Genomic DNA, 72,089 nt, shown 5'->3' on the forward strand with positions numbered 1-72,089 from the left:
AACCGGAACAACTTCAATGCACCTTGGCATAGTTTCTAGAAGTGTCTATTGGAGGAATGCAGAGAAATTCCATTATTTTGTGTTTTGTTGATGGTGGTGGAAAACGCTTTTTCAGGTGCCGCTCCAGAATCTGCCATAACTGTTCAAATGGGTTGATATCTGGTGACTGAGACGGCCGTGGCATACAGTGGCTTGCGAAGGTATTCACCCACCTTGTCATTTTGTTGCTTTACAACCTTTTTTTGATTTTTGGGGGGTTTGTATCATTTCATTTACACAACATTCCTACCACTTTGAAGATAAAACATATTTTTTATTGTGAAACAAACAAGAAATTAGACCAAAAAAACGGAAAACTTGAGCGTGCATAACTATTCACCCCCCCCCCCCCAGCAATTACTGCTGCAAGTCTCTTGGGGTATGTTTCTATAAGCTTGGCACATCTAGCCACTGGGATTTTTGCCCATTCTTCAAGGCAAAACTGCTCCAGCTCCTTCAAGTTGGATGGGTTTCGCTGGTGTACAGCAATCTTTAAGTTATGTCACAGATTCTCAATTGGATTGAGGTCTGGGCTTTGACTAGGCCATTCCAAGACATTTAAATGTTTCCCCTTAAACCACTCGAGTGTTGCTTTAGCAGTATGCTTAGGGTCATTGTCCTGCTGGAAGGTGAACCTCCGTCCCAGCCTAAAAGCTATGGAAGACTGAAACAGGTTTCCCTCACGAATTTCCCTGTATTAAACGCCATCTATCATTCCTTCAATTCTGACCAGTTTCCCACTCCCTGCTGATGAAAAACATCCCCACAGCATGATGGGATGGTGTTCTCGGGGTTATGAAAGGTGTTGGGTTTGCGCCAGACATGGCGTTTTCCTTGATGGCCAAAAAGCTAAATTTTTGTCTCAGCTGACCAGAGAACCTTCTTCCATATGTTTGGGGAGTCTCGCACATGCCTTTTGGCGAACACTAAGCGTGTTTGCTTATTTTTTTCTTTAAGCAATGGCTTTTTTCTGGCCACTGTTCCGTAAAGCTCAGCTCTATGGAGTGTACGGCTTAAAGTGGTCCTAAAGTGGTCCTATGGACAGGTACTCCAATCTCCGCTGTGGAGCTTTGCAGCTCCTTCAGGGTTATATTTGGTCTCTTTGTTGCCTCTCTGATTAATGCCCTCCTTGCCTGGTCCGTGAGTTTTGGTGGGCGGCCCTCTCTTGGCAGGTTTATTGTGGTGCCATATTCTTTCCATTTTTTTATAATGGATTTAATGGTGCTCCGTGGGATGTTCAAAGTTTTATAACCCAACCCTGACCTGTTTGGCTGTTTGGCTCCTTGGTCTTCATGGTGCCGCTTGCTTGGTGGTGCCCCTAGCTTAGTGGTGTTGCAGACTCTGGGGCCTTTCAGAACGGGTGTATGTATACTGAGATCATGTGACACTTAGATTGCACACTGGTGGACTTTATTTAACTAATTATGTGACATCTGAAGGTAATTGGTTGCACCAGATCTTATTTAGGGGCTTCATAGCAAAGGTGGTGAATACATATGCACGCACCACTTTTCCGTTATTTATAAAAGAAATATTTTTGAAACAGGTTATTTTCTTCATTTCACTTCACCAATTTGGACTATTTTGTATACATGAAATCCAAATAAAAATCCATTTAAATTACAGTTTGTAATGCAACAAAATAGGAAAAACGCCAAGGGGGATTAATACTTTTGCAAGGCAGTGTATGGTTTAATGGCCAAATAATGGCCTGACAAGAATTGTTATAAATGACCCTAAGCATGATGGGATGTTAATTGCTTAATTATTTCACGAACCATACCTGTGTGGAAGCACCTGATTTCAATATGCTTGTATTCCTCATTTACTCAAGTGTTTCCATTATTTTGGAAGTTACCTGTAACTCAGGGATTCTCTACTTTTCTTTCACAAATATTTTTCTTAATATTAACAACATTTCAAATATATATTTTGATAGACCAATGTATTAGCTATCAGACGATGCAAAGGAACAAACTAATTCTTACATTTCATAAAATGCAAGTAACTGGATTTATGTCAACTCCGTTGGCAGGGCCACTGGAAAACGTGTTGTGAGGTGGCATTTGCCACAACACTTTCAATCAGATGTGGCAGCGCCACACCTCTTTGGAATTAGATAAAATATATTGAAGTAAATTGTTTAAAAGAGGTGCAAAGTGCTGTTTCTTTTACCGATTTGCCTCATGATTTGTGAACTTGCGAACAATTTGTGCTGCTGCAGGCTCTTTGCATGTCTTGACCAATCAGATTCACGGAAATCGCAGGTCATGCAGGTCGGGCACAACGCAAAACGCTCAAGGTGCGCTCTCCACTTTCCTCCGGTATTTATTTAGCAAGCGTGATAACACATCACTCCCGACAGACACAAGCAAAAACTCTTACATAAATATAGCAGCCTGTACACCTAAACATTAGCGTCTCTGTGTCTGTGTATAGGAAACCCACTAGCCCTCATTAAAATATAATTAATAGAACAAGTACAAGGTTGCTGTAGTTTGACATGATTTACATCCTCCTCAAGGCCAGGAGTTTTTCCAGGAGTTTTTAAAACCATGTGACCTGATTAGAAAAACGATTTTCCCATCATAGCCCAAATTAAACCTTTTTACAACGGATGAATCACGTCATACCGTATGAGGACACCATAAAAGGGATTTCATTTGTACATTTATTGTCCAACAAGTGTTTAAAGGCGTTGATTGATTATTTCTAACTTATATAATGCTATATAATGCTCCAGGGCAAACATAATTAGGATTTTGGCATGCTTTTTCTTAGATTCAGATCATAAAACAACATGTATAAATCAAACATTATAACTTAGATCTAGCACAGCAATACTTCAATAGTTTAAGCATATGTTGCAGAACAGTGATTAAAATATTATTTCAGAATATTTACAAAAAAATTTATCTTAAGAGGGTTAGCCATCAGTGATGCAGTTCAAAACCAAATCAAATTTAATTTGTCACATGCTTTGTAAACAACAGGTGTAGACTAACAGTAAAAGGCTTACTTACTTGCCCTTTCCAAAAATGCAGAGAGAAAAAAAGATAAATAGAAAAATAATAACATGAGGAATAAATACAAAATAAGTAACGATGACTTGGAGTACTATAAGTAACGATAAGATTGGAGTACCTGTCCATAGGACCACTTTAAGCCGTACACATAGCTAAGTTATCGTTACTTATAGTACTCCAAGTTATCGTTAATTATTTTGTATTTATTCCTCATGTTATTATTTTTCTATTTATCTTTTTTTCTCTCTGCATTTTTGGAAAGGGCAAGTAAGTAAGCATTTTACTGTTAGTCTACACCTGTTGTTTACAAAGCATGTGACAAATTAAATTTGATTTGGTTTACCAGTACCGAGTCAACATGGGGTACCAGTACCGAGTCGATGTGCAGGGGTACGAGGTAATTGAGGTAGATATGTACATATACAGTGCCTTAAGAAAGTATTCACACCCCTTGACGTTTTCCATATTTTGATGTGTTACAGCATGAATTTAAAATGGATTCAATTGAGACTTTGTGTCAGTGGTCTACACTCATAAGTTGTATGGACTCACTTAGTGTGCAATAAGAGTGTTTAACATAATTTTTAAATGACGTAAGGTCCCTCAGTCGAGCAGTGAATTTCAAACACAGATTCCACCACAAAGACCAGGGAGGTTTTCTAATGCCTCGCAAAGAGGCTTCACAGGCCAGGATATTGCTGATAGTAAGATTGCATTTTTCGGATCATCAAGAACTTCAAGGAGAGAGGTTCAATTCCAAATCAAATCAAATCAAATCAAATCAAATTTTATTGGTCACATGCGCCGAATACAACAGGTGCAGACATTACAGTGAAATGCTTACTTACAGCCCTTAACCAACAGTGCATTTATTTTAAACAAACAAGTAAGAATAAAACAAGAAGGCGTCAGAGTGCCCAAGAAAGTCCAGCAAGCGCCAGGACCGTCTCCTAAAGTTGATTCAGCTGCGGGTTCGGGGCACCACCAGTGCAGAGCTTGCTCAGGAATGGCAGCAGGCAGGTGTGAGTGCATCTGCATGCACAGTGAGGCGAATACTTTTGGAGGATGGCCTGGTGTCAAGAAGGGCGGCGAGGAAGCCACTTCTCTCCAGGAAAAACATCAGGGGCAGACTGATATTCTGCAAAAGGTACAGGGATTGGACTGCTGAGGACTGGGGGTAAAGTCATTTTCTCTGATGAATCCCCTTTCCGATTGTTTGGGGCATCCGGAAAACACCTTGTCCGGAGAAGACAAGGTCAGCGCTACCATCAGTCCTGTGTCATGCCAACAGTAAAGCATTCTGAGACCATTCATGTGTGGGGTTGCTTCTCAGCCAAGGGAGTGGGCTCACTCACAATTTTGCCTAAGAACACAGCCATGAATAAAGAATGGTACCAACACTTCCTCCGGGAGCAACTTCTCCCAACCATCCAAGAACAGTTTGGTGACGACCAATGCCTTTTCCAGCATGATGGAGCACCTTGCCATAAGGCAAAAGTGATAACTAAGTGGCTCGGGGAACAAAACATTGAAATGTTGGGTCCATGGCCAGGAAACTCCCCAAACCTTAATCTCATTGAGAATTAGTGGTCGATCCTCAAGAGGCGGGTGGACAAACAAAAACCCACAAATTCTGACACACTCCAAGCATTGATTATGCAAGAATGGGCTGCCATCAGTCAGGATGTGGCCCAGAAGTTAATTGACAGCATGCCAGGGCGGATTGCAGAGGTCTTGAAAAAGAAGGGTCAACACTGCAAATATTGACTCTGCATAAACTTAATGTAATTATCAATAAAAGCCTTTGACACTTATGAAACGCTTGCAATTATACTTCAGTATACCATAGTAACATCTGACAAAAATATCTCATAATGTCACGGATTCAGCCGAGGCTGCCCCTCCTCCTTGCTCGGGCAGGCTTCGGCGTTCGTCGTCACCGGAGTATTAGCTGCTACCGATCTGTTTCTATGTTCGACTTGTTCTGTCTTGATTGGTTACACCTGTTTCCCATTATGTAGTATTGTCTTCCCTATTTAACCCTCTGTCTTACACTGTGTGTTGTGTGTGATTGTTATTGTTATCAGCAGTCGTTAGTGTGCGGGTTATTTCCTCCCTGTGTGGAGATTGTGTATTCTCAGATTACTTTCTAGTAAAGTACGTTTTCTGATCAGCTCTGTGTCCTGCGTTTGACTTCGCCCACCGCATTTCACTGACGCCTTTGACACATAACACTGAAGCAGCGAACTTTGTGAAGACCAATACTTGTGTCATTCTCAAAACTTTTGACCATGACTGTAGTTACAGTGTTGACTTAAATCGTCTTGACAATCTATGGCAAGACTTGGAAATAGCTGTCTAGCAATGATCAACAACCAACTTGAAGAATTTAAAAATAATAAATATGCAAATAGTGTACAATTCAGGTGTGCAAAGCTCTTAGAGACTTACCCAGAAAGACTGCCAAAGGTGATTCTAACATGTATTGTCTCAGTGGTTTGAATACTTATGTAAATTAGATATTTCTGTATTTAATTTTCAATCAATTAGCAATATTGTCATTATGGGGTATTGTGTGCTGATGGTTGAGAGAAAAAAAAATATTTAATCTATTTTGAATTCAGACTGTAACACGACAAAATGTGGAAGATGTCATGGGGTGTTAATGCTTTCTGAAGGCACTGTAAGTGGGGATAAAGTGACTAGGCATCAGGACAGATAATAAACAGTAGCAGCAGCGTATGTAATGAGCCAATAGAGTTAGTGCAAAAAGGGTAAATGCAGATAGTCCGGGTAGCCATTGATTAATTATTTAACTAACTATTTAGCAATCTTATAGCTTGGGGGTAGAAGCTGAAGATGCTATCAATGGTGCAGCTGTATAACGTTTTGAGGATCTGAGAGCCCATGACAAATCTTTTCAGCCTCCTGAGGGGGAAGAGGCATTGTCGTGCCTTCTTCACGACTGTGTTGGTGTGTGTGGACCATGATAATTCCTTAGTGATCTGGACACAGAGGAACATTAAGCTTTCAACCCGCTCCACTACAGTTGACAAGCCACTGACGGAGTTGACAACAAATACTCAAAACAGACATATTTTGCCTCTAAATAGAAAATGATTTATTTGAAAATGCCCAATAAAAAACATTTTATCAGATCTTACAGCACTCTGACGGAGTTGACGTTAGACAAAAATCGGTCAGATTTTATGTTTTACAGAGTTTAATATATTGTTTTCTTCTTCATTCAAGTGGTATAAAAAGTAACAGTTTAGTTTCTAATTCTACCTTAATCTACCAGGGAGATGGAGTTGACAAGTTTATGGATGTGACAATGGTGATTTCAGTATTGTTTGTTTAAATCTATCAAAAGTAGAGAACTTTACAGACCATGAGTGGTCTTGTTGCACTATATGTAATGAGGACATGGAGAAGTGGTCCTTATGGTGTAGCTGACCCTGTTCATTCATGATTAATTCAGGAGTTTAGACAAATCTGACGGAGTTAACCACAAACCACCATTTTTTTAGGGATCACAGTTTTTAGATAAATATTCCTTTAAGTCAGAAAGGTCTACTGCAAGATGCTACATAATATCCTTGTATTAGTTAATATTCATTATTGCCAGTTATTATCATTTTAAACACTGTTTTGAAGAGTTTGAAATTGGAATCCTTTGCTCCAGACATTTCCTGGCGTAGAGCCGACATGGAAATGAATAATATTGAGCATATTTAGGAAATTCCGAAAACAAATCTTTCCCCTTCATAAAATTCCCCTAATTAATTTTTTCTCTCTCAAATAATGCAACAAAATCAAAAAATTTTAAACTAAAAAATAAAGTTTCCCTGCTGGAAAAGGATTGTCCCAACTTTCAAGAATCCCTGAGCTATGTAATTTGTTGTTCTCCTCACGGCTGAGGGTTTTGTGTTCACAGCCTGAGTGGCTAAGCAATGGCGTTCGCTAGCCAGACACCTGAACTAATGTCATTTTACAATGCATCATCGTTGGAACTAAAAGTCAGGATTGATTTGTGATTATACAAACCGTGCCGGGCGGAAACTGCCATCTCAGTAATGGGTGCTGATCTAGTCTCGTCTAGTCCGGGGGACAGGTGGCGGGAAGGGGGATCGGAGGGGGGACAAAATGCCAGATGAGCCTCCTCAGAGGAATTATCGATCTCTCTGCAGAGCCTTTTGTTCTCCCAGGTAATGAAGCAGACTATTGATTTATCGGCCGACGACGGTTACCTTTTGCCTCTTCTTGTGTTTGCTGTTCCCAGTTAACTGCAAGGTCCCCACGAGGGGAAAGTGTTTTCAAAGAGAAACCTGGGATCTTACTTCCTGTGTCACAGTACAATGGTTGCCCCGCAGCCTATGCATTAAAGGGAAAATCCACTCAAAAGCTATATTTTAGTATGTTCTTCTTTAGTCCACTGTTGATACAGTCCCAAAATGTTTTGCATGTCAGCAGTCAAGTTTTGAAGATATTGGACTTTCAATAAGCAAAGTGTCTCCGGCCACATCATCATGATGATGCAAAATGCATTTAGCATCATCATGGTGATGCGGATGATGTGGCATCATCATAATTATGTGGACTAATAAAAAATAATATTAAACAATTTTCAATTTAACAGACCAAGCAGCACCATTCACTTCATTATTACTCTCTTTGATCTTCCATAAGAACTTCAAGTATGCTAAATTACTTGACTGTATAATTTAATGTGTGAATGTGTTTCCAACATGGTATTATGTGGAGTGCAAGAAAATTGGTCAGTGTAGCAAATGTTATGATTGTGTCTGTGACAGTGTAACACATATTTATTTTACATTTATCATAACATCATAATGACCTATTTCAGAATAATTAAATGTCTCTCTTCTATGAGCAGCCATGTCTTATTAAGACATGTTCAGTTTAGAAAAAGAACTGCGTTATGAACAGTAAATGCATAAAAGTACGCAATCAGGTTGCAATAGGACAGCCATACAGTACATGAGCTAATTTATTATATGACACTTTTGATTGACATCTCAGTAAAGGTCAGACCTTCCTTCATCAAAGCCTTGCCTCTCCTCCGCCCACTCAGTGTCTCATAACGGACACGGCGGGCCTCCACAGCACGAATAAAAACTATTTACAAGCTCACAATAATGAATTATGGCCAGCCACCTCAGCAGCACCAGGATGGGCTATAGAACTGAGTCTGGTAATTTGCAGAACGAGCAGAGGGTTGTTAAACATCATAAATATAGTCACCTACGTGGGGATCTTTTCATTTTTTCCTCAGGAAGAATAAATGGGCAGACAGAATGAATTTTCCGCCCTGTTTTTCCTTTTTACTCTAGCGTCCCTAGCTCAAGTACTTAGTGAGGGGAAAGGTTTAATTTGTTGGAGGGATGATGTGAGATGATGGGATATAAAGTTTTCGTCTGTTCTCTGTCTCACCTCTAATGGGACGTGTTAACCAGGAGTAGGTGGGCAGAGTGTACTGATGATTTTTGGGGAAATAATTATATTATAATGACCAAAGAGACAACCAGGACCTTTTTCATCTCTTCACAGTGGCCATTTTCTACCTGTTTTGAAAAAGTTGTTATTCTCCAATATCTGACACTCTTGCATCCAAAGAACAGCCTGAAATTCAGGTATACACTACCGGTCAAAAGTTTTAGAACACCTACTCGTTTTTCTTTATTTTTACTATTTTCTACATTGTAACTACATCAACACTACGAAATAACACATATTGAATCATGTAGTAACCAAAAAAGTGTTAAAAAAAATCAGAATATATTATATATTTGATATTCTTCAAACAGCCACCCTTTGCCTTGATGACAGCTTTGCACACGATTGGCATTCTCTCAATCAGCGTCATGAGGTAATCAACTGGAATGCATTTCAATTAACAGGTGTGCCTTCTTAAAAGTTAATTTGTGGAATTTATTTCCTTCTTAATGCATTTGAACCAATCAGTTGTGTTGTGAAAAGGTAGGGGGGTGTACAGAAGATAGCCCTATTTGGTAAAAGACCAAGTCCATATTATTTCAAGAACAGCTCAATAAGCAAAGAAAACGACAGTCCATCATTACTTTAAGACATGAAGGTCAGTCAATATGGAACATTTTAAGAACTTTGAAGGTTTCTTCAAGTACAGTTGCAAAAACCATCACACGCTATGATGAAACTGGCTCTCATGAGGACCGCCACAGGAATGGAAGACCCAGAGTTACCTCTGCTGCAGAGGATCATTTAATGAGAGTTACCAGCCTCAGAAATTGCAGCCCAAATAAATGCTTCACAGAGTTCAAGTAACATACACATCTCAACATCAACTGTTCAGAGGAGACTGTGTGAATCAGGCCTTCATGGTCGAATTGCTGCTAAGAAACCACTACTAAAGGACACCAATAAGAAGAAGAGCATTGCTTGAGCCAAGAAACACGAGCAATGGGCAATAGACCGGTGGAAATCTGTCCTTTGGTCTGCAGTCCAAATTGGAGATTTTTGGTTCCACCCGCCGTGTCTTTGTGAGGAAAAGTGTGGGTGAACGGATGATCTCCGCATGTGTATTTCCCACCGTAAAACATGGAGGAGGAGGTGTTATGGTGTGGGGGTGCTTTGCTGGTGCTTTGCTGTGATTTATTTAGAATTCAAGGCACACTTAACCAGCATGGTTACCACAGCATTCTGCAGCGATACGCCATCCCATCTGGTTCGGGCTTAATGGGACTATCATTTGTTTTTTAACAGGACAATGACCCAACATAACTCCAGGCTGTGTAAGCGCTATTTTACCAAGACGGAGAGTATTGGAGTGCCGCATCAGATGACCTGGCCTCCTCAACCAAATTGAGATGGTTTGGGATGAGTCGGAGCGCAGAGTGAAGGAAAAGCAGCCAACAAGTGCCCAGCATATGTGGGAACTCCTTCAAGACTGTTGGAAAAGCATTCCAGTTGAAGCTGGTTGAGAGAATGTCAAGAGTGTGCAAAGCTGCAATCAAGACAAAGGCTGGCTATTTGAAGAATCTCAAATATAAAATATATTAAAATATGTTAACACTTTTTTGGTTACTACATGATTCCATATGTGTTATTTCATAGTTTTGATGTCTTCGCTATTATTCCACAATGTAGAAAATAGTGAAAATAAAATAAAAACCTTGAATGAGTATGTGTTCTAAAACTTTTGACCGGTTGTGTACATCCAACACACACCGCAGCATCAACCCTTGTTCAACCATGTTACCCTCCTTGGAGTTTAGCTTCTGACATGAGAAGGATTTGATAAGAGGAGCAGACAAATGGAGGTTACAGCCGTTGACCTTCATAGGTGTTTGACCTCTCCCTCATCTGCTCTGTTGGACAGCCATGCCATGAGACACGGCCATGTTAGTAAATGAGATCTGACACCATATAGTCCTGACATTAATACTGTAGGTATGGATCTGTGGCCCAGTGAAGTAGAGGGGCATCACTCCTGGTTCTAGAGGGCAGTTGGAGTGTTGTCTGATCTGCTCCAATTCAATCTGCTTTCAGATAAAAAAAAATAAAAAAACACCCTGTGGGTTTCTAGCCGCGACCCAAATGGAACCAGTCTTACGGTAAACTCAGCTTTGTTCACTTCTTTCTGCATCTGTAGTATGTGTGTTAGAGTCTTCTAATCAATTAGGATGGAGAAGTGTGGTCACAAGCCATAAACTAACCACATCAATGAGAATAATAGAGGTTCCTAATGATTTGATCAAACTACTCTATCATGTTTAATTTCATTCACTCAGTTACTAAGTGGTTTCAATTCCTGCGATTAATGTGTTAAATGTCTTACAATGAGATGTGATAACAGCTGTTCCTCGGCTCTAAGTAAGTTTGACAAATAATATCCCCAGTTGTTAATCCATTATGTTTTAATAACAAGTTATCTACAAAACTGACTGACTGACACCACTGTATTCTGGTTGTTATGGAAAGTGCACGATCACTGAAGCAAAATAACATATAAAAGAGATAAAAACAAATAGACTGTACCATGTTTCTTAAAATCTCCCTCCAGTTGGTTTCAGTATATACTGTATAAATGAGAAGGGTTGAATTTAAAGAAGATGGTCAAATGGATGTGGAGAGAGAGTATTAAATATTTCAATTTCTAGATCTGCTTTTGTTTACGGATGTCAAAGTTTGCGTGTGACTTCTTTGGACCAAAAAGCACCGGCTATCAGCACCTCCCAAGTCATTGAGTCGCCACACAACTGAAAGCCAAACTATATAATTCAGTTGTCCTTTTCATCCAACTGCTCCATTTAGTACATCGTTTTATGGTCTTGTAATCCAAGAAATCAAGAAACCACTGAAACCCCAAATACTGTACCAGTACGCCATTCAGCTGTTCAATAGTTCCCCTTGTAGCCGTTTATCTTTAACGTCCCCCAGTCGTCCCCTAGTGACTGTTAACTACACAGCTTGGTGGTCTCGTAATCCAGAGAGTTGGGCAGGCGGTTGCTGTAGGCCTGCAGCGAGGCGTGTATGCGGACCACCTCACTGGCGGTCAGTTTGAGCCGGTGTCTGAGCAGACAGGAGAACAGGTCCAGTCTCTGCTGACCTGGAGGGGACAGTCGGTTGACCCGGTCCCTGATCTCCAGCAGCTGCAGCAGGGCCGTGTCCTGGGAACCCTGGGTGTATGGGTAGTCCAGCTGCAGGATCAGGTCGCGGATCGCTTCTGGGTCAAAGTGCATACTGTAGCCAAACACCTGGATGCTGTTGATCTTCATGTAGCCCAGGTTCTGAGAAGAATCCAGCATTTCTAATGGCTCATAGTAGAGGCTGTCGTTCACTGCCCCCGCCGGGCCTCCACCGCCCTGCGTCTTTATCCGGCTCCGCAGGTAGATGTGGATAGTCTCGAAGAAGGTCTTCCACTTGTTGCCCAGCATCAGGGTCCAGTTGAAGCACTCCAGGGGAAGGTCCAGTTTGGTGGCTGTCCAGTCTGGGAAGCTGTTCTCACTGACAGGGATGTACCAGCTCTCAGAGTGGCTGCCTCCGAAAGGGTTGATGTAGAGGGTGAGGACGGGCTCCAGGGTGCTGTTCTTGGTCAGGCAGATCTGGAGAGACACGCCCAGCAGCATGTGGACCAGGTTGGACTTGTACTTGTTGCTCTTCAGCGTCAGCAGCATCCTCTTCCTCCAGGACGGGTCGAACCAGCTGTTCAGTCGCATGTCGTTACTGATGAAGATGGCATGGACCTGGAAGGACATACATGGTTGTTTAAATTGTCAGAACAATAAGTCTATCTACTTTCTCAAGACCATACAGAATAAAAATATTCCAAAACATGCATCCTATATGCAATAAGGCACTAAAGTAATACTGCAAGAAATGTGACAAAGCAATTTACTTTATGTCCTGAATACAAAGTATTAAGTTTGGGGCAAATCCAATACAACACATTTCTGAGTAAAACTCTCCATATTTTCAAGCATAGTGGTGGCTGCATCATGTTATGGGTATGCTTGTAATCATTAAGGACTGGGGAGTTTTTCAGGATAAGAAATAAGCACAGGCAAAATCCTAGAGGAAAACCTGGTTCAGTCTGCTTTCCACCAGACACTGGAAGATGATTTCACCTTTCAGCAGGACAATAACCTAAAACACAAGGCCACATCTACACTGGAGTTGCTTACCAAGAAGACAGTGAATGTTCCTGAGTGGCCGAGTTACAGTTTTGACTTAACCCTACTTGAAAATCTATGACAAGTCCTGAAAATGGCTGTCTAGCAATGACCAACAACCAATTTGACAGAACTTGAAGAATTTTGAAAACAATAATGGGCAAATGTTGCACAATCCAAGTGTGGAAAGCTCTTAGAGACTTACCCAGAAAGACTCACAGCTGTAATCACTCCCAAAGGTGCTTCTACAAAGTATTGACTCAGGGGTGTGAATACTTATGTAAATAAGATATTTCTGTATTTCATTTTCAATACATTTGCAAAAAAAACATGTTTTCACTTTGTCATTATGGGATATTTTGTGTAGATGGGTGAGAAACATATTAATTTCTGAAGGCACTATATTTACCTCCAGCCTACGGTCAGCCCTCTGTAGCAGGTATCTCAGCTCCAGGTCCTGTAGGTCTGTCTCAAAGCCTAGGTAGTTTTCTGTAGAGTCAGCCACCATGGTTCTGCAGGCCCCCTGGGTCAGGCCATATCCAGGGTTGCAGCTCCCACAGCGGGTGTGGTTGTCTAGGGCGCAGGCTGCGCAGGCGGGGCCCTCTCCGATGGCACATGGCGGGGACAGCTGGCAGGGGCTGTGCTCGTAGCTGCAGGTACAGCTGTGGAGCTCTTCAGAGAAGGAACCCAGCTGGTTGTTATCAGAACAGTAGAGGAGAGACTGGAAGTGGCTCAGCCAGTAGGACTGGGGCCTGGGATGGAGACAGAGAGACACAATGGAATATAAAATAGGATGGCAATACAATATGTGAATGAAAATGGATGTGAATTTAATTGGTTTATTGTTTTTAAAAAATCTGCACAATTGTACTTAGTAACAGTTACTCTTACTAGGAAATAATAATGCATGTGTGAGTTAATTTAAACAAACATATATCATTAATGCATTCTGAAAATAATTTTTAGAAATCTTTACAAAGAGAGTTAAACGTATTGCTTCTACTGTGAAATAGACATGCAGAAAGCAAAACTGCATAATTTGGACTAATGGTCAAAGTTTGAGCACAAAGGCTGCGTTCACACAAGTAGCCCAATTCTGATATTTTTTCCACTAATTGGTCTTTTGACCAATCACATCAGATCTTTTCACATTAGATATTTTTCAGAGCTGATGTGATTGGTCAAAATACCAATTAGTGAAATAAAGATCAGAATTTGGCTGCCCTCTCTCCGTCTCTTCACAGTCTATAGTCACAAAAAAAGTATAGTGCTTTACATTTTCCTCACAGTGGCAGTAATAACGTAGATAAACACTGCTTGGTTTGCTTCCTGTTACTCCCACTCACACATGGGGAGATGGAGAGGATCGCTATCAGCTTCCTGGATGGGTGATTAAAGTGTAATTGGGGCTCAGTGGTAAGAGGTGTAATGTGGGAGCAGACCGGGACTCTCTCACCGTTCTCTGGGTAGACGGATATGAGGCTGCCTCTGACACCTCTTGCTGAGGCTGAAGAGCTTGAACACCACTCTCTGGGCTCGTCTGAAGAGCACTCTCATGCTGTTCTCCAGCTGCTCGTAGCGCCACTGGAACACGCCATCCAACGACCACAGGTGCTGGATCGTTGTCACGTTCAGGAAGAAGTTCTGCGGTAGCCTCGTCAGGAAGGTCTTGAACTCATCTGTCAGAAAGAGAGAACAAATTAAAAGGTGATTGAATACTATGTAATACCACAAAAATTCAATTAAAACAAAAGAATGACAAACTAAATAGACATGTAGGCTATAGCAGGTTTTAGGTAGGAAAATTGTGGTTTCTTCCCTGTCCTCTCTCTCTGTTGGTGGCACAAATGGTGAATAACTGTAGGCGTGTGTGCAGAGGCCCGTCGGTCAGAGGCTTGATCACTTTGAGCAGGTCAAATCTGCCATAACAAGAACAGCCACAGACAGAAAACTCTACCAGGGGTTGCTAAAACATCTGTCCTCAAAACAGTTTGTTATGGACTTGGGGCTCATGTACAACTCACTTGAACTCGCCCTACTGTCCAAGTGCTTAGCTTACAGAAATGCACCACCTCTATTACGTATGCAGACAAAACTCATCCACCTTATCATCACACCAACAAGATCTAGGATCCAAATTCACAGCGTGTCTGCCCTGATGTTCATGAAACTTCACAGAACCCCTCCTGCGCAATGGAACCCAGAACGATATGTGACCACTTGGTTATGGCGCTGTCCTTTCAGCACCACGATTCGAAGGCGCTCAAATCTCTTAAAATAACCCTCATCAAGATATGTTGCCTACGCCTAATAGTCCTTCTCATAATGTATTATGATTATTATTACAAATGGAAGATTATCACTTCTCACAATGGTGTTAATTTTGTAGGCCTAAAGTTAGATCAAAGCTGAATAAATGTCTCGAAGATCACACAATGATTAATTAGTATTTTACATACCGAATATAATAGCATACTGTAGCATAGACACCTACAGCATAATATGTTACACCAAAAACACCTCAGTCATTTCTTATCTGAAGCTGAATACTCACATTTATTTTTCCTCATGTGGCTAAAACTCTACAGCGTGCACCATTAGGCAGTATTTATGCTTTGATTGAAACAAAATAGGCCTACAAGAAAGTCTACCCACTACTATCCACTACTATCCACTTTGGTTCAACGCAATTTAATTGAAATGACATGGAAACAATGTTGATTAAACCAGTATCTGCCCAGTGGGTAATAGTTTGTTAACATCATCTGCTTTCATTCACTTACGAAACAGTAATTCAAGAAGATCTAAATGCATATTCCCATGGAACTGATTGAGGTCAAACGATTGGCAGGCATGCAGTTTGGACATATCACTGGTAAAACGTGATTAATTATAATTCACGATTGACAGTAATGATGGCCTATTTGGAAATGAGATATGCCTAACTTGGTGTTTGAGGGTATTAACAACACCCCCCAAGGTTGATGTCTGCGCCCCCCGCAGAAATCTAATTAGCATGATAAAAAAATCCCCATGTCAATCCGTCAATTTAAGCCATTGGATGCGTCTCAATCCACCACATCTGCCTATATAACACGTATGCATCTGCGATGCAAAGTGACAGAGCTAGAGTGGTGTTTGTCAGACAATGAGATATACTGAAAATCGGTCTTTTCACAAAATCGTCTGTAGCATCCAAACGGTTTGGCCTACAAACTATTATGACCCCTCTATGGAAAGATAAGACTCAATAAAACGATGGTGTTCTCCGTCTTGGGACGCCCAGAAGCGTCTTGGGACTCGTCGGAAGTCGGTACAGCATATCTGCCAACTTCTGTCTGTAGTGTCCGAACAGTTTGGGCTACACACTAATAAAGGTGAGACTCTCACGAAAATGTACATGCCGGTTGTTTCGCTCTAGGACGCCCACAGGCCTCACAAGACTTGTCTGAAGGTCCCCCAGTACCAGTAAAAATTAATGGAAGTATATATGGAGACTGTTTAGTGCCAAATATAAGGGGATAAATACATAATAACAAACGTTTCCTGATCTTTCTTATATCTCTCAGATATAGGACAGACACTTCAGAACAAGCTTCCTTTCGATTTTTTGGGGGGGACTATCTGTTCCATGTAGTGAATATGTTATTTAATGCATTTGTATGGGCTAGCAGAAAGGGGTCTTAAAATTCAAAATCAAGTAGCAAAATGATTTGTGATATGACCTTACTAAAGCAATTCCTTATATCTTTAAAATAAATAAAGAATTAAACAAATCTGCTTATGAAAAGTATTATTATAAAGGAATTGGGATTTTCCCCTCCAGATTCTGTTTGGTCCTACATTCTTAGAAGAAAAGATGCTATCTAGAACCTAAAGGGGTTCTTCGGCTGTCCCCATAGGAGAACCCTTTAAAAAAAACGTAGAAGAAACGTAAGTAGAACTGTTTTGGGTTCCATGTAGAACCATTTTCACAGAGAGTTCTACATGGAACCCAAAAAGGTTCTACCTGGAACCAAAAAGGGTTTTACCTGGATTCAAAAAAGGGTTATCCTATGGGGATGGCCTAAGAACCCTTTTGGAACCCTTTTTTCTGTATGTTTAAAAAAAAAGAGCATACGATCACTTCATGCATGTTGCCACATTCCTCAAGGGTAATGGAGAACAATGTCATTGGTTCCAGTACTACCATGTTCTATGTTTCCAGGTTTACGTTCTTCCTGCTGGCATCCCATTCCGCTGATAGAGCTGAATGTTGAAACGTCTTTGATATCCTTTACCGAAGGACACGTTTACGACCACACCTGAGAAACTCTTTATTCCTGGCACTCGCCTGCACTCTCCCCTCCTCCCTGCTCTTAAAACATCAACTTTGAAAGTAATTGCACTTACAGATATTTCACACACCAAAAACATTTGAAGAGAAAAAAGGCTCATCCATTCTGAATTCACCTCAGCAATCATGGCCACTACAGGGTGACCTAGAGAGGCAATAATACCCCAACATTATGTTAAGTGCTCTCATTCATACGCTGTTACTACGGCGACGTGAAAACGCTGGTCTGGTAATAAATATGTTTCATGGATGATTAATTTGCTCGAGACATATTGTAAACTACCTATGAAAGAATGTGTTTATTTTTTTATCCAATCCTATCAGGTTGTGATTTGTTGTACATAGACCGTGTGCCATGTCCCCCAGGTTTCATTGTAACTCATTACGGTTTACACCGTAAATCATAATGTCTGGGGTACACACTGAGGAACGGCCCTCCACCTTTAATTGCGTGACATATGATAAAACACTTTTAGTCAGCTCATATAGTCCCGTACAAAAACTATCCAAAGATTGTCCACATATTAATTTATAAACTATCAACTGCATGCACAACAACTAAGTTTAGAGCTAAGCTTGCTGAAGACATTTTGAAAATGTTGCATGTCGACTGAGTTGCACTGGACACTTCATATATCAACGTAAAAGTTTAATAGTTTCAGCATCTAAAGATCAAAGAGGTTCCAAAACTTTTGTCCTCACCTGAGTCCTCAAACTCCTTGTAAAGTGTCCCCCATGTCTCAGTGATCCTCTGCAGGCTGTCCTCCATGGCTTGGATGTCCATGTAGGGACAATTGCATTCTGGGAACTTGGGGTCACACTTGCACCAGCAGTCATTGTCCTTACAGATGAAGCCCCCCTCCCCGTTACAGGCGATGTAGCTGAGAGCAGCCTGGACAAAACTGTCCCGCAGGTAGTCTGGCAGGATAACCTGCAGGCCTGTGAAACAACACAACATAGCCAGGATTTAAAACCACCATTAAGGTGTACTGTTATGGTACTGTATAAGAGGACAACAATTTGTGATTTATAGTGAGTGAATCACAAGGCAGTTCAAGTGTAGTTGTTAGCCTTCCTACACTAACAATGTAAGAGCAGACCAATAACTGTATTTTACTCTATACAATCGTTGTCATGGGATGTGTGGATCTCTTTGAAGATACTATTGTAGGAGACTTTATGATAGGAAGTGCTATAAACCATATTTCACATTTTCGTATTTTTTTTTAGCTTTTTTTTGTGGTTGATTCCAAAGCACTGGTATAGAGTGTGACAATGGTGTACAGGATTTACATTATGGGAATACGTAACCCCCCCCAAAAAAAAACAGACCTTGCAAGTGGACTTTGTTTTCCGGACTCTGAACAAGAACAGAGCTGACAGAATCAAGGTTGTCATAGTTACTGCATCCGAGAGGGCCTGTCCGGGTCTCCGTTACCTGGGCAACAACAAACACACAATGCTTTTAATGCACATTCCTTATAACATCACAGCAACATTTGTATGCTTTGCCGTACTATGACATCAGCATGCCTAAATGAAATATAAAACAACAAATATTTGATAAAACCCCACTACTGAGACACATAATGCCAAAGGAAACACTTCTGAGCGAGGTTGCTCTCTGCTGGGAAAATGCAATGAAGTGACGAGAATGTGTGTTCCCTGGTGAGATGAGTTTTCAGCCATTGTTTACTGCTTCCTGTGCCCCTTCTTCCTGTGCCCCTAGAGCCGAGCCCCTATTACACACATTACACAGGCACCTTAATAACCATCACCCACAGCTCTGAGTAGATACTGAATCACGGCTAGCAGAGAGATGCAGAACATTGCACAGAAGTAGAGTACATTTACAGTACGCCCTCTCCTCTCCTCTGCTCTCTTTCTCCTTCCTACCACCCACAGACGACACTGAATTGATTACATGCATTCCTTCATTACAAGCATTCTTATGCACCCGCAGAGAAAATGGCAGCGTTGCTGTTCTTATTCTCTCCCACTCAAAGAAAAGAGAAACATCAGAGTGGTGTTGAAGGATGGCCTCTAACAACTCAGCCATGATAGGCCTTTTCTGTCGTATTGACTGAGACATCTCTCCTGACCTTTTCCTGGCAAACCATCTCTGCCAGACCTGATCATCCTTTCCTTTCTCCCTCATTTGCAACATGAGATATCTTTTCTCTTTCTGTTTCTGTTTGAGGTTACATGGTGGAGAGCTCCTAATTGATTGCCATTTTTCTCCCTTTGTAGGAGTGGAACAGCGTTGTCAGCCCAGAGATGTGCCCAGGTCTGGCCTGTCACAGGACAGTTGGTGGGGGATAGACAGATGGATGTGGCGAGAAAACAAGGGTCAGTCCATCAGTTACTCAATCAAACACAATCCCAGTGCTGACAGAGGGAAAAACTAGAGAGAGACCTGAGGCTAATACTGTATATAGGGAAACTTCTGGAGCTATTCAATCAAACCCTGAACCCAGCAAAACCTGGGTGTCTAGGAAAATGAATAGAATATGCAAATCAGGGAAGGGGAGCAATGGAGAATCTGTGTGCAATGATTTTGCCATTATTGTTTACAGCACATTGTAAATCACACATTTCCTTCATATGGGGTTTTACTGCTGATAAGACTGTGAGGAAATGAGGAACAATGTTTTGGGACACTTGAATATTTAATCTATAAAAGAGCATTACTTGATATGCCATATATGATAGCCCATAAGGCACAACATTGACTGATGAGCACGGCAATCCATTTACTCTATGGATAGCAGCTGCTTTTCATTGCAGATACATTCTTCTGGTATGCTTATTATTGGCCAGCTGTATCGACGTGTTGCTGCGGGAGGGGTTTCACATGTAGCACAGAGAGAGGCTGTTCCAGTACAGTCTCTGTTGAGCTTCTTTTTCTCTTTCTCTGCTTCTGCTTTTCTTCATGACCACTAGAGGGTAAGGATATTGATAGGTCTATGATACAGTAGCTTGATGAAGCAAAGATGAGGAAGAAATGAGGAAAGAAGGTTATTTAAAATATGTCATAACCACCATTACAATTGCCCAAGACTCACTGGCAAGTGCAGGGGCAGGACTTTAGACTGGAAATGAATGGTACAGATTGTATCTTTAAGACTGCTGGCATACAGTGCACCTGTGACAAAAAAGACAGCAATCGATTGAGTAGCAGGGCGGAAACATAAAAAATTCAATGCTGCCATAATGGGAACATAATGCAATAATGTTCTGAGTGGAAATAAATATGAATCCTCACGGTGTTGTGAGAGCCCCGCTGCCGAGAAACGTTTTCTCATTGTTCATCATTCTGCAGACACACTGCCAACCATGGCCTGGGTCAGGTGGGGATATCACCATTGATTTAGTCAGGGAAATTGTCAATCATTCCCTCTGCTCAACCTGCCTTTGAAAAATGAAAGCCGGCGCTCACACATACACACACACACTACTAAAGTTACTCCCAACAGAACAGACAAAGCAACGCGTCTTGCTATATCAGGAGTGACTACCTCTGCCGTGATAGAAATGTCTGACCTCGCAACAAGCCCTGTGGTTGAGGTAGTAGAGAGCTTTGATAGTTGATATTCATAGTTTCCTCCGTCAGAAACAGCTGTGACTGTCACTATATAGCAACATGAAGGATATGGAAGGTTTTTCTTTCCTATTTTCAAATGGTGTATGCACATTTTCGGGTGTAGGGTAAGAAACATTTCAAAATAAATAAATATACAGTGCATTCGGAAAGTATTCAGATCCCTTCCCTTTTTCCACATTTTGTTACGTTACAGGCTTATTCTAAAATTGATTAAATATTTTTTTTCACTCATCAATCAACACACCATACTCCATAATGAAAAAGCGAAAACATGTTTTTAGAAATGTTAGCAAATGTATTAAAAATAAAAAACATAACTGCCAATGGTTGAGAGAATGCCAAGAATATGCAAAGCTGTCATCAAGGCAAAGGGTGGCTACTTTGAAGAATCTCAAATATAAACTTTTTTGGATACTACATGATTCCATATGTGTTATTTCATAGTTTTGATGTCTTCACTATTATTGTACAATGTAGAAAATAGTAGAAATAAAGAAAAACCCTGGAATGAGTAGGTGTGTCCAAACTTTTGACTGGGACTGTAAGTATTCAGACCCTTTGCTATGAGACTCGACATTGAGCTCAGGTGCATCCTGTTTCCATTGATCATCCTTGAGATGTTTCCAAAACTTGATTTGGGTCCACCTGTGGTAAATTCAATTGATTGGACATGATTTGGAAAGGCACTCACCTGTCTATATAAAGGTCCTACAGTTGACAGTGCATGTCAGAGCAAACACCAAGCCATGAGGTTGAAAGAATTGTCCGTAGAGCTCAGAGACAGGATTGTGTCGAGGCACAGATCTGGGCAGGGGCGGTGTGTTCAATAGGGCGATATGGGCGACGCACTGCCAAACGGGAAAAGGAAGGGATTTTTTATCTAATCAATTATATCATGGCAACCAGGGACGGCTTGTTCAATAGGGCGATATGGGCGACGCACTGCCAAACGGGAAAAGGAAGGGATTTTTTTTCTAATCAATTATATCACGGCAACAGCAGTTATCAGTGTTCACGTCTGATCTGCCAGCCACTAAATGTCAAATCAGGCTAAAGTCGTGCTTCAAATGGCCCCGCCCGTTTTTGGGGCGATTTCAGTCAAGTTGAAAATCGCCCAGAAGTCTCTCATAGCCTGTCATGTAAAATCTATTTTTTTCACATTTCAAAGCTTTCAATACATTCTCTATGGGTGTCTGTGGGCTTGCACTTACGCGCTTTCGTCATACGTGACGTAACGTTGAACGTAACTAAGACAATGGCGGCTAGCAGCGTCTCTGTTGCGACCTGCAGTGCGGCGTTATTTTATGTTTTTAATTTGTAGACTTAGTTTACAAACATTCTGCCAACCATGGATTTCCAGTGGTTGGTTTTGGACTGATCTTGTTGATCGTGTACATACCCGCTACGAACGGACTAAATAATGAAAACGCTGCTGGCAGCTGAATCCCAATACAGCTGGGAGACTTGGCTGGATGAGTCCCGGACAGAGAAGTGGAGCCGGCCACCTTCACCCTGGTCAGAGCGGACCGCGATCCTGGTAAGAGAGCGACTCTGTACCCCGACATTGAACTGCTTTCTGTGTCATTGCGACCTTACTATCAATTCAATTCAATTTAAGGGCTTTATTGGCATGGGAAACGTGTGTTAACATTGCCAAAGCAAGGGAAGTAGATAGTAAACAAAAGTGAAATAAACAATAAATATTAACAGTAAACATTACACTCAGAAGTTTCAAAAGAATAAAGACATTTCAAATGTCATATTATGTATATATACAGTGTTGTTACAATGTGCAAATAGTTAAAGTACAAATGGGAAAATAAATAAACATAAATATGGGTTGTATTTACAATGGTGTTTGTTCTTCACTGGTTGCCCTTTTCTTGTGGCAACAGGTCACAAATCTTGCAGCTGTGATGGCACACTGTGGTTTTTCACCCAGTAGATAAGGGAGTTTATCAAAATTGGGTTTGTTTTCGAATTCTTTGTGGATCGCTGTAATCTGAGGGAAATATGTGTCTCTAATATGGTCATACATTTGGCAGGAGGTTAGGAAGTGCAGCTCAGTTTCCACCTCATTTTGTGGGCAGTGTGCACATAGCCTGTCTTCTCTTGAGAGCCAGGTCTGCCTACGGCGGCCTTTCTCAATAGCAAGGCTATGGTCACTGAGTCTGTACATAGTCAAAGCTTTCCTTAAGTTTGGGTCAGTCACAGTGGTCAGGTATTCTGCCACTGTGTACTCTCTGTTTAGGGCCAAATAGCATTCTAGTTTGCTCTGTTTTTTTGTTTGTTCTTTCCAATGTGTCAAGTAATTCTCTTTTTGTTTTCTCATGATTTGGTTGGGTCTAATTGTGTTGTTGTTGTTGTTGTCCTGGGGCTGTGTGGGGTCTGTTTGTGTTTGTGAACAGAGGCCCAGGACAAGCTTACTTAGGGGACTCTTCTCCAAGTTCATCTCTCTGTAGGTGATGGCTTTGTTATGGAAGGTTTGGGAATCGCTTCCTTTTAAGTGGTTACTATCTGCCCCGTGAGTTCCCCCAATTGTTTGTTACCGTTGTGTACTGTTGATAATCACAAGTTTACTGGAGAACTGAGACCAAGTAGAGACTTTGGACAGGGTGGATATGGTATAATAAAGGCAGTTTATTCAGAGGTAAAGATATCTGGAATCGCGTGCACGGACTCGTGCACGTGTGTAGGTCACCTAAATCATCAGAAAAATTGCCCCTCCTGAGAATTTTTTCAGGAGCCGCCACTGATGGCAACAGTAGTTATCAGTGTTGTAATGTCCAATCAGGCTAAAGTCGTGCTTCAAATGGCTCCCCCCCCCTTTTGGGGCGATTTCAGTCAGGTTGAAAATCGCCCAGAAGTCTGTCATAGACTCCCATGTAAAATCTATTTTTTTCAAATTTCAGAGCTTTCAATACAATCTCTATGGGTGTCTGAGGGCTTGCACTTATGCGCTTTCGTCATACGTAACGTAACCATGAACGTAACTAAGAAAAGAGCGGATTGTGTCTTTGAAAGAAGTTCCTTTTTGTCTGCGAACAAATGAAGATAAATTGGCAACGAAACAATTAGGACCTCCCAGACCAAATTTAGTAATTCAACAGGTTTCTACTAAAGGCGGAAAGTCCTACACCCGAGGATTTTCCAAAAATTGGTACGAACGAAAAAATAACATTGCCACTCAACTGGATGAGGGATACAGGCTAGCTGTCCGCCGCCACAACGATGAGGTTAGTGTTGATAATCACAAGTTTACTGGAGAACTGAGACCAAGTAGAGACTTTGGACAGGGTGGATATGGTATAATAAAGGCAGTTTATTCAGAGGTAAAGATATCTGGAATCGCGTGCACGGACCCGTTCGTCAAACTCTTAGGGAGCTATACATTAAGCCCCATTACTTACCATATCAGATAAGAGAAATTGCTGCAGCTACATATATTTTACATCCTGGCCCTACATAGTTCACTATTTGCATCACTTACCAAAATATTACATGTGGTCATATATGCTTGGAAAGTGGAGATGCCATAGAACGTCAAAAAAGTAAACATTGCTGGAGACACATTGCCGTTTTGGAGAAGACATCGCGTTTGCTAGCGAAGAGATTTGTTGTGGCAAATGAACTTGGGCTGGGAATTGCCAGGAACCTCACGATAAGATATATGCATTGCGAGTCTCATGATTCTATACGTATTGCGATTCGATACTGTGATTTTATTGCGCACCATATGTCTGTTGCAGAGGGATCAGAAAGCCATGAGAACGAGTTTTGATCAGTCATGGAAATAAAAGTGCTGAAAACAAATTGGCTCCCAATGTGAAAAGATTGAGAACAAGCTATGAAGGAACAATAATGGTGTTTTGGTGCAGGTACAGCCAACTAGCGCTAAAATATTGCGATATTGTCAATACAGTATATCGTAAAGTATCACTATGTAACTCGATTTCTTTCACCCCAATCCCTCAAATTAACGGTAAATAACTGAATTGTTTGCCCCACATTTAGCTAAGATGATTAGCTAGCCAGCTAAAATGTTTTATTTAGTTAGCAGTCGCATCTACAATAGTTTACTGTCAATAACATGTCTCCAGAAATGACGTGGTGTCTCCAATTGTGTTGACATTTTACAATTGCGATGCGCATCCATGAGTATCCACTTTCTGTAGCTCAGCTGGTAGAGCACGGCGCTTGTAACGCCAAGGTAGTGGGTTCGATCCCCGGGACCACCCATACACAAAAATGTATGCACGCATGACTGTAAGTCGCTTTGGATAAAAGCGTCTGCTAAATGGCATATTATTATTATTATTATTATTATTATTATTATCTGAAGAGAGCCCCGAAACATTGTGTGCAGACATTTTATGCAATAAATGAAGTAGGTTGAATCTAGTAGTTCTGATCTTCTGATTGGTCCTGATGAGTTGGGCGAGGTCCCCTCCAGGCTACTGTCACTGTTGCATTGGCTCTGAGTCGGGTTCTCTGTCTTCAAATGTTCAGCCTAAGAGAGGGGATTTTTGTGTGTGTGTGTGTGTGTGTGTGTTTAACAGTGATGATGTGTGTGTGTGTGTGTGTGTGTGTGTGTGTGTGTGTTTAACAGTGATGATGTGTGTGTGTGTGTGTTTGTGTGTGTGTGTGTGTGTGTCCTCAGAGCAAGAACTCGTGAGTTGGAAGAACTGAGAGGCCTATGGCATGGGTGTTGTCCTTGGCCACCTGCTGACAAAGCTGACAAGATAGGACCCTTTTGTCCATTGTTATTGGATAGGAACAGAACTTATAACCAGCTCCTGACCTAAATAGATCTTAGCACAACATTTTACTCAACATATCATATTCCATATTCACTATAACAAATATATTTACTACGACATTAGCAAGAACCGCCACATCCTCAGCCGGCTAATCCAGTGTGTGAAGTTTTGCGGACTGTTTGAGTTAGCTTTGCGAGGCAAAGATGAAACTGAGGGCTCCACCAACCCTGGTAAGCCAACACTTTTGAGATCAGTCAATAAATGCTTCTGGTATTGACTTATATGCTGCCCATGTCTTCATGTTGTTGCTGGACATATCTTTTTTAAAATGTGTGTAGGTCACCTAAATCATCAGAAAAATTGCCCCCCCTGAGAATTTTTTCAGGAGCCGCCACTGGATCTGGGGAAGGGTACCAAAAAATGTCTGCAGCATTGAAGGTCCCCAAGAACACAGTGGCCTCCATCATTCTTAAATGGAAGAAAGTTTGGAACCAACAAGACTCTTCTTAGAGCTGGCCACCTGGCCAAACTGAGCAATCGGGAGAGAAGGGCCTTGGTCAGGGATGTGCCCAACAACCCGATGGTCACTATGACAGAGCTCCAGAGTTCCTCTGTGAAGATGGAAGAACCTTCCAGAAGGACAACCATCTCTGTAGCACCACACCAATCAGGCCTTTATGGTAGAGTGGCCAGACGGAAGCCACTCCTCAGTAAAAGGCAAATGACAGCCCGTTTGGAGTTTGCCAAAAGGCACTTAAAAGACTCTCAGACTATGAAAAACAAGATTCTCTTGTCTGATGAAACCAAGATTGAACTCTTTCGCCTGAAAGCCAAGCATCATGTCTGGAGGAAACCTGGCACTATCCCTAAGGTGAAGCATGGTGGTGGCAGCATCATGCTGTGGGGATGTTTTTCAGCGGCAGGGACTGGGAGACTAGTCAGGATCGAGGGAAGATGAACGGAGAAAAGTACAAAAAGATCCTTGATAAAAACCTGCTCCAGAGCGCTCAGGACCTCAGACTAGGGCAATGGTTCACCTTCCAACAGGACAACGACCCTAAGCACACAGCCAAGACAATGCAGGAGTGGCTTCGGAACAAGTCTCTGAATGTCCTTGAGTGGCCCAGCCAGAGCCAGGACTTGAACCTGATGTAACATCTTTGGAGAGATCTGAAAATAGCTGTGCAGCGACGCTCCCCATCCAACCTGACAGAGCTTGAGAGGATCTGCAGAGTAGAATGGGAGAAACTCCCCAAATACAGGTGTGCCAATCTTGTAGTGTCATACCCAAGAAGACTTGAGGCTGTAATCACTGCCAAAAAAAGCTTCAACAAACTACTAAGTAAAGGGTCTGAATTATTGTATAAATCAGTATAATGGCGCAGGAGGGGATGGTTGCCGTTTTACGGGCTCCTAACCAACTGTGCTGTTTTGTGTGTTTTTTCGCATTGTTTGTAACTTATTTTGAACATAATGTTGCTGCTACTGTCTCTTGTGAACGAAAAGGGCTTCTGGTTATCAGAACAGCGATTACTCACCTCGAACTGGACAAATATTTTTTATTTAATGAGTCCGATACGAAGGACATACTGCTTCTCCGAGACCAGGCCCAAATCACTGTCATTAGCGTGAAGAAAAGATGGAAATAGAGGGGGCGGAGTTAGGGGTGCCTTGTTAGAATTTGTCGGCGAGTGGATAACCCACCTCTACCATCTGTTCTATTGGCCAACGTGCAATCACTGGAAAATTAACTTGATGATCTCCATTCGAGAGTATCCTAACAACGGGACATTAAAAACTGTAATATCTTATGTTTCACTGAGTCTTGGCTGAACGACGACACGGATAACATACATTCGGCTGGGTTTTCCGTGCATCGGCAGGACAGAACAGCTACGTCTTGTAAGATGTGGGGTGGGTATGTGTGTCTATTTGTCAATAGCAGCTGTTGTGCAATGTTTAATATTAAAACAGTCTCGAGGTATTGCTCGTCTGAGGTAGAGTACCTCATGATAAAGTGTAGACCACACTATCTACCAAGAGAGTTTTCATCAAAATTTTTCGTAGCCATCTATTTACCACCACAAACCGATGCTGGCACTAAGACCGGACTCAATGAGCTGTATAAGGCCATAAGCAAACAAGAAAATGCTCATCCAGAAGCAGCGCTCCTAGTGGCCAGGGACCTTAATGCAGGCAAACAAATCCGTTCTACCTAATTTCTACTAGCATGTCACATGTTCAACCAAAGGGGAAAAAACTCTAGACCACACACAGACGCATATAAAGCTCTCGCTCTCCCTCCATTTGGCAAATCTGACCATAATTATATCCTCCTGATTCCTGCTTACAAGCAAAAACTCAAGCAGGAAGTACCAGTAACTTGCTAAATACGGAAGTGGTCAGATGACGTGGATGCTATGCTACAGGACTGTTTTGCTAGCACAGACTGGAATATGTTCCGGGATTCATCCAATGGCATTGAGCAACATACCACCTCAGTCACCGGCTTCATCAATAAGTGCATCAATGATGTCGTCCCCACAGTGACCGTACTTACATATCCCAACCAGAAGCCATGGATTACAGGCAACATCCGCACCGAGCTAAAGGCTAGAGCTGCCGCTTTCAAGGAGCGGGACACTCATCCGGACGCTTATAAGAAATCCCGCTATGCCCTCAGACAAACCATCAAACAGGCAGGGCTTGCAAACTATTATGGACTACAAAGGGAAACCCAGCTGTGAGCTGCCCAGTGATGCGAGCTTACCAGACAGGCTAAATGCCTTTTATGCTCGCTTCAAGGCAAGCAACACTGAAGCATGCATGAGAGCACCAGCTGTTCCGGAAGACTGTGTGATCATGCTCTCCGTAGCCGATGTGAGCAAGACATTTAAACAGGTCAACTTTCACAAGGCCGCGGGGCCAGACGGATTACCAGGACGTGTACTCAGAGCATGTGCGGACCAACTGGCAAGTGTCTTCACTGACATTTTCAACCTCTCTCTGACCAAGTCTGCAATACCTACATGTTTCAAGCAGACCACCATAGTCCCTGTGCCCAAGAAAGCGAAGGTAACCTGCCTAAATGACTACCGCCCCGTAGCACTCTCGTCGGCAGCCATGAAGTGCTTTGAAAGGCTGGTCATGGCTCACTTCAACAACATCATCCCGGAAACACTAGACCCACTCCAATTCGCATACCGCCCCAACAGATCCACAGATGACGCAATCTCAATCGCACTCCACACTGCCCTTTCCCACCTGGACAAAGTAAACACCTATATGAGAATGCTGTTCATTGACAACAGCTCAGCGTTCAACACCATAGTTCCCACAAAGCTCATCACTAAGCTAAGGACCCTGGGACTAAACACCTCCCTCTGCAACTGGATCCTAGACTTTCTGACAGGCCGCCCCCAGGTGGTAAGGGTAGTTAACAACACATCTGTCACGCTGATCCTCAACACATGGGGCCCCTCAGCGGTGCGTGCTCAGTCCCCTCCTGTACTCCCTGTTCACTCATGACTGCATGGCCAAGCACGACTCCAACACCATCATTAAGTTTGCCGAACGACACAACAGTGGTAGGCCTGATCACCAAAAATGATGAGACAGCCTATAGTGAGGAGGTCAGAGACCTGGCCGTGTGGTGCCAGGTTAACAACCTCTCCCTCAACGTGACCAAGACAAAGGAGATGATTGTGGACTACAGGAAAAAAAAGAGGACTGAGCACGCCCCCATTCTCATCGACGGGGCTGTAATGGAACAGGTTGAGAGCTTCAAGTTCCTTGGTGTCCACATCACCAACAAACTATCATGGTCCAAACACACCAAGAAAGTTGTGAAGAGTGCACGACAACACCTTTTCCCCCTCAGGAGACTGAAAAGATTTGTCATGGGTCCCCAGGTCCTCAAAAAGTTATACAGCTGCACCATCAAGAGCATCCTGACCGGTTGCATCACCGCCTGGTATTGCAACTGCTCGGCATCTGACCGTAAGGCGCTACAGAGGGTAGTGCGCACAGCCCACTACACCACTGGGGCCAAGATTCCTACCATCCAGGACCTATATACTAGGCGGTGTCAGAGGAAGGCCCAAAAAATTGTCAAAGACTCCGGTCATCCTAGTCATAGACTGTCCTCTGTGCTACCGCACGGCAAGCAGTACCAGAGCGCCAAGTCTAGGACCAACAGGCTCCTTAACAGCTTCTACCCCCAAGCCAAAAGACTGCTGAACTATTAATCAAATGGCCCCCGGACTATTTACATTGACCCCCCCCCCCCCAACCCCCCCCCCCTTTGTTTTTACACTGCTGCTACTTGCTGTTTTATTATCTATGCATAGTCACTTTACCCCTACCTACACATAGAAATTACCTCGACTAACCTGTACCCCCGCACATTGACTCGGTAAGGTCTACACCTGTTGTACTCGGCGCATGTGACAAATACAATTTGATTTGATATGTGATATTTCCGGGGGGGGGGAGGGGGGGTTTGTTATACATTTGCAAAACAATCTAAAAATCTATGGGGTGTAGATTGATGAGGGAAAAAAACAAACATTTTAGAATAAGGCTGTAACGTAACAAAATGTGGAAAAAGTAAAGGGGTCTGAATACTTTCCGAATACACTGTAAATAACTACACACTATAGTTCTGCCCGACAAAATCCTTCCTAACAGTTTAAAGGTATCTCTATCACTTTTTTCATTCACATCCAACAGGTTTTGGCATGTATATACCTCCATATCAGGTGTTTGAAATAACTTCAACTTCTATAGTTTTTAGTGTGTTTTTTCAGTTGTTGCTGAATATCTTTCACGTCTATTCATGCACCTTGGTTGGAAAGCATGGTAGGAACAGAATACATTTTCCTTAATAAAAAACGTACAGTGATCTACCGGTATGTCATGCATATCACAACATTAATCTCATCAGCTACTCAGTTCAGATGAGGTCAACACCTGGCCCTGGAAATGCATCACCTACTGATCAACATTCCGCGATCTTCTAGCCATCCAGGACGTACATGCCAGGTGGTATCTGAGAAAGGCCCAACAAATTGTCAAATAGCCAAATTCCCTTGTAAGATGCTGACACTTCTTACAAGGGACATTCCAGGATCTCTAATCAGCCAAACAACTGTGCTGCTCCACTTGAGTCTGTCCAAAGGTCAGTGTGTGTACTGTATTTTTGTGTGTGTATGTCTGATGCTATCTGGATGTGGTGCAACTTGTAGGTTTACCTTGATAGCTGTGGATGCTATCTGGATGTGGTGCAGCTTGCGCAAAGTGCTCTCTCTGTCGATGAAGTAGGAGGCAGCCAGCTGGTGCAGAGCTTCCAGAGTCACACTGGACGAGTTGCCAGAGTAGTCGCTCACCTCTGCCTTCTTACTCAGCTTCCTCTTGTCCACAAATATCGTTAAGGCCTCTTCCCCTGCAAACAGAAAGACAGCATTGGGACAATGTTTGCTGACATTGTTTAAACAGGCTTTGTTTCAACTGTTTGGAGAAAGTTCGCTGGCTAACATTGTTGAAACAGTCTATACATATGTCAGCTGATGTTATTTAGACAGTCTGAACTATATAATCAACAGCTACCCACTGATAGTAGTAATGGCAATAAAATGTAATATCAATGCATTATTCACTGCCAGTGATTATGACTTAACCAGGTGCTATTTGGTAGAATATGAACAATTATAAACCGGGAAGTTTGGGTCCTGGATGCGGATTGCTGAAACAGCATTTCAGCAATGTGTATATCAGACAATATACCACAAGTATGACTCAAAAAATACTTGTTTCCTGATCTATTTATGTTGGTAACCAGTTTATAATAGCAATAAGGCACCTCTGGGTTTTGTGATATATGGCCAAAATACTGTACCACGGCTAAGGACTATACAGGCACCGCGCTTCACATCACAGCCCTTGACTACAGTTGAAGTCTAAAGTTTACATACACTTAGGTTGGAGTCATTAAATCTCGTTTTTCAACCATTCCACAAATTTCTAGTTAACAAACTATAGTTTTGGCAATCAGTTAGGACATCTACTTTGTGCATTTTTCAAACAATTTTTTAGAGACAGATTATTTCACTTACAATTCACTGTATCACAATTCCAGTGGGTCAGAAGTTTACATACACTAAGTTGACTGTGCCTTTAAACAGCTTGGAAAATTCCAGAAAATGATGTCATGACTTTAGAAGCTTCTGATAGGCTAATTGACATCATTTGAGTCAATTGGAGGTGTACCTGTGGATGTATTTCAAGGCCTACCTTCAAACTCAGTGCCTCTTTGCTTGACATCATGGGAAAATCAGAAAGAAATCAGCCAAGACCTCAGAAAGATAATTGTAGACCTCCACAAGTCTGGTTCATCCTTGGGAGCAATTTCTAAATGCCTGAAGCTACCACATTCATCTGTACAAACAATAGCACGCAAGTATAAATACCATGGGACCACGCAGCAGTCATACCGCTCAGGAAGGAGATGCATTCTCTCTCCTTGAGATGAACGTACTTTGGTGCGAAAAGTGCAAATCAACCCCAGAACAACAGTAAAGGACATTGTGACGATGCTGGAGGAAACAGGTACAAAAGTATCTATATCCACAGTAAAACAAGTCCTATACCGACATAACCTGAAAGGCCGCTCAGCAAGGAAGAAGGCACTGCTCCAAATCGCCATAAAAAAGCCAGACTACGGTTTGCAACTGCACATGGGGACAAAGATCATACCTTTTGGAGAAATGTCCTCTGGTCTGATTAAACAAAAATAGAACTGTTTGGCCATAATGACCATCGTTATATTTGGAGGAAAACGGGGGTTGCTTGCAAGCCGAAGAACACCATCCCAACCATGATGCACAGGGGTGGCAGCATCATGCTGTGGGGGTGCTTTGCTGCAGGAGTGACTGGTGCACTTCACAAAATAGATGGCATCATGAGGAAGGACAATTATGTGGATATATTGAAGCAACATCTCAAGACATCAGTCAGGAAGTTAAAGCTTGGTCGCAAATGGGTCTTCCAAATCGACAATGACCCCAAGCTTACTTCCAAAGTGGTGGCAAAATGGCTTAAGGACAACAAAGTCAAGGTATTGGAGTGGCAATCACAAAGCCCTGACCTCAATCCTATAGAACATTTGTGGGCAGAACAGAAAAAGCGTGTGCGAGCAAGGAGGCCTACAAAACTGACTCAGTTACACCAGCTCTGTCAGGAGGAATGGGCCAAAATTCACCCAACTTACTGTGGGAAGCTTGTGGAAGGCTACCTGAAACGTTTGACCCAAGTTAAATAATTTAAAGGCAATGCTACCAAATACTAATTGAGTGTATGTAAACTTCTAACCTACTGGGAATGTGATGAAATCAATAAAAGCTGAAATCATCCTCTCTACTATTATTCTGACATTTCACATTCTTAAAATTACGTGGTGATCCTAACTGACCTAAGACAGGGAATTTTTACTACGATTAAATGCCAGGAATTGTGAAAAACTGAGTTTAAATGTATTTGGCTAAGGTGTATGTAAACTTTTGACTTCAACTTTACAGTCGTGGTCAAATGTTTTGAGAATTACACAACTATTGTTCTTCTTCTTACTGCTTCAGTGTTTTTAGATACTTTTGTCAGATGTTACTATGGTATACTGAAGTATAATTACAAGCATTCCATAAGTGTCAAAGGTTTTTATTGACAATTATATTAAGTTCATGCAAAGAGTCAATATTTGCAGTGTTGACCCTAATTTTTCAAGACCTCTGCAATCCGCCCTGGCATGCTGTCAATTAACTTCTGGGCCACATCTTACTGATGGCAGCCCATTCTTGCATAGTCAATGCTTGGAGTTTGTCAGAATTTGTGGGTTTTTGTTTGTCCACCCGCCTCTTGAGGATTGACAACAAGTTCTCAATGGGATTAAGGTCTGGGGAGTTTCCTGGCCATGGACACAAAATGTCGATGTTTTGTTCCCCGAGCCTCTCAGTTATCACTTTTCCATTATGGCAAGGTGCTCCATCATGCTGGAAAAGGCATTGTTAGTCACCAAACTGTTCTTGGATGGTTGGGAGAAGTTGCTCTCGGAGGATGTGTTGGTACCATTCTTTATTCATGGCTGTGTTCTTAGGGAAAATTGTGAGTGAGCCCACTCCCTTGGCTGAGAAGCAACCCCACACATGAATGGTCTCAGGATGCTTTACTGTTGGCATGACACAGGACTGATGGTGGCGCTCACCTTGTCTTCTCCGGACAAGCTTTTTATCCGGATGCCCCAAACAATCGGAATAGGGATTAATTGGAGAACATGACTTTACCCCAGTCCTCAGCAGTCCAATCCCTGTACCTTTTGCAGAATATCAGTCTGTCCCTGATATTTTTCCTGGAGAGAAGTGGCTTCCTCGCTGCTCTTCTTAACACCAGGCCATCCTCCAAAAGTCTTTGCCTCACTGTGCGTGCAGATGCACTCACACCTGCCTGCGGCCATTCCTGAGCAAGCTCTACAATGGTGGTGCCAAGATCCATCAGCAGAATCAACTTTAGGAGACGGTCCTGGCGCTTGCTGGACTTTCTTGGGCACCCTGAAGCCTTCTTCACAACAATTGAACCTCTCTCCTTGAAGTTCTTGATGATCCGATAAATGGTTGTTTTAGGTGCAATCTTACTAGCAGCAATATCCTTGCCTGTGAAGCCCTTTTTGTGCAAAGCAATGATGACGGCAAGTGTTTCCTTGCAGGTAACCATGGTTAACAGAGGAAGAACAATGATTTCAAGCACCATCCTCCTTTTAAAGATTCCAGTCTGTTATTCTAACTCAATCAGCATGACAGAGTGACGCAGATCCGGGTGCCTTGTAAGGATCTGACGGCGAACGAGTAAACTGCCTCTCCCATCAATCCTATTAGCCAACGTTCAAGCTTTTGAGAATAAAATGGATGATTTAAGATTACGGTTATCCTACCAACGGGACATTAAAAACTGTAATATCTTATGTTTCACGGAGTCGTGGCTGAACGACAACAATGATAACATTCAGCTAGCAGGCTATACGCTACATCGACAGGACAGAACGGCAGACTCTGGTAAGACAAGGGGCGGTGGTCTGTGTATATTTGTAAACAACAGCTGGTGCACAAAATCAAATACTAAGGAAGTCTCGAGGTTTTGCTCGCCTGAGGTAGAGTATCTTATGATAAGCTGTAGACCACACTATTTACCAAGAGAGTTTTCATCTATATTTTTCATAGCTGTCTATTTACCACCACAAACCAATGCTGGCATTAAGATTGCACTGAATGAGTTGTACAAGGCCATTAATCAACAGGAAAACGCTCATCCAGATGCAGCGCTCCTAGTAGCCGGGGACTTTAATGCAGGGAAACTTAAATCCGTTCTACCTCATTTCTACCAGCATGTTAAATGTGCAACCAGAGGGGAAAAAACTCTAGACCACCTTTACTCCACACACAGAGACGCATACAAAGCTCTCCCTCGCCCTCCATTTGGCAAATCTGACCATAACTCTATCCTCCTGATTCCTGCTTATAAGCAAAAACTGAAGCAGGAAGCACCAGTGATTCGGCTAATAAAAAAGTGGTCAGATGACGCAGATGCTAAGCTACAGGACTGTTTTGCTAGCACAGACTGGAACATGTTCCGGGATTCTTCAGACAGCATTGAGGAGTACACCACATCAGTCACTGGCTTCATCAATAAGTGCATCGATGATGTCGTCCCCACAGTGACCGTACGTACATACCCCAACCAGAAGCCATGGATTACAGGAAACATCCGCACTGAGCTAAAGGGTAGAGCTGCCGCTTTCAAGGAACGGGTCTCTAACCCGGACGCTTATAAGAAATCCCGCTATGACCTCCGACGAACCATCAAACAGGCAAAGAGTCAATACAGGTCTAAGATTGAATCATACTACACTGGCTCTGACGCTCGTCGGATGTGGCAGGGCTTGAAAACTATTACAGACTACAAAGGGAAGCACAGCCGCGAGCTGCCCAGTGACACAAGCCTACCAGACGAGCTAAACCACTTCTATGCTCGCTTCGAGGCAAGCAACACTGAAGCATGCATGAGAGCACCAGCTGTTCCGGACGACTATGTGATCACGCTCTCCGTAGCCGATGTGAGTAAGACTTTTAAGCAGGTCAACATTCACAAGGCCGCAGGGCCAGACGGATTACCAGGACGTGTACTCCGAGCATGTGCTGACCAACTGGCAAGTGTCTTCACTGACATTTTCAACATGTCCCTGACTGAGTCTGTAATACCAACATGTTTCAAGCAGACCACCATAGTCCCCGTGCCCAAGAACTCTAAGATAACCTGCCTAAATGACTACCGACCCGTAGCACTGACGTCTGTAGCCATGAAGTGCTTTGAAAGACTGGTCATGGCTCACATCAACAGCATAATCCCAGAAACCCTAGACCCACTCCAATTTGCATACCGCCCCAACAGATCCACAGATGATGCAATCTCTATCGCACTCCACACTGCCCTTTCCCACCTGGACAAGAGGAACACCTACGTGAGAATGCTATTCATTGACTACAGCTCAGCATTCAACACCATAGTGCCCTCTAAGCTCATCACTAAGCTAAGGATCCTGGGACTAAACACCTCCCTCTGCAACTGGATCCTGGACTTCCTGACGGGCCGCCCCCAGGTGGTAAGGGTAGGTAACAACACATCTGCCACACTGATCCTCAACACGGGGGCCCCTCAGGGGTGCGTGCTCAGTCCCCTCCTGTACTCTCTGTTCACCCATGACTGCATGGCCAGGCACGACTCCAACACCATCATTAAGTTTGCCGACGACACAACAGTGGTAGGCCTGATCACCGACAACGATGAGACAGCCTATAGGGAGGAGGTCAGAGATCTGGCCGTGTGGTGCCAGGACAACAACCTCTCCCTCAACGTGACCAAGACAAAGGAGATGATTGTGGACTACAGGAAAAAAAAGAGGACTGAGCACGCCCCCATTCTCATCGACGGGGCTGTAGTGGAACAGGTTGAGAGCTTCAAGTTCCTTGGTGTCCACATCACCAACGAACTATCATGGTCCAAACACACCAAGACAGTCGTGAAGAGGGCACGACAAAGCCTATTCCCCCTCAGGAGACTAAAAAGATTTGGCATGGGTCCTCAGATCCTCAAAAAATTCTACAGCTGGACCATCGAGAGCATCCTGACTGGTTGCATCACCGCCTGGTATGGCAACTGCTTGGCCTCTGACCGCAAGGCACTACAGAGGGTAGTGCGTACGGCCCAGTACATCACTGGGGCAAAGCTCCCTGCCATCCAGGACCTCTATACCAGGCGGTGTCAGAGGAAGGCCCTCAAAATTGTCAAAGACTCCAGCCACCCTAGTCATAGACTGTTCTCTCTGCTACCGCACGGCAAGCGGTACCGGAGTGCCAAGTCTAGGTCCAAAAGACTTCTCAACAGCTTCTACCCCCAAGCCATTAGACTCCTGAACAGCTAATCATGGCTACCCGGACTATTTGCACTGCCCCCCCACCCCATCCTTTTTACGCTGCTGCTACTCTGTTAAGTATTTATGCATAGTCACTTTAACTCTACCCACATGTACATATTACCTCAACTACCTCAACTAGCCGGTGCCCCCGCACATTGACTATGCAACGGTACCCCCCTGTATATATAGCCTCCCTACTGTCACTTTATTTTACTGTATATACAGCCTCCCTACTGTCACTTTATTTTACTTCTGCTCTTTTTTTCTCAACACTTTTTTGTTGTTGTTTTATTCTTACTTTTTTGTTTAAAATAAATGCACTGTTGGTTAAGGGCTGTAAGTAAGCATTTCACTGTAATGTCTGCACCTGTTGTATTCGGCGCATGTGACCAATAAAATTTGATTTGATTTGATTTGATCTCCAGCCTTGTCCTCGTCAACACTCTCACCTGTGTTAACGAGAGAATCACTGATATGATGTCAGCTGGTCCTTTTGTGGCAGGGCTGAAATGCAGTGGAGTATATGCAAATTGCCATCACAAAAACTGAGTCAGCAGACTTTGTGAAAATGTATATTTGTGTCATTCTCAAAACTTTTGACCACGACTGTTGTAAGGGATAAATGCTCACGATCTATACATTACCTTGGAAACTCAGTGGGACGACCGATGCGTTAGCGGAGTCCCTCTGCGGAGTTCTTGCATTCCAAGGTAATGTACAGAGCGGAGGCTTTTATCCCGCTTATAGCACAGTTGCCAAAGAAAACAATACTAAAGCAAATATTTACTGGTATAGATAGAAATGCCATGTTTTCATTGATATTTTCATTTTGATAAGTCAATTCATACTTTTTCTTCCTCCCACCAAACCTGGTTAGTCTGTTGCCCAGTTTTTTTTACAGCCACCTCCAGCATTTCTTTTGCGGCGCTTTTCTTTCTTCCCTCATTATGAGTTTTTGCTGGTTGGCAACGTTCTTTCCCTTGCTTGTTAGCTAGCTAACTATGGCTAACACAGTCACGTCAAACAATGCCTATGGCTAACAAACAATGCCGCCACAATAACAGCAAAGTAGCAGCATTTGCGTTAGTTTAAGCTGTTTTCTACTGACATTTATTTGGATACATCTATAAAAATGAGCTGACAATGCACGATTTCGCCTGGCATAGAACAGTTGTATAACAATCGAAATCAACAATACCAGTTGCTGAAAACAGCTGGTCAAACTAGAAATGTGGGAGGATTTGAAAGCATAATGCCACTTGCGTCAAGACTGCAACATTGAAGGACCGGAGAAATTCATGTTCATCACTCGCCACGTTAGGTCATCAGATGCTGCAAAATAATAACGGTGTGTTCGTAAATTTACTCTGGCCACCTACTCCGATTTCAGAGCACTCTCATCTGTGTGCCAGAGCGCAGAATAACTGATGAATTTACGAACACGCGACACCCGGTGAATATGACCGTGTGTCAATAAATGCCAGCAGCACAGTTACAGTCACTAACGCTCTAGATAAAATGAAAACAGCCAAACCAGCTCTGCTAGTGTGAGTAAAATGGTCAGAGTGAGGTGTTCTCTCATTTGTGTCTGGAAGTAGCTAGCAAGCTAGCCAACTTTAGCCAGTTAGCTTGGGTGCTTGACTGCTGTTGCAAGGTCAGAACGCTCAGATCAACCCTCGGCCAGAGGGTCAGTGTGCGCTCTGAACGCTCCGAGAGCAAAGTGCTCTGAATTTACAAACAGACAATCTGACAACGCTCTGAATTAACAAACAACCCAGAGCACACTCTGACACACTGGTGGCAATTTACGAACACACCCTAAGTCTCTGCAAAAACAAATGTTTTTCCTCGCTGGACCTGCGTTTACAATGTCTCCAATTTCAGTTTGTTTGGTTGTTGGTTTAGCTTTCTGTAACTTTGTATAGCAAGTACGGTCTGCATGGTGTAGTGCTTTAGAAAGGTAAAAAGGCTCCTATTGTTGGAACTACTTCAGAGGTGTCCTATATCTTTTCCAACTGTCCCCTATGCAGTATCAGGTTTGAATGCCCACTCTAGAGTGCCCTTCTAGCCAATCAGAAACTAGTATTCAACAATGCTGTGGAATAATAGCAAATTATAAACTGTGTGGTTCGAGCCCTGAATGCCACGGGTATGACTAAACCTTTATTTTTACTGTTCTAATTTGTTGGTAACCAGTTTATAATAGCAATAAGGCACCTCGGGGGTTTGTGGTATATGGCCAATATACCACGTCTAAGGGCTGTAACCAGGCACTCCGCGTTACGTTGTGCCTAAGAACAGCCCTTAGCTGTGGTATATTGGCCATATACCACACCCCCTCGTGCCTTATTGCTTAAATATACCACACCCCCTCTGGCCTTATTGCTTAAATATACATACAGATCCAGAGATAAGGCAGGGCGTCATCATATCATCAATAGTAATCTGTATTATGTGTTCTTCTTCCTCCGCTGCAGAAAGGTGCCCTTAATATCCCATGTTCCAGAACACGGACAGGCAATCAATTTATAACCCCAGTCAGCAGCCAGCAGCACATCTCTGGCTCATGACCAAGCACCAGCTCCTCATCTTCCTCTCCTCATACTACTCTGAATTGGTTGTGTGCCAGAGCATTGTGCTTACATCACATCAGCCAGTGCAGCTGTGTATATGTTTGTGTGTGTGTGTGGACATTTTACAGAGCCACTTATAACTATGACCTTTCCAGGAGCCCGGCTGAGGTAATCGACAAGTGTTGCTTTCCAACAGGAAACCCATTCCCTTGGCTGCCCCGACATGCACAGGGCTTTGTAGCTGAAATAAGCTGTTCTCCTGTAAAGAGCAACCACCCTCACAGCCTTATCTATCAAAACACTCCAGATTGACTGTGTAGCTGAGGGTTATACTGTACATTTAGATGTATTGAGGTTTTTAAATGAGCTTTATTTATGTAGATAACACATATTCGTGAAAGGTCTTCTTCTGAATTCGTATAGGCTGCTGTACGAATATTGTACATGTCCTGCTGTCAGTGGAATTGATCTAGATACAGATCTGTTAAACATCAGCATTTTTGTGGTATAGGGAATTTACTCACAGATTACACACAGATTATCAGATTACCGTACCCCCTATTCTAACCATTAGGGGGATGAAAAAATATGACCCTATATCAGTGGATAGGGGTCAACTCCTACAGTTATATCTCATCCTGCATTCCCACAGAATTCCCAGCATTGCCACAGTGGTTTGTTTACCTCCCAGTGTTGCCGACAGCAGAAAGTGAGTCCCATACTTCCTGATCAGGTTGTCAGTGATGAGCTGGGTGGTGGGTCTCCGACCCAGTAAACGGATGTTACGGATGAACTCTGGCGTCAGTGGCAACGGCAACTCCAGGAAGTCTCTCCTCTCCACAGCCAGGTTGCTCACCTTCACCTCCCAAACTCCCTGGAAAGGAGACGACAAGAAGGATAAGACGCCATTAAAGACGCTGTTTGGTAAATAAGACCCTCACTAATTATGTGATGGTACTAATGACTTTCTGTCGGTCTGTCCTGTCTGTCTGGCAGAAGGGTAGGCGAGAGGTGAGTCTACGGGGGCTAATGATGCCTCACTGCATCATTAGCTTTAAGTTTTGACAGAGAGAGAGAGAGGAGAGAGAGAGAGAGAGAGAGAGAGAGAGAGAGAGAGAGAGAGAGAGAGAGAGAGAGAGAGAGAGAGAGAGAGAGAGGAGAGAGAGAGGAGAGAGAGGAGAGAGAGAGAGAGAGGAGAGAGAGAGAGAGAGAGAGAGAGGCGAGAGAGAGAGAGAGAGAGAGAGAGAGAGAGAGAGAGGGAGAGAGAGAGAGAGAGAGAGAGAGAGGAGAGAGAGAGAGAGAGAGAGAGAGAGAGAGAGAGAGAGAGAGAGAGAGGATGAGAGAGAGAGAGAGAGAGGAGAGAGAGAGAGAGATGAGAGAGAGAGAGAGATTCCAAAGCATGTATCATTTGGAAGATGAATGTAGCTGGGGAGGAGACTGCTTTCAAAGCGAGCAGCTGACAGTTGCTCTTCTTAATAGCCACATCATGACAGCAATGTGTAGTGACAGAGAAACCCATAGACATCAGCCAATCTAACACTCAATACAACTCATAATGAGAGAAGAAAGAAAAGCGCTGCAAAGGAAATGCTGGAGGCGGCTGTAAAGTTTTGAAAGCTGAACAAAATATTTCTCATCAGCGTCTGTAGATGTGCCATCCTCCTCTGTTTACATTGACAAACATTATTCTGTATGCAACCTTAAAGATGGGAGCATCGTATGCCGTTACGCCTTGACAGACTTTGTTTGCGTTAATCCGCTGTGTTTAAATAATCATAGTATCTAGTATTTTAATTGGCTCTGACAGGTTCAGATAATGTTTCTGTGAGTCAGGTTGAAATGAACATGCTCTGTCTGTATCAGTTAGCTGGAGGCTACAGTAGAAGCTATGTAATGTAGGAAATAATTTTCTTATTTCAATTTTTTCCACTTCTGTCCGTCCCTCTCCCTCTGTCTCGTATTGCTATACTTCTATGTCTTTCTCTCTCCTCCTCCTTCTCCTCCTCCTCCACACACACACACACACACACACACACACACTCCCTAAGTACCCTCACAGGTACGAGTTACCACTAAATGATGCACTGCGCTGTGAAGTGGAGGCTTGTCTGCTATAATGAGAATAGGTTGGCCATCCTGGGCTGTAGGTGATGGATGGAGGGAGGATGGCCTTTTGATAGAAGATATATCACATTAAAGCAAGAGTAATGAGGAAAAGCATCACACCCAGATGTTTGATGGATTCATTCATGGTAAAAACCCTGAGTGCAACCTGCTTCTCTAGGGTCATATGGAGCAATGTGGAATTATGTCAAATAATTTCAAGCTGCTCTTGTATAGTCAGTAATGTAGCAATACATTTCATTTGTATAATGTAAGTTTGCATGTGTCCATTTATGGAAAAGCTTTCTGAAATACATATATGAAACATACAGTGTAATGAATGTACAGTATTCACACTCATATACTTATACTTTAGACATGGCCCTTGAGTAATTTGTCGGTCAATTACACCTAGCATAACCATTCATCCTGACCTCTTTTCACCCCATACATATACATTCCTGTTCAACTGGGGTACTATAGTATTGCTCACCAGTTCTAACTTGCTTTGCTATGTTAGAGCTGAGCTCTCCAGTTCAAAGGTATCGCACGTAAGAAGTGAAAGAGGAACAAGAGAGGGGAGAGAGAGGAGCGAGAAAGGAGAGAGGGAGCGAAGGAACAGGTAAGGAATGTGTAGCCTCAAATCCCCTCTGTTGCTCGTTTCTGCAGTTATCGTTGACTGTGATAAGCTGGGCTTGTCTTATCTTAAACCCCCCATAGGCCTAATGGTATGTCCACCAGGGAGTGAGATGAAATTAAATGGATTTCACCATGGTGCAGTTTTCGGCATTCTGCCGTCTTTCCTTATACTAGACCATGCAGTTGTTATTTTTATCTGTCTGTCATCACTATACTGTATGTAGCTACCTTGGTTTAATTTGCGATACCATTAATTCATTTTCACACATCTCATTGTTGGACTATTTCTGTAAGTGGAGATTCTGAGAGCTGAGATTTCTGAGAACTGGGATACTGTATCCTGGCCTGCATACTGCATCTACCTTGGCTATCTAGAACCTAAAATGGTTATTCGGCTGTCCCCATAGGAGAACCCTTTGAATAACCCTTTTTGGTTCCAGGTAGAACCCTTTTGGGTTCCATGAAGGACCCTTTCCACAGAGGGTTCTACATGGAACCCAAAAGGGTTCTCCTGTGGGGACAGCCAAAGAACCCTTTTGGAACCCCTTTTTCTAAGAGTGTATGGGTATGAAATGAGAAGGCCACTGTAGCACAGATCAAACAACAAATGTGATGCATTGCAGCCTTAACAAAATATGTCATTCATACTGTGACCTTCTCTATGCAATTTGGCGCCAACACACCCACTTATGTGACTCAAATGCACTATGTCAAAAACACAAGAGATACACACGTGTAGCCTATGGTTGCCTATACTCTGGTGTAAGCGTAGCCTACGTTAGCCTACACCCTGTTGTCTATGGCAACTGTCACTTGGCAATGGATGCCTAGGACAGGTGGTGCAGTGGAACCCCGTCTCTAATCATGTTGACTGAGGGAAATGCTGTTTCACTCGCTAAATCACTGAGTGATTCCCCAAACAAGAAAACAGCCTTTATTTTCCTGTTATAGGACTCATTAAAATTATTTCAAATTCAATCAGGAGGAGATGTGGAATATTGAAAGAGGGATGAGAGGGTGCGATTTCATTACTGTAGTGTAGGTACACGCCACACACTGTAACGAGAAGTTGTGGTAATTCATCATCTCTCTGTCAGTGAGGATTATGAGAATTTAGCAGAGATCCAAAACTCTGCAGGAGAAGAACCGGGCAGGAAAATAATATTGTCACTTTCCATCTCATCAGGTCTCTTTTGCTGTGAAATTATGTGTTATGGGCCAGGGAATAGATTGTCAGATATGAGAGGTGATTTGAAAACCAACAAACAGTGTGGTTGACTGTTTGGCTATGCTGCTATCGCTGGGAATTTGGAACAGAGTGGACATATTGGATCAATGCTTGTCAGCATGCCACAGAACTTTTCATATTAACAGAGACAGAGGCAATTACTACCACCTACATGCACTTTAATACAAAATGGCCACCACTCAATTCCTCAATAAAACCAAAAGTTGTCAGGCAAAGTTGGCAAAGCAATATTTACACTGAAGGGGTAGCCTACTCAAGTACTATTTGAGAAAGTCTGGTCACACAAATCTCCTAGGTGGCAATGGTCCGAACGGATATTGTCACTTATCGGCGTAGTAACAAACCCCCACCTCGCATCCCATGCGATCCCAAACTGTTAAATTTGTTCACACTCCTCTTGTTGGCAGAGAGACATTTTGCAGTTTTAATGCTCATTTCCTGCAATTCTACAGATTTTGCCATGTGGCAGAGAGTCATTTTTGAAGTTTTAAAGGTCTTTCCGTGCAAAATTCTACACATTTTGCCATGTATTATGTGTGTTCATATGATACCAGGGGTTGAATCCCTACTGAGGGCCCCACCACCGAGAGGTCCAAGGTTGCCAAGGTCGTTTCCCTGCTGACCGGACGGGCGTTGGAGTGGGCTACGGTCGTCTGGGAGAGAGGAGAGAATGAGTTGGGTTCCTATGAGAGGTTCAGGGCGGTCTTCGACCATCCTGCAGAGGGCAGAGAGGGAGGTCAGCAACTTTTTCAACTTCAGCAGGGTGCCCAGACCGATGCGGAGTATACCCTCACCTTTCGGACAGTGGCAGCCTCCAGCAGATGGAATGAGCCGGCGCTCCGCACTCTATTCCGCAGTGGACTGAGCGAGGAGGTCCAGACGGAGTTGGTATGTCGAGATGACAACCTATCCTTGGACGCTCTCATCTCAATGGCCATCCGTCTGGATAACCTTCTTCGGGAGCGTCGGTGTCCACCTCGCCACTCGCCTCCCTCCTTTGGCTGTCCTGAGGCAGAGCCTGAACCCATGGAGGTGGCGGCCACGCACCTCTTCGCAGCAGAGTGGCGTCGCCGAAGACAGCTGGGGCTCTGTTCCTATTGCGGCCAGGAGGGACACCAGCTTCAGCGGTGCCCAGTGCGTCCTAACCCAGGATCCACTAGAGCAGAGGGGCGGCCCCGTAACCTTCCGTATCCCAGGGTAGGCGTGAGTATTCCATCCTCACTTTCCACCAAACCCTTTCTGGTTTCAATTTCACTGTCTGGCTGTCCGTCATCTGTTGTCTCTACAGCTCTAGTGGACTCCGGTGCCGCTGGGAACTTCATCGACCAGGCCCTCACATCCTCCCTGAACATAACTTAATACATGCTCTCCTCTCCTTTTCCTGTCCAAGCTCTGGATATGCAACCATTGGGATCCGCCACAATTACTCATGTCACAGCACCAGGAAAGCCTTCCCTTCATCACCGCACACATTCACAAAGTCATCCTCGGCCTCCCGTGGCTCCAACTCCATAACCCCACCATCTACTGGTCATAGAGGAGGATTACCACCTGGGGACCAGGATGTCGGAGGACCTGCTTTCCCGCACCCTGTGGTTCCACGTCAGTGGAGGGCCCTGTGAGTGTCCGCCAGCCCATCATTCAGTCCTCCCGTATCGTTGGCCCCGTGTTTTGGGACATAGATGTGGACAATCGCAAGGCTCTGGAGAGGGAACCCGCTCCTGCCACCTGCCCTCCGGAGCGCATCTATGTCCCTGTGGGGTTCAGAGATTGGTTGCTGACCTGGGCACACATATCCCTCGCCGCTGGACACCCAGCTATCACCCGCACCACTCAATCCCTTTCTGAGAAACTGGTGGCTCACTTTGGCGCAGGACGTTGCACACTATGTCAAATCATGTTCAACATGCACTCAATCTAAATATCCCCGGCACACTCCAGCAGTTAAACTATTTCCCCTTCCCGTGCCCCAGCATCCCTGGTCTCATCTGTCCATTGATTTCGTCACTGATCTCCCCTCTGATGGTTTCACCACCATTTTGGTGATTGTGGACAGATTCTAAAAATCATGCCGTTTCATCCCTCTCGCTGGTCTCCCTACCGCTCTCCAGGTCACTGAGATACTGTTCCAGCAGGTCTTCCAGCACTATGGCCTTTCGGAGGATATCATCTCCAATCGTGGCCCCCAAAACATATCACGTGTATGGAAGGCTTTCATGGAGAAGCTGGGGGTCACGGTCAGCCTCACTTCCGGTACCGGCCTCAATCTAACGGGTTGGTGGAGAGGATGAACCAGGAGCTGGGGAGGTTCCTGAGGAATTATTACCAGGACCGGCAGGGGGAGTGGGCCCGATTGCTTCCTTGTGCTGAAAACGCCCAGAATTCATTGCGACACTCCTTTCCAGTGTGTTCTGGGCTATCAGCCGGCCCTGGCTCCGTGGACTCCGAGCCAGTCCGAAGCTCCTGCGGTGGACGAGTGGTTCAAATGAGCAGAAGAGGTATGGAACGATGACCACGTGAGACTCCAGTGTGCCGTCAGAAAGAGCAGGCGGATCGTCACCGCAGTGAGGCGCCAGTGTTCCATCCTGGTGATCACGTCTGACTCTCTACCAGGAACCTCCCCTCCGCCTGCCCTGTATGAAGCTGAGTATCCGGTTTGTGGGGCCATTCAAGGTCCTCCGGAGGGTCAACAAGGTAATTTTACAGATTACAACTCCCCACTTACTACCGGATCTCACCATCTTTTCATGTTGTCCTGCTCAGGCCGGTGGTTCCTGGTTCCCTGGCTGATGCCATCCTCCACGACACCCCTCCGTCTCCCTTGGAAATCGAGGGGAGCTCCGCCTATGCCGTGAGATCCCTCCTAGACTCCCGACGTCGTGGGGGTCAGCTACAGTACCTGGTGGATTGGGAGGGGTACGGTCCAGAGGAGCGGTGCTGGGTTCCGGTGGATGACATTCTAGATCCCAACATTATCCGAGAATTCCACCTTTGCCGAACGGCCCACTCCTTGCCCTCGGGGCCGTCCTCCTGGCCCTCGGGGCCGTCCTCCTGGCCGGCGTTCCTGCTGCGGCTGGAGCCGAGTGTCAGGGGGGTACTGTCACGTCTACTACCCCTCTCTGGTGCTTGACGTCACTGGTCTACTAACCACCGGTCCTTGCAACCCATCATTACACACACCTGGCAACCCTCATTACGCACACCTGCACCCCATCATGAGGCACATCTGGACTCCATCACTACCCTGATTAATCCTCCTTTATCTAGCACTCCATAGCATCACTCTTCAGGCAGTATTGGTTCAGTTTTCATGTCCAGACACTTCTCTTGTTTTGTAACAAGTCCACTCTGAACAGTTGTCTGTTACTTGAACTCTGTGAAGCATTTATTTGGGCTGCAATTTCTGAGGCTTGAAACTCTAATGAACTTATCCTCTGTAGCAGAGGTAACTCTGGGTCTTCCATTCCTGTGGCGGTCCTCATGAGAGCCAGTTTCATCATAGCGCTTGATGGTTTTTGCGACTGCACTTGAAGAAACGTTCAAAGTTCTTGAAATGTTCCGTATTGACTGACCTTCATATCTTAAAGTAATGATGGACTGTCGTTTATCTTTGCTTATTTGAGCTTTTCTTGCCATAATATGGACTTGGTTTTTTACCAAATAGGGCTATCTTCTGTATACCCCCCACCCCCCACCTTGTCACAACACAACTGATTGGTTCAAACAAATTAAGAAGAAAATAAATTCTACAAATTAACTTTTAAGAAGGCACACCTGTTAATTGAAATGTATTCCAGGTGACTACCTCATGAAGCTGGTTGAGAGAATGCCAAGAGTGTGCAAAACTGTCATCAAGGTAAAGAAAGGGTGGCTATTTGAAGAATCTCAAATATAAAATATATTTAGATTTGTTTAACACTTTTTTGGGTTACAACATGATTCCATATGTGTTATTTCATAGTTTTGATGTCTTCACTATTATTCTACAATGTAAAAATAAAGAAAAACCCTTGAATGAGTAGGTGTGTCCATATTTGTATATATACTGGTACTGTATATATACAAAGTGGTGGAAAGAGTACCCAATCAAAAGTACAGATACCTTAATAGAAAGTTACTCAAGTAAAAGTGAAAGTCAGCAGGTAAAATAGTACTTGAGTAAAAGTGTAAAAGTATTTGGTTTTAAATATACGTAAGTATCAAAAGTAAATGTAATTGCTAAAATATACTTAAGTATCAAAAGTAAAAGTATAAATCATTTAAAATTCGTTATATTAAGCAAAGCAGAAGGCACCATTTTCTTGTTTTTTTTATTTTTCGGATAGCCAGGGTCACACTCCATCACTCAGACATTACTTACAAAAGATGCATTTGTGTTGAGTGAGTCTGCCAGACCAGAGGCAGTAGAGATGACCACGTGTTCTCTTGATAATTGCGTGAATTTGGCTATTTTCCTGTCCTGTTAAGCATTCAAAATGTAATGAGTACTTTTGGTTGTCAGGGAAAATGTATGGAGTAAAAACTAAAATATTTTCATTAGGAATGTAGTGAAGTAAAAGTAAAAGTTGTCAAAAACATAAATAGTAAAGTAAAGTACAGATACCCCAAAAAGCTAGTAGTTTAAAGTATTTTTACTTAAGTACTTTACACCACTGTATGTATATATTTATATATAAACTCAGCAAAAAAAGAAAAGTCCCTTTTTCAGGACCCTGTCTTTCAAAGATAATTCGTAGAAATCCAAATAACTTCACAGATCTTCATTGTAAAGGGTTTAAACACTGTTTCCCATGCTTGTTCAATTAAACATAAACAATGAATGAACATGCACCTGTGGAATGGTCGTTAAGACACTAACAGCTCACAGACGGTAGGCAATTAAGGTCACAGTTATGAAAACTTAGGACACTAAAAGAGGCATTTCTACTGACTCTGAAAATCAAAACAAAAAAGATCCCCAGGGTCCCTGCTCATCTGCATGAACGTGCCTTAGGCATGCTGCAAGGATGCATGAGAACTGCAGATGTGGCCAGGGCAATAAATTATAATGTCCGTACTGTGAGACACCTAAGACAGCGCTACAGGGAGACAGGACGGACAGCTGATCGTCCTCGCAGTGGCAGACCACGTGTAACAACACCTGTACAGGATCGGTACATCCGAACATCACACCTGCGGGACAGGTACAGGATGGCAACAACAACTGCCCGAGTTACACCAGGAACGCACAATTCCTCCATCAGTGCTCAGACTGTCCGCAATAGGCTGAGAGAGGCTGGACTGAGGGCTTGTAGGCCTGTTGTAAGGTAGGTCCTCACCAGACATCACCGGCAACAACATCACCTATGGGCACAAAGCCACCATCGCTGGACCAGACAGGACTGGCAAAAAGTGCTCTTCACTGATGAGTCGCGGTTTTGTCTCACAAGGGGTGATGGTCGGAATCGCATTTATCGTCGAAGGAATGAGCGTTACACCGAGGCCTGTACTCTGGAGCGGGATCGATTTGGAGGTAGAGGGTCCGTTATGGTCTGGGGCGGTGTGTCACAGCATCATCGGACTGAGCTTGTTGTCATTACAGGCAATCTCATCGCTGTGCGTTACAGGGAAGACATCCTCCTCCCTCATGTGGTATCCTTCCTGCAGGCTCATCCTGACATGACCCTCCAGCATGACAATGGCACCAGCCATACTGCTCGTTCTGTGTGTGATTTCCTGCAAGACAGGAATGTCAGTGTTCTGCCATGGCCAGCGAAGATCCCGGATCTCAATCCAATTGAACACGTCTGGGACCTGTTGGATCGGAGGGTGAGGAATAGGACAATTCCTCCCAGAAATGTCAGGGAACTTGCAGGTGCCTTGGTGGCAAATCTGGTGCAGTCCATGAGGAGGAGATGCACTGCAGTACTTAATGCAGCTGGTGGCCACACACCAGATACATGTTACTTTTGATTTTGACCCCCCCTTTGTTCAGGGACACATATTCAATTTCTGTTAGTCACGTATCTGTGGAACTTGTTCAGTTTATGTCTCAGTTGTTGAATCTTATGTTCATACAAATATTTACACATGTTAAGTTTGTTGAAAATAAATGCAGTTGACAGTGAGAGGACGTTTCTTTTTTTGCTGAGTTTACATATACATATATATATATATATATATATATATATATATATATATACATACAGTGAGGGACAAAAGTATTTGATCCCCTGCTGATTTTGTACGTTTGCCCACTGACAAAGACATGATCAGTCTATAATTTTAATGGTAGGTTTATTTGAATAGTGAGAGACAGAATAAGAACAAAAAAATCCAGAAAAACGCATGTCAAAAATGTTATGAATTGATTTACATTTTAATGAGGGAAATAAGTATTTGACCCCTCTGCAAAACATGACATTGTACTTGGTGGCAAAACCCTTGTTGGCAATCACAGAGGTCAGAGGTTTCTTGTAGTTGGCCACCAGGTTTGCACACATCTCAGGAGGGATTTTGTTCCACTCCTTTTTGCAGATCTTCTCCAAGTCATTAAGGTTTCGTGGCTGACGTTTGGCAACTCGAACCTTCAGCTCCCTCCACAGATTTTCTATGGGATTAAGGTCTGGAGACTGGCTAGGCCACTCCAGGATCTTAATGTGCTTCTTCTTGAGCCACTCCTTTGTTGCCTTGGCCATGTATTTTGGGTCATTGTCATGCTGGAATACCCATCCACGACCCATTTTCAATGCCCTGGCTGAGGGAAGGAGGTTCTCACCCAAGATTTGACGGTACATGGCCCCGTCCATCGTCCCTTTGATGCGGTGAAGTTGTCCTGTCCCCTTAGCAGAATAACACCCTCAAAGCATAATGTTTCCACCTCCATGTTTGACGGTGGGGATGGTGTTCTTGGGGTCATAGGCAGCATTCCTCCTCCTCCAAACACGGCGAGTTGAGTTGATGCCAAAGAGCTCGATTTTGGTCTCATCTGACCACTACACTTTCACCCAGTTCTCCTCTGAATCATTCAGATGTTCATTTGCAAACTTCAGACGGCCCTGTATATGTGCTTTCTTGAGCAGCGGGACCTTGCGGGCGCTGCAGGATTTCAGTCCTTCACGGCGTAGTGTGTTACCAATTGTTTTTTTGGTGACTATGGTCACAGCTGCCTTGAGATCATTGACAAGATCCTCCCGTGTAGTTCTGGGCTGATTCCTCACTGTTCTCATGATCATTGCAACTCCACGAGGTGAGATCTTGCATGGAGTCCCAGGCTGAGGGAGATTGACAGTTATTTTGTGTTTCTTCCATTTGCGAATAATCGCACCTACTGTTGTCACCTTCTCACCAAGCTGCTTGGCGATGGTCTTGTAGCCCATTCCAGCCTTGTGTAGGTCTACAATCTTGTCCCTGACATCCTTGGAGAGCTCTTTGGTCTTGGCCATGGTGGAGAGTTTGGAATCTGATTGATTGATTGCTTCTGTGGACAGGTGTCTTTTAAACAGGTAACAAACTGAGATTAGGAAAACACCCTTTATGACTGTGCTCCTAATCTCAGCTCGTTACCTGTATAAAAGACACCTGGGAGCCAGAAATCTTTCTGATTGAGAGGGGTCAAATACTTATTTCCCTCATTAAAATGCAAATCAATTTATAACATTTTTGACATGCGTTTTTCTTGATATTTTTGTTGTTATTCTGTCTCTCATTGTTCAAATAAACCTACCATTAAAATTATAGACTGATAATTTCTTTGTCAGTGGGCAAACATACAAAATCAGCAGGGGATCAAATACTTTTTTCCCTCACTGTATATACATATACAGTGGGGAAAAAAGTATTTAGTCAGCCACCAATTGTGCAAGTTCTCCCACTTAAAAAGATGAGAGAGGCCTGTAATTTTCATCATAGGTACAAGTCAACTATGACAGACAAATTGAGAAAAAATATCCAGAAAAACATTGTAGGATTTTTTATGAATTTATTTGCAAATTATGGTGGAAAATAAGTATTTGGTCACCTACAAACAAGAAAGATTTCTGGCTCTCATAGACCTGTAACTTCTTCTTTAAGAGGCTCCTCTGTCCTCCATTCGTTACCTGTATTAATGGCACCTGTTTGAACGTGTTATCAGTATAAAAGACACCTGTCCACAACCTCAAACAGTCACACTCCAAACTCCACTATGGCCAAGACCAAAGAGCTGTCAAAGGACACCAGAAACAAAATAGTAGACCTGCACCAGGCTGGGAAGACTGAATCTACAATAGGTAAGCAGCTTGGTTTGAAGAAATCAACTGTGGGAGCAATTATTAGGAAATGGAAGACATACAAGACCACTGATAATCTCCCTCGATCTGGGGCTCCACGCAAGATCTCACCCCGTGGGGTCAAAATGATCACAAGAACGGTGAGCAAAAATCCCAGAACCACACGGGGGGACCTAGTGAATGACCTGCAGAGAGCTGGGACCAATTTAAAATAAATAAATAATTAGTCATTTAGCAGACGCTCTTATCCAGAGCGACTTACAGGAGCAATTAGGGTTAAGTGCCTTGCTCAAGGGCACATCGACAGATTTTTCACCTAGTCGGCTCGGGGATTAGAACCAGCAACCTTTCGGTAACTGGCACAACGCTCTTAACCACTAAGCTACCTGCCGCCCCAATTTAACAAAGCCTACCATCAGTAACACTGTAACACACCGCCAGGGACTCAAATCCTGCAGTACCAGACGTGTCCCCCTGCTTAAACCAGTACATGTCCAGGCCCGTCTGAAGTTTGCTAGAGTGCATTTGGATGATCCAGAAGATGATTGGGAGAATGCCATATGGTCAGATGAAACCAAAATATAACTTTTTGGTAAAAACTCAACTCGTCGTGTTTGGAGGACAAAGAATGCTGAGTTGCATCCAAAGAACACCATACCTACTGTGAAGCATGGGGGTGGAAACATCATGCTTTGGGGCTGTTTTTCTGCAAAGGGACCAGGACGACTGATCCGTGTAAAGGAAAGAATGAATGGGGCCATGTATCGTGAGATTTTGAGTGAAAACCTCCTTCCATCAGCAAGGGCATTGAAGATGAAACATGGCTGGGTCTTTCAGCATGACAATGATCCCAAACACACCGCCCGGGCAACGAAGGAGTGGCTTCGTAAGAAGCATTTCAAGGTCCTGGAGTGGCCTAGCCAGTCTCCAGATCTCAACCCCATAGAAAATCTTTGGAGGGAGTAAAAGTCTGTGTTGCCCAGCGACAGCCCCAAAACATCACTGCTCTAGAGGAGATCTGCATGGAGGAATGGGCCAAAATACCAGCAACAGTGTGTGAAAACCTCGTGAAGACTTACAGAAAACATTTGACCTGTGTCATTGCCAACAAAGGGTATATAACAAAGTATTGAGAAACTTTTGTTATTGACCAAATACTTATTTTCCACCATAATTTGCAAATAAATTCATAAAAAATCCTACAATGTGATTTTCTGGATTTTTTTTTCTCATTTTGTCTGTCATAGTTGACGTGTACCTATGATGAAAATTACAGGCCTCTCTCATCTTTTTAAGTGGGAGAACTTGCACAATTGGTGGCTGACTAAATACTTTTCCCCCCCACTATATATGTATGCGACCAATACGATTTGATTTGATCTAACTGTTGATTCTCCCAACTTCTCATCTAGGCAATATTTGGTCTGACTCTCCTGTATATCTCTGAAGAGAACCCTGCTATGAGACTCACCCCTTTACCTGTAAACCCCCTACGTATAAACCCTGCTACACAACTCACCTGTATATCTTGTAGCGGGTGGAGAAGCCCTGCCGGTTCCTGTCGACGAAGTCTGTGTATTCCTGGGAGTGGTGGAAGGGGCCCTTGTCGGACAGCAGCCAGTCCAGGGGCCCCCCGGGGCGGTCGTGGGGCAGGCTGGCTGACACAGGGGCCCTGTTCAAAAGCCAGAACCAGACCCAGCAGTGCAGGATCAGAAAGCCCCATAGAGCCATCAGAGATTGAGGGAGGGAGGGAGGGAAGGGTGGAGGGAGGGGATCAGCAGTGGAATGGGTTCCCACACGTGAGCTCACACCTCCTCTGGGATGACAGGTGGATCTGCATTCCCTCACCTCCCCCTGGGAGAGAGAGACATAAATCATTGTCACTTGAGAAATGAATTATCTTATAATCATCAAGCACCTTCATCATTTTAGAGATGCCATACTGACAAGTAAACAAAAAAAAAGATATCTTTAGCTCTTATGGAGTTAGTCACTAGACATCTGTTTTAAGACTAGCCTGCTGTTCCACCTCTAGTCCAAGCCTCCCATTACTCTCCATCTTCCTACTAAGGGTTGTCAATCTCTCCCTGCAGCCATGACCAAACCAGATGCTTGTTTGTTTTTTTAAGTCCCATTACTGTATTCTGATGACAATCTGTCAAGTGAACTCAGCCATGTGACCATGTGTGTGGGAGTGTTTCAGAAATCATTATTCTCAAACAATAGCGCAAGACACCAGGGGGTGGGGGGTGGACATGGGAGCAGGTGCTAGGAGATGTGAGAAAGAGTGAGAGTGAGAGAAAGAGCAGTATGGAGAGAAAGAGAGTGGGAGAAAGAAGGAGAGAGAGAGAGAGGGAGAGAGAGAGAGAAAGAGAGAAAGACTGGGAGACTGAGAGAAAGAGAGAAAGATGGAGAAAAAGACAGAGGTAGAAAGAGAGGTGGAAAATGAGCGAGAGAGAGAGTGTGTGTGTGTGTGTGTGTGTGTGTGTGTGTGTGTGTGACTATAATGAATTGCAGACTGGGTGTTATTCACAGAAAAGTGGATATCCCTCACTGATGCAAACACATGCCTTATCTGTTTCACAATGTGATCACACCAGATTCAAAAGCTCCGGTTTTGCTACATGACATTTAATTCCTCAGTGCAGAAATCTGTGCATGGCCATGCATATTGATAAGGTGTGTATGTGCATGTGTGTGCATGTCCGTATGCGTATGCATGTGTGTGTGTGTTGGGGGCGGGGGGGGTTGGATCTGAGTAACAATGGAGCACAGTTCACTTTAGCACAGTGGTGTTCCACATAGTGAGCTAGAGGTGGTGAGGGAGGTAGGGGAGCTATGAAACACTGCAACCATTACAATCCTCAGTAATTCCCATTTAACTTTGTTTTTGTGGCTGTTGTTAATGTTAAACAGTGAGTTAGCCTTCCAGCTTTTCCAATATTCATGCAACAGCAACACTATTTCCACCAAGTCAATTGGAACCCCTGCAGCATGTAGGGTTTACATGGCTTTTTGTAAACATTGTGTAAAAGTGACCTTCGCTTGCAGCGAGGGGACTGTCTTACCTATTAATATTAGAATAGAGGGCAGGGGTCATTTTTTAAAGACACATTATTTTATCATCCAACAGGCATGGGGCCAAACAAACGCTGATGCAGGAAGGAAAACTCTCTTTCTAGCTCACTCTCTCTCTCACGCTCACTCTCGCTCATCATCATCATCATCATCATCTCTATTCTCTCTCTCTACCTGCTCAATGTGAAAGTCCAGTATGTAAACATTTATCTGTCCACAGATTCAGATACCACCAGCTCTATAATGACATTAACAGCAACACAGACCCAACTAACCAGATTGTTATCTGTCGGAATCATATCAGGTACACACCATTGCCACTTTACAAGGGCATTACTGGATCACATTTGTGCTCGCATATGCAATCATTAATATTACATTTTCAAACACGGTTAAAATGCCATCCTTGAGCCACAAGCAATATAATATTTTGGTATTTTGTGGTATTTTATTAGGATACCCATTAGCTGTTGCGAAAGCAGCAGCTACTCTTCCTGGGGTCCACACGAAACATGAAACATGACATAATACAGTGAGGGAAAAAAGTATTTGATCCCCTGCTGATTTTGTAAGTTTGCCCACTGACAAAGACATGATCAGTCTATAATGTTAATGGTAGGTTTATTTGAACAGTGAGAGACAGAATAACAACAAAAAAATCCAGAAAAATGCATGTCAAATAAGTTATAAATTGATTTGCATTTTAATGAGGGAAATAAGTATTTGACCCCTCTGCAACACATGACTTAGTACTTGGTGGCAAAACCCTTGTTGGCAATCACAGAGGTCAGACGTTTCTTGTAGTTGGCCACCAGGTTTGCACACATCTCAGGAGGGATTTTGTCCCACTCCTCTTTGCAGATCTTCTCCAAGTCATTAAGGTTTTGAGGCTGACGTTTGGCAACTCGAACCTTCAGCTCCCTCCACAGAATTTCTATGTGATTAAGGTCTGGAGACTGGCTTGGCCACTCCAGGACCTTAAGGTGCTTCTTGAGCCACTCCTTTGTTGCCTTGGCCGTGCGTTTTGGGTCATTGTCATGCTGGAATACCCATCCACAACCAATTTTCAATGCCCTGGCTGAGGGAAGGAGGTTCTCACCCAAGATTTGACGGTACATGGCCCCGTCCATCGTCCCTTTGATGCGGTGAAGTTGTCCTGTCCCCTTAGCAGAAAAACACCCCCAAAGCATAATGTTTCCACGTCCATGTTTGACGGTGGGGATGGTGTTCTTGGGGTCATAGGCAGCATTCCTCCTCCTCCAAACACTGCGAGTTGAGTTGATGCCAAAGAGCTTGATTTTGGTCTCATCTGACCACAACACTTTCACCCAGTTCTCCTCTGACTCATTCAGATGTTCATTGGCAAACTTCAGACGGGCCTGTATATGTGCTTTCTTGAGCAGGGGGACCTTGCGGGCGCTGCAGGATTTCAGTCCTTCACGGCGTAGTGTGTTACCAATTGTTTTCTCGGTGACTATGGTCCCAGCTGCCTTGAGATCATTGACAAGATCCTCCCGTGTAGTTCTGGGCTGATTCCTCACCGTTCTCATGATCATTGCAACTCCACGAGGTGAGATCTTGAATGGAGCCCCAGGCCAAGGGAGATTGACAGTTATTTTGTGTTTCTTCCATTTGCGAATAATCGCACCAACTTTTGTCACCTTCTCACAAAGCTGCTTGGCGATAGTCTTGTAGCCCATTCCAGCCTTGTGTAGGTCTACAATCTTGTCCCTGACATCCTTGGAGAGCTCTTTGGTCTTGGCCATGGTGGAGAGTTTGGAATCTGATTGATTGATTGCTTCTGTGGACAGGTGTCATTTATACAGGTAACAAACTGAGATTAGGAGCACTCCCTTTAAGAGTGTGCTCCTAATCTCAGCTCGTTACCTGTATAAAAGACACCTGGGAGCCAGACATTTTTCTGATTGAGAGGGGGTCAAATACTTATTTCCCTCATTAAAATGCAAATCAATTTACAACATTTTTGACATGCATTTTTCTGGATATTTTTGTTGTTATTCTATCTCTCACTGTTCAAATAAAACTACCATTAAAATTATAGACTGATAATTTTTTTGTCAGTGGGCAAACGTACAAAATCAGCAGGGGATCAAATACTTTTTTCCCTCACTGTACGTAAGGGATAAACGCTGACATTCTGTACGAGGCGGAGCAAAGTCCCTTTGTGGAGTTCATTTTTCCAAGGTAATGTACAGAACGGAGGCGTTTATCCCACTTATACCACAGTTGCCAAAGAAACAATATGAAAGCACCCATTTAGCGGTAGTAATAATGTTTTTAAATTGATATTTTCATTTTTATAAGCAAATTAATACTTTCTCATCTTTTGGTTACTAGAGACGCAACCCATTAGTTCGTTCGATTAGTTCGATATTTATGGATGCGACCCAGTCGTTCGTTCTTCATGTTCCGTTGCCATGCTCAGTGGCAACGTTCTTATCCCTTCCTTGCTGCTAGCTAACCAACTAACTACAGCTTCACAGTCACTACCTCTGCAGCCAGAATAACAGCAACGTTTATTTAGTTGCGTTTGTTTAAGCTGTTTATCCTGCTTATACCACAGTTGCCAAAGAAAACAATACTATAAGCACCAGTGGAAGCTGCTGAGGGGAGGACAGCTCATAATAATGGCTGGTAAGGAGCGAATGGAATGGCATCAAACACATGGAACCAATTACATTTTTCTTAATTTTTATTTAACGTTTATTTAACTAGGCAAGTCAGTTAAGAACAAATTCTTATTTACAATGACGGCCTAACAAAAGGCAAATGGCATCCTGCTGGGATATTTAAAATAAAATATAGGACAAAACACACATCACGACAAGAGAGACACCACAACACTACATAAAGAGAGACCTAAGACAACAACATAGCATGGCAACAACACATGACAACACAACATGGTAGCAGCACAAAACATGCTACAAACATTATTGGGCACAGACAACAGCACAAAGGCAAGAAGGTAGAGACAACAATACATCACGCGAAGCAGCCACAACTGTCAGTAAGAGTGTCCATGATTGAGTCTTTGAATGAAGAGATGGAGATAAAACTGCCCAGTTTGAGTGTTTTTTGCAGCTCGTTCCAGTCGCTAGCTGCAGCGAACTGAAAAGAGGAGCGACCCAGGGATGTGTGTGCTTTGGGGACCTTTAACAGAATGTGACTGGCAGAATGGGTGTTGTATGTGGAGGATGAGGGCTGCAGTAGGTATCTCAGATAGGGGGGAGTGAGGCCAAAGAGGGTGTTATAAATAAGCATCAACCAGTGGGTCTTGCGACGGGTATACAGAGATGACCAGTTTACAGAGGCGTATAGAGTGCAGGGATGTGCCCTATAAGGAGCATTGGTGGCAGATCTGATGGCCGAATGGTAAAGAACATCTAGCTGCTTGAGACCACCCTTACCTGCCGATCTATAAATTACATCTCCGTAATTTGAGAAAAGGACAGTGTACCATCTAGCCATACTCCGAAGTACTTGTATGAGGTGACTACCTCATGCTCTAAACCCTCAGAGGTAGTTATCACACCGGTGGGGAGAGGGGCATTCTTCTAACAGAACAAGGTTAAGGGCAGAGAAAGCTTGTTGGACACTAAGAAAGCTTTGTTGTAGAGTGTTTAACACAAAATCAGAGGAGGGGCCAGCTGAGTATAAGACTTTATCTTTTGCATATAAATGGATGAGAGAGCTTCCTACTTCCTGAGCTATGTTGTTGATGTAAATAGAGAAGAGCGTGGGGCCTAGGATCAAGCCTTGGGGTACTCCTTTGGTGACAGGCAGTGGCTGAGACAGCAGATGTTCTGACTTTATACACTGCACTCTTTGAGAGAGGTAGTTAGCAAACCAGGCCAAAGACCCCTCAGAGACACCAATACTCCTTAGCCAGCCCACAAGAATGGAATGGTCTACTGTATCAAAAGCTTTGGCCAAGTCAATAAAAAAAGCAGCACAACATTGCTTAGAATCAAGGGCAATGGTGACATAATTTAGGACCTTTAAGGTTGCAGTGACACATCCATAACCTGAGCAGAAACCAGATTGCATACCAGAGAGAATACTATAGATAGCAAGAAAGCCAGTCACTTGATGATTGACAAGTTTTTCCAAAACTTTTGATAAACAGGGCAAAATAGAAATTGGCCTATAACAGTTAGGATCAGCTTGATCTCCCCCTTTAAGTAAAGATCACACCGTGGCTGCCTTCCAAGCAATGGGAACCTCCCCAGAGAGGAGAGACTGGTTAAAAAGGTCAGATATAGGCTTGGCGATGATAGGGGCTGCAACCTTAAAGAAGTCAAGTTTAAGGAGCTCCTTTAGCACCTCAGACTCAGTGACTGCCTGCAGGGAGAAACTTTTGTAGCGGGGCAGGGGAAAAAGAGGGAGGAGCATCGGGGCTAGTCACATTAGAAGAGGTGGGAGATAAGGAAATGTTGGACGGGCAATTAGGCATGCTGAGTCAAATAGGAATCCTGACTTAATGAAGTGGTGATTAAAGAGCTCAGCCATGTGCTCCTTGTCAGTAACAACATCATCAACATTAAGGGACATGGGCAGCTGTGAGGAGGAGGGTTTATTCTCCAGGTCTTTAACCTTTTTCCAGAACTTCTTGGGGTTAGACCCACAGAGAGAGAACTGCTCCTTAAAGTAACTAACTTTGACCTTCCAGATAGCCTGAGTGCACTTATGTGTGTGCCGAGCCTTTCGCCAAATGGAATTCTTGTAGTGGAGTAATTCTGCCAGATCACAGTCGAAGCAGGGGCTGAACCTGTTTTTAATTCTCATTTTGTTTGTAGTGTCTAAACAGTTTATGACTTTGCTGATGTTTGCAAATGGCGTGTTAGAGGAAGTCTGTTATGTGGCGTCCTGGGATTGGTTTATGGGTAAACCACCCATATCATGTTACAGATTATAAATACCATGGTTGAAACAAAGGACGGGGAGGAACAACATATTAGAGATTGGGTCAGTTGTTCTCCGGATTTTCTGCAGAAATCTGTAAATTGACGCTGAAATCTATGATGTAATAAATTATTATAATCAAGGACAGTGTCAGCGGATTTCTTGTCATCACAGCATCTCAGCATCGTTATCTCGACACTACATTAATGGCGATGAGGAATTGGGCCGTGTTGCGTCTTTTCTCAGCGTTCCATTCATGGGCGCCGAGCTGACTCCCGCTCAAGAGGCATGCAGATACGGTGAGCTTTCTCACAAACTTTGGGTGCTGGTCAGTTCGTGTGCTTGTGTGTGTGTGTGCGTTGAAAGACTGCACCGTCAAAGGACTTATGTGTGCGCTTTGCTGTTATTTGCTGTGTGATGAGAATCCGTTCTAAATTTCTAAATTTGTTTGCATTGAAAGCAACGCAAACAGGGGGGAGTGTCTATAGGAATTGATAACATTGGGCACAGGGATATTTGGCTTGAATATAATGAAGGAAAAAGGCCAGGAACTAAGGAAAATGTATACTAATTAGGACGTCGTTGATCTATGGAAGCCCTCAAACGAGGCGATCATTAGGATGGGCCAAAAATCCTGAAAACTCACTAGGTTGATTTTTAAGGTCAGTTCTGGGGACTGGAATTTGTGGTAGATACATTCGGTTGCAAGTTACCCCTCGACTTATAGTTGACAAGGTATATGTTCGATGTAACTTCTCATTGGATATCTGCAAAGTCAAGGTAGCATAAATTTAGGAAGGAACTATGAAAAATAAGGAATGACGGTAGCATGCTTTAGAGGACCGTAGGAACGGATACATTCCTCTTGAATTGTGTGTGTGTGTGTGTGTGTGTGTGTGAAAGAGAGCCTGTGCGTGTGTGAAAAAAAAGGTGAGGTCTCTGCTGTGTGTCGACTAAGGCTATGACAACAGGGGTTTTAGTTTTTTGTAAGGAAATATGTTAGTTAAGGTTAAAATCTTATGAGTCTTCGTGTCTGTGTTGGTTTGGGAGTTTTGTTAAGTGTTACTGTTTGTCTATGTTGGGGAAATAACGGAGGGACAGCTGGTATGTCTACTATCTGTTGTTTAGCTTGGAGAGAGCTGCTTGGGAGCTCTTCTCACTCTGAAATCGCACTGGTGAATGAACTGCGCATGTGTGGGATTTTATGAGTTTAGAGTTACGTAGAGCAAATATGCCACTCCCCTGCCTGCACTGAGCTGCTGTGACATGCAGACAGAGAAGGAGGGGGAGACTTACACGCGAATAAAGTATTATGTTTGTTAAATCGGCTGTTGCTTAACGATGAAACTATTTGATTGAGATCTATTGAATTTATAAATGAGAGATATGGTGATGGATTAAAAATAATAAAATAAATAAATAAAATAAAAATTATTGAGCTATTTATAATATTCCTGAGTTGAGCTGTTTGCTTATTTCTTAGCGCGAGTGTGAACATAGGTATGACTAAAAGGGTATTGTATGGTTGAAATAACCCAGTGAATGCATAAAATACTAAATTATTGTCTGTGTTCTTTGTTCTCCTGTGATATGAGAGACGAGAAGGAGGAGACAGAGAGAGAGAGAAGGTGCTGACAGTGTGTGCTGCCACGGATCAAGTCCAATCAAGGCCAGTACTGTTCTGTTCACAAAACGTACCTTCCCATAGAGGATATTGTGTGTGCCTAGCATATTTCATGTTGTGACAATTTGACAGGGACTTGGCAACAGACTGATCAATTGATGTAATTAAGAATTGCACATTGGAGTTTTTTGTGCATGAGTTGGTTTGATTAGAGTTGTGTTGGAAATCCAGCACTGACATTATTCTGTAAAATTAAGGTAATTGGGTGATTATTAAGCAATTGGTTTGTGAGTGCTGTAGTGTTGCTGGATTACAGGTCTTTCTTTTTTGGATTGCTCTGAAGTTGACTACTTTCATTTACTTTTCCTAATCGGATGTGGTAAGATTGCCACTAATCAATAATTTGGTAAAATAAAAAAATAAAAAAATAAAAATTAATTAACCAGAAGTAGAAGCTGTTTCATCTAGTCAAAGGAAGTATATTTTGTACAACGATATGAAGTGGAAGAGGGTTATGAGTTATTGCTCACTTATTTTGCGTAATGTTACATGGGAAGATCAGGGAGAATATATGTGTACTTATTTAGAGCCAGCGTTAAAATTTGTTCCGGTTAAGAATGATTGGTTAAAAGGCTATGCAACTCGTAAGGTGACGCTTATGATGGAAGATTTAGAGCCTGTTGAAGTTTCCACAGTCACCAAAGGAGTTCAGGAGCAGTATATTACAGTAGCCACTCCAACAGAAAATAATACACAGAGGACATCTCTCACTTTGCTACTGGAAATAATTAAGAGTGTTAATACATCAACTAAAGCAACTATTTTAACAGTAACTTTGAAAGAGATTAATGTTACGACGGCAATAACAAATTTAGGAAATGTGACACAGACACCAACAACAACTTTTCTGAAACTAAAGGATGTAGTAAGAGTGACTCAGAAGTTTATGATATGGATGGAGAGTGCTGTGAATGGTAGTAAGGATAGTGTTGAAATAGGAGAGCAGATGGTAGTAGAGAATGATGTAGATTCATCTGAAATAGTGCAGAATACTATCCTGGAGGTAAATGATGAGTTCTTTAATTTTGATGGAACACAAGAAGATATATCTGATCAATACCGCTCGTTAGGGAAGAGAGAAACTAAATGGAAGGCATATGGATTTGATTCTCCTGTTTTGCAAATTAAAGATGGATGGGCAGGTAGGAATCTATGGTTCCAGCAGTTAACTCATTCTGTAAGATCAGTGAGGAATCTTGAGGGTCCATGTCTGTTGAGAATTCCAGCACCAGGCACATGGGGTTCAATCTTAGAGATGGTGGCTGAACCTCTATCAAGTACGTGTCAATCTTATGCTTTATCATGGCTGTTGTATCAGCAACAATCATTAACAGATATAATGATGTCGTTGTAGAAGCATTTGTTTAGGCCTAGGTTTAAGTGTTTTTGGTTAAATGAATTACCCTATGTGAATTTGTTAGATCGGAAGGAAAATCAGTTAACAGCGATTCCTGAAGCATTGGAGGTGAAAACCGTGAGGGCTAAAAGTTGTTTTTGTTCAAATAAAACGTATGATGGACAGGGTATGTTTATGGGAATATCAGATTGTGATGATTATATGATGACTTTGGGTAAGCATGAACATAAGGTTAGTAATGAGAAATATAATGTAACTTTTTATGTTCCATTTAGTAAGAAGAGCAGGACTTTGATGGTGAAAGATCAGCTTTTGCCTGGCAATGTGACTATTGGGAATTTTAGAGATATTTGGTGGGGTTTGTGGTGATAAAGCATATATATTCTTACCCTATGGATGGAAAGCATGTTGTTACATGTCGACGTTGAAGCTTCCATATGAGGTTTTTACCATTAAAAGAGGGGAAGCACCGGATACAGACAAATCTGATTCTAGGTCTAGAAATAGGGTGAAAAGGGAAATGGAGCAACTTCATAGTCTGGAAGCCTACCATTGGAGGATAAGTCTAGGAGAGAAGTGGGGACTTGGACTTTTTCAATGGTATGGTGTAACATTTTTGGCAGATCACATTGATAATATGACCTATACTTTGCAGGGTTTTGCAAATGAAACGATAAGAGGGTTTAACCTTCTGTCAAATACTCAAAGTCACAGACTGACGCTGTTGAAACATGACATGGCTCTTGACTATATTTTAGCAAAACAAGGTGGCTTATGTTTGGCTATGAACTTGAAGGGGGATGATTGTTATACTTTGATCCCCGATAGTTGCGATAATATCACTAGTGTTATAGATGCATTGAAGAATATAATGGATGCGTTTGGTAGATCTGAAGGAACTGGATGGTCAGCGAAGGCTTGGTTGCAAGATCAGTTAGGCCCAGTGGGAGCAGTGATAGTTCAGATTTTAGTGGCAGCTCTTATAGCGCTGTGTGTGATGTTTTGCTTTTGTACTTTGTTATTGACTTTTGCGAAGGCTATGATATTGAGATGGGTTGGAGTTGTGATGCCTGAAGAAAACACTCAGATGCTGTTGTTAACTGTTACTGATCTAGATGGAGATGAAGAAGTGGGACTGGATGGAGTATTGATGGATAGATAACCATTTTGAATATCCGATCATTTTTCACATGTTTTTACACATTATTGTGATTTTAGTATTTTCTTATGAATCAAAGGGGGGAAATGGAATGTGATTCATTTTATATATAATTTTTATATTATTGTTGATATTGATGTTTTTAATTTGCATGTGTTGTTTTGCAAAAGATACTGGATGGTGTTTTCTTTTCTTCCAGAAGCATATGGGGGAATGTGTAGAGGGGATTCAAATACTCAAACATGGACAATATGAATGGACTAGAGGAAGTGGAACAAGGAAGGTGTGGAAATGTTCAGATTCCATCATCGACGTTGCATTGAAAGTCGACACTGCTGAGGAGATGCAGTGTAGTGGACTACATTCCAGTGTCTGCAATGATATATAGACATATTTGCATGTGTAATACATAATTTGTGTCATATTCTTTCTGTATTAATTTTTGAAGAATAATGTTTTCTGTTGTTGGGTACATGTGGGGATCTCAGATGTTTTTGTTTTTTTCGTGGATGCTTAGGGATATTGGGTCTAGGCAGGGACAGAGAGAATCCACAGGAGGGTCCGATGGGTCGACCAGCCTGAATGTGGACATTTTTGATTGTATTTTGTTTTCTGAGGCTTTCATGTGTATTCAATTGCATCTTAGTTTAAAATGCATTGATAAAGATTAATGAATTGATCTGGAGTACTTAGGTGGTCGCCTGGGGCAGAGGGGTCGTGAGAGAATTTTACTGTCTTGATTGATTGATGGATATTTGGAAAGAAAGCTGCCAGACAGGTTTTTCGCTCTCACACTCCATAAAGATTTGTTCATATTTCATAGAAATGTATTTACACTCCATAAAGATATGTTCATATTTCATAGAAATGTATTTACACTCCATAGAAAAATGTGTTTACTCTCCATAAATTTAGGTTTATTGCTAAAGTTACTCAATAAGAGAAATTGTTATTTGTCATAATCCTATTATTTTTGTTTTCGAGACTTAATTAGTCTCGAAGGGGGTAAATATGTAGTGTCTAAACAGTTTATGACTTTGCTGATGTTTGCAAATGGTGTGTTAGAGGAAGTCTGTTATGTGGCGTACTGGGATTGGTTTATGGGGAAACCACCCATATCATGTTACAGATTATAAATACCATGGTTGAAACAAAGGACGTGGAGGACAACATATTAGAGATTGGGTCAGTTGTTCTCCGGATTTTCTGCAGAAATCTGTAAATTGATGCTGAAATCTTTGATGTAATAAATTATTATAATCAAGGACAGTGTCAGCAGATTTCTTGTCATCACAGCATCTCAGAATCGTTATCTCGACACTACATCTTAATGGGGCCGTGTTTGTTAACAATACCACTGAACATATCAAAAAAGATGGTTCAAGCATCTTGAACAGAGGGGATCAAGCTTATTCTATACCAATTTACAGAGGCCAGGTCATGAAGGAAGGCTTGCTCGTAAAAGGTTTTTAGCAAGGTCTATGACAAATCAGGACAGGTCGTTTCACTGAGCAGCCATTACGAACACAGGCTGTAAAACAGTGATCACTAAGATCCTTACAGAAAACACCAGACTGATACCTGTCAGGATTATTTGTGAGGATAACATCAAGGAGAGTAGCCTTTTCTGGGTGTTTGGAGTCATACCTTGTGGGATTGGTAATAATCTGAGAAAGATTTAGGGAGTCCCATTTCTTTAGGACTTGGTCAGGTGGTTTAAGCATGTCCCAATTTAGGACACCTAGCAGGACAAATTCAGACTTAGTGTAAGGGGCCAGAGTTTAGGGCAGGTAGGGTACAGTCCGGTGCTGATGGTGGACGATAACACCCAGCAATAGTCAACAAAGAGCTATTTGAAGGTTTAATTCTTAAAACCAGCAAATCAAATTGTTCGGGAACCGACTTGGTGGAGACAACAGAGCACTGAAGGTGTTCCTTAGTAATGATTGCCACTCCACCACCTTTGGAAGATCTGTCTTGCTGAACAAGGTTATAACCAGAAAGGTTAACGTCAGTGTTCAAAACACTCTTTCTTAACCACGTCTCAGTATGTATTTGATACCATTACACATATTCCACTCCAGCCATTACCACAAGCCTGTACTCCCAATTAACATTTAACATTTTGAAAAAAAAAAAAGGTTATGATTTAAAAATATTAATCACATTTACATGACCCTTTACTTAGTACTTTGTTGAAGCACCTTTGGCAGCGATTACAGCCTTGAGTCTTCATGGGTATGACCCTACGAGCTTGGCACACCTGTATTTGGGGATTTTATCCCATTCTTCTCTGCAGATCCTCTCAAGTTCTGTCAGGTTGGATGGGGAGCGTCGCTGCACAGCTATTTTCAGGTCTCTCCAGAGATGTTCGATCGGGTTCAAGTCTGGGCTCTGGCTGGGCTACTCAAGGACATTCATAGACTTGTCCCAAAGCCACTCCTGCGTTGTCTTGGCTGTGTTCTTAGGGTCGTTCTCCTGTTGGAAGGTGAACCTTCGCCACAGTCTGAGGTCTTGAGCACTCTGGAGCTGGTTTTCATCAAGGATCTCTCTGTACTTTTCTCCATTCATCTTTCCCTCGATCCTGACTAGTCTCCCAGTTCATGCCACTGAAAAACATCCCCACAACATGATGCTGCCACCACCATGCTTCACCGTAGGGATGGCATTGGCCAGGTGATGAGCGGTGCCTGGTTTCCTCCAGACGTGACGCTTGGCATTCAGGCCAAAGAGTTCAATCTTGGTTTCATCAGACCAGAGAATCTTGTTTCTCATGGTCTGAGAGTCCTTTAGGTGCCTTTTGGCAAACTCCAAGCGGGCTGTTATGTGCCTTTTACTGAGGAGTGGCTTCCGTCTGGACACTCTACCATAAAGGCCTGATTGGTGGAGTGCTGCAGAGATGGTTGTCCTTCTGGAAGGTTCTCCCATCACCATAGAGGAACTCTGGAGCTATGTCAGAGTGACCATTGAGTTCTTGGTCATCTCCCTGACCTAGGTCCTTCTCCACTGATTACTCAGTTTGGCAAAGGGGCCAGCTCTATGAAGAGTTTAGGTTGTTCCAAACTTCTTCCATTTAAGAATGATGGAGGCCACTGTGTTCTTGGCAACCTTCAATCACGGACACATTTTTTGTACCCTTCCCCAGATCTGTACCTTGATACAATCCTGTCTCAGAGCTCTACGGACAATTCCTTCAACCTCATGGCTTGGTTTCTGCTCTGACATGCACTGTCAACTGTGGGACCTTATATAGACAGGTGTGTGCCTTTCAAAATTTACATTTACGTCATTTAGCAGACGCTCTTATCCAGAGCGACTTACGAATTGGTGCATTCAATTCATGTTTTTTTTATGGGGGGGTGGGGGACGGGGGGTAGAAGGATTACTTGTATACTATTCCAGGTATTTCTTAAAGAGGTAGGGTTTCAAGTGTCTCCGGAAGGTGGTCAGTGACTCCGCTGTCCTGGCATCGTGAGGGAGCTTGTTCCACCATTGGGGTGCCAGAGCAGCGAATAGCTTTGACTGGGCTGAGCGGGAACTGTGCTTTCGTAGAGGTGGGGGGTCTAGCAGGCCAGAGGTGGATGAACGTAGTGCCCTCGTTTGGGTGTAGGGTCTGATCAGAGCCTGACGGTAAGGAGGTGCCGTTCCCCTCACAGCTTCGTAGGCAAGCACCATGGTCTTGTAGTAGATGCAAGCCTCAACTGAAAGCAAGTGGAGTGTGCGGAGGAGCGGGGTGACATGAGAGAACTTGGGAAGGTTGAACACCATACGGGCTGCAGCGTTCTGGAGAAGTTGTAGGGGTTTAATGGCACAGGCAGGGAGCCCAGCCAACAGCGAGTTGCAGTAATCCAGACGGGAGATGACAAGTGCCTGGATTAGGACCTGTGCGCTTTCTGTGTAAGGTAGGGTCGTACTCTGCGAATGTTGTAGAGCATGAACCTGCAGGATCGGGTCACCGCTTTGATGTTAGCGGAGAACAACAGGGTGTTGTCCAGGGTCACAAATCATGTCTAATCAATTGCATTTACCACAGGTGGACTCCAATCAAGGTGTAGAAACATCTCAAGGATGATCAATGGAAACAGGATGCACCTGAGCTCAATTTCGAGTCTCATAGCAAAGGTAAATTAATAACAGAAATACCTTATTTACATAAGCATTCAGACCCTGTCATCGTCAAAATATATATATAAATGGGTGTAAAGATGGGGAGAGGTCTGTCCATAATAAAGAGATGCTCTGCTTTTTTGACATCACACTCGAAAAAGCAAGTTCTGCAGGCTCTAGTTTTGTTTTATCATGATTATTGTCCAGTTATGTGGTCAAGTGCTGCAAAGAATGACCTAGTTAAGCTGCAGCTGGCCCAGAACACAGCAGCATGTCTCGCTCTTCATTGAAATCAGAGGGCTAATACAGTATACAGTGGGGAGAACAAGTATTTGATACACTGCCGATTTTGCAGGTTTTCCTACTTACAAAGCATATAGAGGTCTGTAATTTTTATCATAGGTACACTTCAACTGTGAGAGACGGAATCTAAAACAAAAATCCAGAAAATCACATTGTATGATTTTTAAGTAATACATTTGCATTTTATTGCATGACATAAGTATTTGATCACCTACCAACCAGTAAGAATTCCGGCTCTCACAGACCTGTTAGTTTTTCTTTAAGAAGCCCTCCTGTTCTCCACTCATTACCTGTATTAACTGCACCTGTTTGAACTCGTTACCTGTATAAAATACACCTGTCCACACACTCAATCAAACAGACTCCAACCTCTCCACAATGGCCAAGACCAGAGAGCTGTGTAAGGACATCAGGGATAGAATTGTAGACCTGCACAAGGCTGGGATGGGCTACAGGACAATAGGCAAGCAGCTTGGTGAGAAGGCAACAACTGTTGAAGCAATTATTAGAAAATGGAAGAAGTTCAAGATGACGGTCAATCACCCTTGGTCTGGGGCTCCATGCAAGATCTCACCTCGTGGGTCATCAATGATCATGAGGAAGGTGAGGGATCAGCCCAGAACTACACAGCAGGACCTGGTCAATGACCTGAAGAGAGCTGGGACCACAGTCTCAAAGAAAACCATTAGTATCCCACTACGCCGTCATGGATTAAAATCCTGCAGCGCACGCAAGGTCCCCCTGCTCAAGCCAGCGCATGTCCAGGCCTGTCTGAAGTTTGCCAATGACCATCTGGATGATCCAGAGGAGGAATGGGAGAAGGTCATGTGGTCTGTTGAGACAAAAATATAGCTTTTTGGTCTAAACTCCACTCACCGTGTTTGGAGTAAGAAGAAGGATGAGTACAACCCCAAGAACACCATCCCGACCGTGAAGCATGGAGCTGGAAACATCATTCTTTGGGGATGCTTTTCTGCAAAGGGGACAGGACGACTGCACCATATTGAGGGGAGGATGGATGGGGTCATGTATCGCGAGATCGCCCTGAGCGCACTCTGAGCATACTCTGGCACTCCAAATTGGATTTACGAACACACCCCTAACAAGAGCAGTCAAGCACCCAAGCTAACTTGCTAACGTTGGCTAGCTTTCTAGTTACTTCCAGACACAAATGAGAGAACAGCTCACTCTGACCATTGTACTTGCCCTAGCAGAGCTGGTTAGGCTGTTTTTATGTTATCCACAGCGTTGGTGAATGCAACTGTGCTAATGGCAAACATTTTATTACGCTTTTTTTGCCAACGTTTACTGACACCAGCCATCTTCAACGAGAGTTGAAATCGGAGTAGATAGCCAGAGCAAATTTACCAGCTACGTCTAGAAACATTCTATTGAAATAGTTACTTGCATAGTGTAGTCTTTTGTATAGACATGTAGCTAGCTAGCTAAACAATGAACCATAATCCCAACTCATAATGTTACTACCCTGCATACATCTGCTGGTAGCTAACCAACCAGGTTCAATGTTAGCTAGATAATATTAGGCTATAACTAGCAATGCAAATGGCTCTGAGATACGAATAATATTACTACACAGATCATACATGTAATGTTAGCTAGCTGACAAAATTAGAAACGTGTAATATCTGAACATGTAGCTAGCTAGACTGTCTTACCCATATACATGGATGGACACTTCTCTCTCTCTGTCACGGATGCATTGGTTGCCCTTAGATTGAAGGAGTAATCTGGAGACAGATGTTTTATACAACAGCCTTCTGTGTGTATTCTCTTTTCGACTCCGTCTGCATATTTGCAATCAAACGCCAGAATGTTCGCCATCTCCTTAGATATCCTACTCTAATTCCACTGATTTCAAAACTCGGTCCTCCAGAAAGTAGAGAGCAATACTTATGCAGTTCTACTACATTATATATATATATATTTTTTAAGCCGCTTTAGAAAGGATTACCTACACATAATGACCAGCTCATATTATAAACAGAAGCATGCTACATGGCAGACCAATCCAAACTCATCTCTCAGCATGCCCAGCCCACTCATTATCTCAGCCAATCATGGCTAGCTGGAAGGTTGCTTTCTTTTTCCATGGCTAAACCAACTAGGCTCGTAATTTAACAATTGTATTTGTATTTACAGATGGCATACAAGTTTGTTATTAAGACACATGAAAGTTTACATATTCCAAAAGGCATTTCTGCCAAAAAACATATATTTTAAAAAAAAGTTTACGTTCAAATGGCTCTCCTGTGAAGTAGTGATGCGCGACATAAGCCTAGTTTCCTGAAACGAGTCACATATGTTAGAGAAAGACCCCAATGAACAATTCAGCACATGAATAATCATATTTGTCTTGGAAAAATGTTTTTTATAACATAAGGAAGTGAAATGTCATCACCAAAGCACGTTTTCACCCACTCAGTCTGGGTGGACACACTAAAATGAGGGAAGAAAATGAGTGGAATGGATTTACTTCTTTGCCAAAGAAAGTATATACAACAGATAATGAGCCGTGTAGGTCTTTCAGAGTATAGAAAGGGATGTACAAAACATTAGAAACACCTGCTCTTTCCATGACATAGACTGACCAGGTCAATCCAGGTGAAAGATATGATCCCTTACTGATGTCATTTGTTAAATGCACTTCAATCAGTGTAGATGAAGGGTAGGAGACAGGTTAAAGAAGGATTTTTAACCCTTGAGACAATTGAGACATGGATTGTGTATGTGTGCCATTCATATGGTGAATGGGCAAGACAAAATAGTGCCTTTGAACGTGGCATGGTAGTAGGTGGCAGGTGCACCTGTTTGAGTGTGTCAAAAACTGCAACGCTGCTGGATTTTTCACGATCAACAGTTTCCCATATGTATCAAGAATGGTCCACCACCCAAAGGACATCCGGCCAACTTGACACAATTGTGGGAAGCAATGGAGTCGACATGGGCCAGCATCCCTGTGGAATGCTTTTGACACCTTGTATTCCATGCACCGACAAATTGAGGCTTTTCTGAGGGCAATAGGGGTTGCAACTGAATATTAGGAACGTGTTGCGAATTCTCCGGAAGAGCCCAAATTGAGCTCCGTACCACTTCGCTGTGCGCCACTCAAATTTTGTAACAATGCGGAGGGCTCCATATAGCACCGCATTGACCTGATTGGTTGACGATTGGTGAGGGTGGGAGGTCCTGTTTGAACACAAACTCTCTTCCTTGACAACTTCCTTCACAACAGCTCTGCGCTGCTTGAAGAAGCGCAAGAAGTATGAATGCCCTGACTTCTGCAGAGGCCATATCACTGTAAATGCTGCACGTCCAATGCAAAAGTCGTAATGACCATGCAACGCATTTAATGTTTTGTGCACTCAGTGTATAATCCTGCATCAAAAGTAGATGACATTGATAGTTGTCTGTAAAGAAAAGATACACATAATGAGGATATTCATTTTACAATGTAGTATCGTTAGTCAATAATGACTGAAAGAGATAGACGAAAGGTAAATATGAAGACAATTCTGACTGCTCATTACTTGTATTACCTGTCATTAACTGTCCAATCACTCACAGGAAAACTAAATTCCATAAGAAGAGTGTTAGTAGGCCTAAGTGTTTTTCATTGGGCATCCATTGTCTTGACCTTTTCATACTTAAACCATGGTTAAAAATATCACTCACTCCAGGACAAAAGCAAAA

At 43.1% G+C, this 72,089-nt stretch overlaps 1 protein-coding gene across 1 annotated transcript; it reads right to left on the reverse strand.

Moving 5' to 3' along the window:
- Window positions 1–11,521: 11,521 nt before the first annotated feature.
- On the reverse strand, window positions 11,522–53,495 carry LOC311148580 (BMP/retinoic acid-inducible neural-specific protein 3-like; the record flags this gene model as incomplete). The annotated part of the gene is given in 9 exon segments (XM_084185564.1): window positions 11,522–12,310; window positions 13,146–13,488; window positions 14,193–14,415; window positions 17,775–18,011; window positions 18,405–18,510; window positions 30,689–30,879; window positions 40,209–40,385; window positions 40,388–40,398; window positions 53,284–53,495. Coding segments are annotated over 9 exon segments (2,289 nt in total).
- Window positions 53,496–72,089: the final 18,594 nt, after the last annotated feature.

Source organism: Coregonus lavaretus (assembly GCF_964263955.1).
Source record: "Coregonus lavaretus genome assembly, chromosome: 21".
In the NCBI taxonomy this organism is placed as follows: domain Eukaryota; kingdom Metazoa; phylum Chordata; class Actinopteri; order Salmoniformes; family Salmonidae; genus Coregonus; species Coregonus lavaretus.